Source organism: Strigops habroptila, chromosome W (genome assembly GCF_004027225.2).
Source record: "Strigops habroptila isolate Jane chromosome W, bStrHab1.2.pri, whole genome shotgun sequence".
NCBI classification, from domain to species: domain Eukaryota; kingdom Metazoa; phylum Chordata; class Aves; order Psittaciformes; family Psittacidae; genus Strigops; species Strigops habroptila.
Window position 1 is genome coordinate 35,887,894 of NC_044301.2, and position 72,089 is coordinate 35,959,982.

The window sequence follows — 72,089 nt, forward strand, 5'->3', positions numbered from 1 at the left end:
GATCACTGCTCGGGTCGGGCTGGGTATCGGTCGGCGGGTGGTGAGCAATTGTATCCTCTCCCCTTGTTATTTCACTAATCGTTATTATCATTGGTGGTAGCAGTAGTGGTTTTGTGTTATACCTTAGTTGCGGGACTGCTCTTATCTCAACCCGTGGGAGTTGCATTCTTCCCATTCTCCTCCCCATCCCTCCGGGAGCGGGGGGAGGAAGAAGGGGGGGGGGGGGGAGTGAGCGAGCGGCTGTGTGGTTCTGAGTTACCGGCTGGGCTCAAACCACGACAAGTGGCTATCAATCAACAGGTCGTCCACATATTGGAGCAAAACTCCTTCCCCAGTGGGTGCTGTCCAGTCCTTAAGGTCTTTTGCCAGTTGGTTTCCAAATAATGTTGGGCTATTTTTGAAGCCTTGGGGTTACACGGTCCAGGTGAGTTGGGATTTCCAACCTGACTCCGGATTTTCCCATTCAAAAGCAAACAATTTCTGGCTCTCTGGCTCCAAGGGCAGGCAGAAGAAGGCATCTTTTAAGTCTAAAACAGTAAACCAAACAAGATTCTCTCTTAGTTTTGTTAACAAAGTATAAGGGTTGGCCACTACAGGATAAAGGTCTTCTATTATTTTATTGATAGATCTTAGGTCTTGTACTAATCGATAGCTTTTCCCATCCAGTTTCTGGATTGGCAAAATGGGGGTTTTGTTAGATTCAGATTCGCATTCTACTAAAAGGCCAGATTTGAGAAAGGAATCTATTACAGGTTTAATTCCTTTCCTGTCTTCTAGTTTGAGGGGGTATTGTTTGATTCTTACTGGTTGTGCCCCGGGCTTCAGTCTTACTTGGATTGGTTCAGCATGCTTTGCCTTACCCGGTATTCTGTCAGTCCACACTCCTGGATAGACTTGATCCAAGATGTCCAAGGGGACCTGCTTTGTTACCCGTGGCTGGATTAGAGCTAAACTTAATATTTCGATTAATTGGTCATCTCTAACTTTAATTTGTATTTCATAATTTTTAAACTTGATCTCTGCTTCCAATTTTTCTAATAGATGACTTCCTAATAATGATTTTGGGGCATTTGGCATATATAAAAATTTATGTATTCCTATCATTTTACCCATTTTATATTGGAGAGGTTGCATGTATGGTACCTTCTGTCGCTGGCCTGTCACCCCAATCATATTTAAAGATTCATTATTGATCAAAGCTAATTGTTGATTTAACACAGAAAACATAGCTCTGGTGTCTACTAGAAATTCTACATTTGTGTCTTCTTTCCCCAGCTTCATTATAACCAGGGGATCGGCCAGGGTTCAACCCTCTGGTCCCCCCTATTCTATTTCTAATTCAGCAAGGCATGGAAGGTGTCCCTCCTCCCTTCTCAGTTTGGGACACTGCCTTTTCCAGTGCCCTTCCTGTTTACAAAAAGCACACTGATTAGCCCCTACTCTATTATTAGGGGCCCTCATCTTATGACCCCGAAAGCAATCTTTCCATATACCTCGAGTTTTTCCATTTCTCTGATAGTTTCCTTTCCCTAAGGCTGCAATGGTCGCATGAGTAATTGTTCGACCTAACCAACTTTTTCCTTTCATTACTGTCTCGGTTGCGGTACACCCTCCATGCTTCCTCAATAAGCTTTTCGATATCTCTCTGGTCCTCTGCTCTAAGTTTTTGTAGTTTCTTTCTAATATCATCTGAGGATTGTCCTAGAAAGAGGGATATCAGCTGCTGCCTTCCCTGGTCTCCAGAGGGGTCCATGGTAGTATATTTTTGCATTGCGCCTCCTGCAATCTATCAAAAAATTCTGTAGGGGTTTCACCTGTGTTTTTTTTGACAGCATATAAAACTCCCCAATTCATGGACTTAGGAATTGTGTGCTCCAATCCAAATGCAATCCATGTTTGATATCTTTTGAGAAGTTGATAATGGTTGGGGTTATTATAATCCCATCGTGGTTTAGCTGTAGGGACATAACCATCTGCATTTCCCTGCAATATTTGTGCAGCAATTAATGCCTGAACAGGGGTTCTGGCAGCTTTAAGAACTAGTTTCTTTTCAGTTTCTGTGAGTGCATCTAACGTTAAATCAATATTGTCCCAATCCGGGTCTAGGGCTTTAGTGAAGGTTTTGAATTTTTTTGCTACGCCTGCAGGATCATCTCTATAGGTCCTTGCTATTGCTTTCCAACTTTCTAAGTAAGTCTCCCCTAGAGAAATTAACCTTTAGTCTCATGGGTCCCTCAGGTCCCGCAGCTTCCCTAAGGGGGGTGTGTTAGATGGGTCTAACACTGTGGAATTGGTCCGTGGTGGACCACCCCGATCATCTAGAATGAGTGTGTATGGCAAAGGGCTGGCAAGGCCACTCCTCCTGGTGCAGACTGGCCCCCTGCGTTAGAACGAGTGTGCGCGGGAAAAAGAGCCAGCAAGGCCACTCCTCCTGACACAGGCTGGCCCCTGTGTCAGGATGAGTCTGCACTTTTGACATATAAAAAGCCCGGGGTTCGAGAGAGATCGAGAAGGAGGTGGATCCAACTACCTTTTATGGTCGACTTTACCTCCGCGGGGATGCCCGCTAAAGTAGTGCCTGCCACCCCATCTCTTCACAATGCACCCCGGAGCTGGCCTCTTGGTCATTGGACAACTGTGTGGGTCGGTAAGAATCTGTGCTTGACCTAGTTTTTGGTAGCCTTTAGTTATCTCTCTTTCTAGCTGGTTATATCTCTGGATTTTATATCTATTCTGGATCTTGTAATAAACTTTCTAGCAGTTTGGTGTGTGTGTGTGCGTGGCTTATGTCTTTCTCCACCCAGAATCCTTCGATTCCTGGAACATAAATTGGTGACGAGGATGGGATTCCGGTGTTGAGAAGGCAGCCACGCCCGGGTTTGGTGAATAGTGGGGCCGAGTAGTGGAGTGCACAGCTACCGGATTGCGCCACTGTAGTCCGTGTGTTTGTGGGGCTGAGTAGCGGGGCGCGCAGCTACCGGATCGCACCGCTGTAGTTAATGGGGCCGAGTAGTGAAGTGCGCAGCTACCGGATCGCGCCACTGTCGTACGTGTGTTTGTCTGTTGGAGGTTGCATAATCATCAATCATGTTTAAGAAAAAGAGTCCGGCAGCAATCCCTGCCGCTCCACCAGTGGAGCGACGGGGGTGGGAACCGGAACCCCGAAGTACTTTGTGGCATAGGTGGGAAACCTGTACCCAAGTAGGTCTAGAACCCTGGAATGAACAGAGCCCCATGGACTTATTAAAATATTGGGGACAATTCGTAGTGCTGCCCCAGACAAAAACAAAGGAGAGGTTACAGCATGCTGGACGCATAGGGGGCAGCCTCCTCAGTGCCTTTAAGATCATTTGGGGACATAATCAAGCGTTAGAAGAAAAGATAGGACAATTAGAAAGAGAATTGCAGGTGGAAAGGGCCAAAGGCATTATGCAGCAACAAGCTTTAGTAGCTGCCACCTAGGCGGGGGCAGGGTGGCAGGAAAAATTGGAAAAATTAGCTGCCTCCTATGCGGTGCGGGCGTCCCAAAAAAACCGATGACCCCGGACCTCGAGTACGCACAGTCATCACCCAGACAGACTGGGATCCAGAAACGTGGGATGGGAATAGCTGGAGCTCCTTGGAGAATGAGGAGGAGGAGAAGGACCCAGAGCAGGGCATTGAACCGGTTCGGGCCGCTCCGGTGGTTAAGAGAAGGGGGGCGCTGGGCCCCCTCTTGGGGTGGTGGGGAAGGGCAGATATTATGGAGGATTTTTCACCAGAAGATGTTAAAAACCTACTGGCCTAGTCAGCGGCCGGGTGAACGGCCGCAACAGTGGCTAGTACGCCTGATGGAGGAGGGTGCGGACAGTGTCTTGCTGGACAGTGTAGACACCACCCGTTTTAATGGATTGTCCAATGATCCCTATGTGCAGCAGGCACTATGAGCATTACCAGTGGGGGCGAATGTCCTCCTCAGTACTGTGATAGCCTAAAACAAGCCAAAGTGTTCCAAACACCATTAGGGAAAGTGAAAAGGGAATTGAGAGGGGGAGAGGTCTGGCAAATTGACTTTATAGGGCCGCTACCAGAACATAAGCATCAACGTTATGCCTGTGTAGCAGTAGATACCTATTCTAGTGTTGTGGTTGTGATTCCCACTCAGTATGCTAATAGTTATGCAACCATAAGATGTTTAGAAACCATTGAACTATTCTATGGAACCCCAGTAGAAATACAATTGGACAATGGCACTCACTTTAAAAATGTTAAGGTAGCCCAATGGGCAAATGAACGAAACATCTCATGGACATGGCATTTGCCACACCATCCACAGGGAGCCGGGCTGGTAGAGTGCATGAATGGACTCTTAAAAACACAACTAAAACGTTTGGGTGGGGGAACCTATGTGAAATGGGCAGACCATTTGAGCAAGGCACAACGGGTATTAAATAATCGAATGATATCCCCCACCTTAACGGCCCTAATGTTAATGAAGGGCGAGACCTGCGCAGTGGCACGGGTTGCCCTTGGTTCTGTCATGATTGTAGGAGGAAAAGATTATTCAGTATATCCCGACAAAGGTAGTATTGTATTGGCACAAAAGCAGCCCCTAACGCTTGATCCACAGCAGGAGCAATGGCTCCGAACTGACGTACAGGTCCATGTAAAACCCAGTTCAGAGATACTAATGGGAGTCATTGTTTTACGCCCAGATTTGAAAAGGCTAAATATACAGCTCTTGAATCCCGTACAAACAGATCTTGAAAAACCCATCTTACTGGGCCTAAAAAACAAGTCCACCAAGCAACAGGTCCTTCCCCCTGGGATGTGGTGTAACATTTATTATGTCACTGGTTTAGTAGAATTACGATCTCCTATCAGAACCTTTCCTGGCAGTCGGGTATGGTATCAGAAACCTGGAACCTCCACTCTGGTGGCTGCAGAAGTTATAGCAGCAGATGATTCACATGCGGTCACCATTGTATGTCCAAATTCCACTCAATGGCTTCGAGTCCTGGCTGAGCATTTACGGAGAAGAGAATGGGGGGGGGGGGGGAGCATAACAATTTTTTGTGTTTTATTCCCTGCAGACTTTTAGCCTGGCCTGTGATACAGCCTCGAACCAATGTATGGATCACCCTCACCAATCTCACTCACCATGACACTCTCTGTTTAAGTACTGCGACACCGTTGGATCTGTTTTTGATATGTCTAGTGGGTGTTCCCTTGTCGATATAGAACTCCGTAATGTTGTTAATGCTTCCCTCTAGGGAGCATGCTCCCCACTCACCCACGCTCCCCCCCCACCCCCCTATCCCCATCCTCGCCCCCCCCACCCCCCCACGTGGTGCTGCAGAACCCGGAACCCCTGGCGGCACAGCACAGTGATTTGTCAGGCCGGGCTGGTGCTGCCTGCATATGCTGAAGTTGGCAACTGGGTAAAAAAAAAAAAAAAACAAATAAAAAAAATTGGAAACTGAATACTCTCAAGAAAGTATAACTGACTTGATGCAAATTGATGGCACCATCATGATTGTCACTGCCCTTGATGGCTGCAAGTGGGTCATGCCAGTAAAATGCCTCCGTGAGAGCAAAACGCTTAATAGATCTGAATTAGGTGCAGAAGCTTCCTGGCATAATCAGGATTATGGAGTCAGTGCACACTTGGTCATAAATCTCCAGATGTGGTATCGAGGAAGCTTAACCATAGACATGTCCCCTGAGCTTGGAGGGAAGTGGTGGATAGGAGGTCCTGATGGATTTAAGGAGTTTACCATCATTACTGTCTTATGCTCCTTCCTCTCCAAAAATAGGCCCTTATGTAGTCAAGCAGAATCACATCCAAGAGCTGTTGGCAGGGCCTGTCCACTCACTGAAGAAGGTGGTGTTGTCTCTATTCACCATCAACATGTCATCCATCAGACCTCACTGCGCCCCCCCTTCCTCTCCATGCTCCACATGGCCTGGCTGGCATGGCTCCACGACCACTCCATCCAGGGCACCTGGGCCAGGAGAGACCTGCTGGCCATGGCGCTAGAAGGAAGAGGTGCTGGGCTGGGAGTTTTCAACACTACGAACATTGAGGCTTTAGCCAACAAATTAGAAGCTATGGGGAACTGGCTTGTGTTAGAGGTGTTGCCTACCAGGGAATTAATAAATGAGAAAGACCACTAGATGCGGCTGTGAGTGTTGGGCATTGAAAAAATAACATCTCTCTTGCTCTTCACTGCATCCAGGCCCAGATATAGGTGCAGACTGTCGTTGCAGGTGTCCTGAGAGAGGGGGATAACAGTATCCTCCCCACCGAGATCCGAAAGATCATGTGAGATGCAGCCACAGAGAAGGCACGGAAGCTCCAAGCCTGCTGTCAGCTTGTCAACTTCACCCACAACCAAGTCCTCAACACAGTCATCACCTACGTTCTGATTGTTACAGGGGCACGTATCGAAAAGATCTACCCCGTTGGGGCCCTGGGGATTAACATAAATGGGTCTGCGGTCTGCCCCCTGGACCACCACCTGTGGGCAAGGGCGGGAAATGGCGGTCGGTAGATGGGGAAGCCTGCATTTTGGAAAAGGGGCTGGGATTCATATGTAAAATGATGCCCTTAAGGCAAGCGCCAACCCTTATTGGTATGGATTTGTCACTTGTAAAAGAGATGTTAGAGCATGTAAATTTACCGCAGCTGTTAAACTGTACATCATGATGGTAGTGTTATAAAGCAGATAATGGAACAAATTAAGAAGGTGGGAGTATACCACTGGTGGAAAAATTTTTCTTTGGCTGGTCCCCCATGGCCACCAGCGTCCTCAACGCATTGTTGCACCCTATAGCGGTTATTTTGCTAATGCAAATTTGTGTGTGCATTGCCATGGTAGTGACTTGTTATTGGATGAGGCAGATGAAACTCTGCATTGACAAAGAGGTGCAAGGACTGAGCCTGGTCAAACGCCTCCTACCATAGTCAAGGGCAAGACTGGGTTGGCCTCTGTGTTTGCCACCAAGAAGAACCTTTAGCTCTGCTGCTGGCTGCAACCCAGTAGGCGTTGAGCAGTGGGGACATATGTCATGCCAGACCTTGATGTGAGGGATGGCCTCCTCTGTTATAAGAGGGCCATCCAGGAGGGAAGGGTAGGCCAGGCTGCCTGCGGTTGGCACGAATCACAGAACGCTGAAGGTTGGAAGGGACCTCTTGAGAGGAATTGGTCCATGGTGGCCCCCTGCCCAAACAGGGTCACCTAAAGCAGACTGCCCAGGACTGTATCCAGCTGGGTTTTGACTTTCTCCACAGATGGAGACAATTGGTTTGACTTGGAGATGGACCACACATGGACCACGCGGTGGTATGTGTTAGACGGGTCTAACACTGTGGAATTGGTCCGTGGTGGCCCACTCCCAACACTCTGCTAACTTCCTCTATTTGCTGGAGTGGTTACTGAGGTGATGATGAAGAAGGAAGGGGAGGAGGAAAATCTCCACAGATGGAGACGATTAGTTTGACTCGGAGATGGTCCACACACGGACTACGTGGTGGTGTGTGTTAGATGGGTCTAACACTGTGGAATTGGTCCGTGGTGGACCACCCCGATCATCTAGAATGAGTGTGTATGGCAAAGGGCTGGCAAGACCACTCCTCCTGGTGCAGACTGGCCCCCTGCGTTAGAACGAGTGTGCGCGGGAAAAAGAGCCAGCAAGGCCACTCCTCCTGACACAGGCTGGCCCCCTGTGTCAGGATGAGTCTGCACTTTTGACATATAAAAAGCCCGGGGTTCGAGAGAGATCGAGAAGGAAGTGGATCCAACTACCTTTTATGGTCGACTTTACCTCCGCGGGGATGCCCGCTAAAGTAGTGCCTGCCACCCCATCTCTTCACAATGCACCCCAGAGCTGGCCTCTTGGTCATTGTATAAGCGTGTGGGTCGGTAAGAATCTGTGCTTAACCTAGTTTTTGGTAGCCTTTAGTTATCTCTCTTTCTAGCTGGTTATATCTCTGGATTTTATATCTATTCTGGATCTTGTAATAAACTTTCTAGCAGTTTGGTGTGTGTGTGTGCGTGGCTTATGTCTTTCTCCACCTGGAATCCTTCGATCCCTGGAACAGGGGGCTTGTATCATGCCCTTATCCTTTACTCTGGGTGAGGCCGATCAAGCTCACAGCTTGGCCCATGTCCTCCCGCTTAGCAGCGAGTTTTGTTGCCTTCCTGTCTCCTTTCGCTGCTCACGCTCCAGAGAAGGGGGAGGAGTTGATGCTTTTTCTGCACTTTCCCTGGGGCTAACAAAATCTTCTAGCATTTCCTCAGCCCCCCCCCCCCCCCCTTGTATTTCAAGCATCTCTGGCCTATAGAGCGTAATGAGCAACACTGCTTCAATTTCCCTACTCCTTCCTTTTTATTCTCTCTTTCTAGAGTTAATACAAATGGATCCTTGGGTGCTATGTTTATCCCACATGCTTTCTGCCACTCTGGATGTTCTCAGAGTGTGAAAAACATATCTGCGTAAACGACTTCATCCCACTTCCCTTCGTAAGAAAAGCATTAACTCTAACATCGTATCATAGTTTAAGGATCCATTTTCTGGCCATTTTTCTCCCCCTTCCAATTTATACAATGGCCACCACTGGTTACAATATTTTATCAAGGTCTTTTTGCTTGTGATTCCTCCTGGGGGATCTCCAATTTCCTTCCAGTGTTTTAAGATGCAACCCAGGGGACTTTTAAGCATTAAATTTCGACTTTCCTGGTTTCCCATTTTTACTTGCTTTGCTGACTACCCACCTTACTGATTCTTCACTTCGTTTTCTCAACCGCAATATACCTTAATTACTTCCACAAACCTGTACTTTTCTTCCCATTCAGACCAAATTCTGCACCCTGTGCAATAAAAATACCATTCAAATTTTACCCAAAACTTTTCGTTACACTGGATACTACTTAGAATGAAATCTGTCTTACATTCATTCCCAGGATGAAACAAACAAAGCGCAGTCTCAATGTAATACATATATTTTCCTTTTGCTTCATCCGTCTCCGGATGTTTCCCTCACGGGATAACAGAACCGTGGATCAGAACTCTGCACTCGCTTCGTACTTAATTGTACGTCTCACATATACATTTATTTTTGCTTCGTTCATCTCCGGCTGTTTCCCTCACGGGAGAACAGAACCATGCATCAGAACTCCACACTTGCTTCATACTTAATTGTACATCTCACACATAAGTTCACTCATTCCATATCATGCAGTTGTAGTTCAATTACTATTTCTTGTTCCAGACGTTATTCAACAGATACAGGATACCGAATTCAGAGGCTTAAAACATATCCATATGTAATAAATTAGGAGGCTGATAACAATAGCTAATATTGCACAAATTTCAACCTCTATCCACATACGCACAGGGGGACTTTAACCCACAATCCACACAAACAACAATGGGGACTCTAACCCCAAGCACCCGTATACTGCTAGTAGGTCGGTGCTGCAATACCCAGTGTATGACTTATGGGTAGCCCAAAACCACAAAGTAAGGTAGTGCTTTGAAGCTGCGTACATGTCTCAGGGTCTTGTCTGTTCCTGCGATGATCCAACGGAGACCAGGGAGTCTCTCTGGAGAATTCTCCAGGGGCGCCCTGAGGGTCCCCGGCCCCAGAGGGTCTCACAGCTGAATGGAGAGTCTCCTGCCTGGGTCGCCAACTTGATTCAAAGAAATCACTTCACAGTACGCACTATAAAGTAAAGCACAGACCTTTATTGGCGCCGGGAGCACATGGGGGTTCAAACCTCCATACACGTCTCCAAAGCACAGTAAATTTCAGGGGTTTTTTTATACTTTACATTTCCATCTTGATATAATTTTATCTAAAGCATCCACACATACAATTTGGCAAGTTACATAACTGTAGTTCTCTTATCCTACTGCACACTTGGGTTAGGGCTACAATGACAGTCTATTGGTTAGTATTAATCAGGATTCTTACAGGTGTTTACCTTTTAGCTTTAGTATTATTGATCAACTGCTAATACCTGCGAGCTACGTGCTTAGTTCTTCGTTCAAATTGTTATCATATCTTACCATTAGGGATGTCCCTGCTTAGAAGCAATTTACAGAAGCAGACGCAAGCTGTCTACAGGCCCGAATTGTAACGCATTGCTTATCATGCCTCACCAGAAGGGCAGGTCCCCACCCACAGAGGGCCCCCTGCTAAGCGAGCAGTCATGTTTAAGTGCTGACTCATACTTATGCTAAAAAGTAAAGTTATTTCATTTCAACTAAGGCCTAATGGCTTGGTCTCAACAGAGTGCTGGTCCATCTAGTCTAGGTCATGCTTGCCTAGAAAGGTAGGACCAGATGATCCTTGAGGTCCTTTCCAACCTGGTATTCTATGATAATTCTCTCAATTCTCCTCCTCAGGAAGCTGTAAAGGACAATGAGATTACCCCTCAGCCTCCTTTTCTCCAAACTAGACAAACCCAGAGTTCTTAGCTACTCCTCATAGGACATGCCTACTGATATTGAGCCTACTGTCAAACAGCACCCCCAGATCCCTTTCTGCAGGGCTGCTTTCCAGCTGCTCCACTTCCAATTTTTACTTGTGCCCAGAATTACTCTGTAATTACTTCTGCACTCTAGGTGCATAATCTGGCATTTGTGTTAAATTACATCCCATTGATGATTGCCCAATGCTCCAATCTATCTAGATCCCTCTGCAAGGCCTCTTGTCCCTCAAGAGGGTCAACAGCACCTCCCAGTTTGGGATCATCAGAAAACTCGCTAATGGTGCATTCAACTCCTGCATCCTGATCACTGATTTTATTGAACAGAATTAGCCTTAGGATTGAACCCTAAGGAACACCACTGGTGACCGGGTGCTAGCCAGATGTAGCCCCTTTGAGCCCTGATATTCAGCTAATTCTTCACCCAGCACAGCATGTACCTGACAATCTCACAGTTGGACAACTTGTCCAGAAGGATACTGTGAGGGACAGTATCAAAAGCCTTACTAAAATCCAGAAAAACTCCATCCACCACCTTCCCTCCATCCACTAGGCAGTTGACCTTACTGTAGAAGATCAAATTACTCAGACAAGACATTCCCATTGTGAATCCATGTTGACTGTGCCTGATGGTTGCATTGTATATTCAGCGTAGTCTAATAAATGATTTAATTTAGATGGAGCCAGACACCATTCTCTTTTAGTGAATTAGTTCCTGGATTAAAAAATCTCTTGTAGTGTGATTATTTGTGTTCAACACACCTCTGTCAATTTACATCAGCAGAGAATGTTGGCCTATTTTTTTGGAACTGGGATTGTCTGTTTATATTTTACTTTATTCTGCATTAAAGTACCCTTACAATTCTCAATGGAAACTCATTAAAGAATAAATTATGACTGAGACACTAATTAGCCTACTAAAAGATGTGGCCCAGTAAAATGAGAATTATATAGTTGTATGAAAACAAGAAATGTGTTTCTACCCTATGGAAAGCTACTATATGAATTAATGGAGATGAGAACAATATAAAGATGATAGACAAGGTATCACAGAAATTACTCTATAAGAAATACAGTTTAGCAAGTGGCAGCTATCAACCCAGAAAAATATCTATCAATACAGAGTGATATCTTGTCAGGGAAATCTGCGAGCTGGTTAATTCTTCACAAATATTGCCATTTTCTACTACAAGTTATAGGACTTTTCTAGAAGTGCATAACTCTAACTTTTTTGTTTCATAGGCCAAGATGATTTTTTAAAAATCAGTATATAAAGCATTTGCACAAGAGAGAATCAGCCCTCCATACAGCCACATAAATACAATGAAAACTGAAAGCAGTGGTAAAATCCTGCTGTGAAGAAAGTTACACTAAAATTGAAACAGGATTGTACTTAGTACAAATCTATCTTGGAATTCTATGAGACCAGCACCAAGACTAGCAAGATCCAAGATGATATAGGTCAGATAAACGCACGTGCAAACACTGCTTGGGAGCTTGGAAAGAAATGTGATCTTACTTAAGGGGAAAAAATTGAAAGCTTTCTCCTAATGAGAGTTTTTATTAAACTGAGATTAATTCTATTGCAAGTTCTACAAGGTTGTATGATGCATACTTTGCATGAGCAACAAGTTGGGATTAGACACTGGCAAAACTAATGCCACTCTCAAATATTTTGTGCAGAAATGGCCGGGGTTGCTGTGGTAGATTGACCCACTCACCAATGACTGTCACAGACAAAACAGACTAATTTATTACCAATCAAATCAGAGTAGGATAATGAGAAATAAAACCAAATCTTAAACACCTCCTCCCCACCCCTCCCTTCACTCCCAATTTTCCCTACCTCCTCCCCTCCAAGCAGCACACAGGATGGAGAATGGGGGTTCCAGTCAGTTCATCACATGTTTTTCTCTGCTGGTCCTTCCTTCTCACACTCCTCCCCTGCTCCACGGGAGACAGTTCTTCATGAACTTCTCCAACATGACTCCTTCCCACGGGCTGCAGTTCTTCACAAACTACTCCAGTGTGGGTCCCTTCCATGGGGTTGTAGTCTTTCAGGAATGGACCATTCCAGTGTGGGTCCCCTGCAGGGTCACAAGTCCTGCCAGCAAACCTGCTCCCACGTGGGCCCCTTTCTTTTCACAGGTCCACAGGTTCTGCCAGGATCCTGCTCCAGTGTGTGGTCCTCCATGGGCTGCAGGCGGATGGATATCTGCTCCACCATGGACCTCCATGGGTTGCAGGGGGATAGCCTGCTTCACCATGGGCTGAAGGGGAATCTGTGCTCTGGTGCCTGGAGCATCTCCTCTCCCTCCTTCTTCTCTGATCTGTGTGTCTGCAGAGTTGTTCTCACATATTCTCACTCCTCTCTCTCTCCTGCTATTGTTCCGCCTAGGGTTTTTTCCCCCTTCTTAAATATGCTATCTCAGAGGCACTACCACTGTAGCTGATGGGCTCAGCCTTGGCCAGCAGTGGGTTCATCTTGGAGCCAGCTGGCATTGACTTTATTGGACATAGGGGAAGTTTCTAGCAGGTTCTCACAGAAGCCACCCCTGTACCCCCCCCAAGAAAAAACCCTTTCCATGCAAAAACAGTACAATTTCTTATGATAACAGTAGTTCACACATGCTTGTTACCATCACTCTGTAGGAGGCAGCCACCCAACAGCCAACCAGCAGAATGGATCATGACAATGCATCATTCAAGTGTAACCCAGTCCAGTGAAGTTAGTCCATTTTAATTATATCATCCTCAGGTTAAGCAAACCTGCCTAATTTCACTCTGAAGGGGATGAGTCATGCTCATGTATCCCGTTCCACCCACTCTTCTTTAACAATCAGCTCTGGAACAAATACATTTTAAATGGTTGCACTCATTTTACTAATAAACACCTGATGAAGACATCTACTCAGGTGCCTGATTTCAGCAGTGAGGTCAGTAGTCCTGCTATCTGAATTGTATTAGCATATTCAATTCCTGTGCAGCATGAACCCACCCAACTACTCATACTCTGTTGGATAACATAGGACTTTTTAATTTCCATTGCCTCTTCTTTATAAAAGACATGAAGATGAGGCCTAGTTGCCCACCAAGTAGAAAGCTATCCTACACTGTTCAAACCTGCAAACTCTCCAAGAACATTTCATTAAATAGGTAGTTTTTCAAGCCTTACTCTGTAGTTTGTTTTTTTTTTGTTGTATTGTACATTCATATTACTGACCCTCCTGCAGCTTTCTGAAGCAGTTATGCAGGAGTATGCCTGGAGGCAAAGCCAGCAGTGCAACCACACCTCCCTCTCCCTGAAGTCCTGTCCTCTCCACCCAAGGTGTCTCCTCAGCCAATACCTCCTGACTAGTGCATTTTGCAAAGCAGTTACTGAGCAAAAGCTTTCCGGCTTGATCTTGGGGTGCAAGTCTCTGCAGGCAGTTTTGCAGAAGAGATGTGAGGATTTTCCTTGCTGTGTTACAGGGTGATGAGTTTTGAACGGACCCAGGGCTGAAGGAGCTGCAGTGCAGCTGCCAGGGTGGCCCGTGGCAGGGCTGGGGCACTGGGGTCAGACTCACACTGGTGGGAGAAAGGGATGCAAAAGATGTATAAAAAAGGACTACACTATGTCTGTGTGTCACCGTTACCATAATCAATTGTTCTTTCTCCCATAAAGCTCAGTCTGGGTGGATGCAAGAGAGAGGGTCTCATTTCAATCTCCTCTGTGCATTGGCAGGAACTATTTTAAGAAAAACACCTTTCAGTAGAGCACAAGTACTCTCAGGATGTCATGGTTTAACCCAGCCAGCAACTAAGCAACACACAGCTGCTCACTCACTCCCCTCACAGTAGGATGGGGGAGAGAATCTGAAGACTAAAAGTGAGAAAACTCATGAGTTGAGATAAAGACAGTTTCATAGGGAAAGCAAAAGCTGCACACACAAGCAAAGCAAAACAAGGAATTCATTCACCACTTCCCATCATCAGGCAAGTGTTCAGCTATCTCCAGAAAAGCAGGGCTACATCATGCATAATGGTGACTTGGAAAGACACATGCCACAAGTCTGAACATCCCCCCTTCCTTCTTCTTCACCCAATTTTATATGCTGAGCATGACAACATATAGTCTGGAATATCCCTTGGGTCAGTTGGGGTCAGCTGTCCCAGCTGTGTCCTCTCCCAACTTCTTGTGTACCCCAAGCCTACTCACCAGTGGGGTGGGGTGAGGAGCAGAAAAGACCTTGACTCTGTGTAAGCACTGCTCAGCAGTAACTAAAACATCCTTGTGTTATCATCACTGTTTTCAGCACAAATCCTAAACATAGCCCCATACTAGCTGCTATGAAGAAAATTAACTCTACCCCAGAGAAAACCAGCAGACAGGACCAGCCAGCACTGTTGAATACCAGCTTCAGAGCTGATCGGGGAGACAAATGCAGTCATAAACTGAGACACAGTTTGTGTCTTTCACTTCTTCTAGCTTAACCCTGCACTTAGCCCTACCTCCATTTTCCAAGGTCCTTCATCACTGCAGGGTACAAGCCCTTCTCATAGCACCTTTACAAACCATTCTGACAAGTATAGGCAGTCCTTACCTCCTCTTCTAATTTTTCATTACAGGTTTCCAACACCTTTAAAGCAAAGTTACAGATCAAACCCTCAGGTTTTCCTCCAAGCACTGGAGAAACAGTATTTCTTCCCTGCAGATCACCTGACTGCCTCGCTCCACCTCACTGCTCCTGCTGATGGATCTCACTGGGTGGCTGATTTCATGGGGGTGTTTGGTTTTCATGCTAGTAGAGGTGCTTGAATCCATTCCTCACCTGGTCAGAACCCACCTCACCACACCATTTTTTACTTTTTTTTCTGCTAACCTTTGGGTGTTTGACTTTGCAACCTGAATAATGTCCTGTTAGGGTATACATTTTCATATTATGGAGCTCCCCTTTGTGAGAGGAGGAATAGCATCACTTGCCTCAAAAGTGTCATTATATTGTGCTTTATGCCTTTTCCGGCAGTCTTTTTTCTTTCTGCCCTTTCTTCCCTCTAGACAGATGCAACTGCAACATCCTCTCTTCAGGCAGGAAGCAGTAGATAGTTATATGTGCAGTTCTGGTGTCCTCAACATAAGAAGGACATGGAGCTGTTGGAGCAAGTCCAGAGGAGGGCCACGAGGATGATATGGGGGCTGGAGCACCTCCCATATGAAGACAAGCTGAGAAAATTGGGGCTGTTCAGCCTGGAGAAGAGAAGGCTGCGTGGTGACCTCATAGCAGCCTTCCAATATCTGAAGGGGGCCTACGAAGATACCGGAGAGGGACTCTTCATCAGGGACTGTAGTGATAGGGCAAAGGGTAATGGGTTCAAACTTAAACAGGGGAAGTCCAGGTTAGATATAAGGAAGAAATTCTTTACTGTGAGGGTGGTGAGGCACTGGAACAGGTTGCCCGAAGAAGTGGTAAATGCTCCATCCCTGGCAGTGTTCAAGGCCAGGTTGGACAGTCTTGGGCAACATGGTGAGGTGTCCCTGCCCATGGCAGAGGGGTTGGAACTAGATGATCTTAAGGTTCTTTCCAACCCTAACCATTCTATGATTCTATGAGTTAGATAAAGAAAAATTTGACCCTGTAAAGATATGGGTCTTGAGCCAAGGCTGTATTTCAGCTTCTATTGTGCTATCCCGCAGCAAAAACCACAGTTACCCATGGCAAATCCTGGAAAGACAGAAAGCAGTCCTTGCAAAATTTCTATTACAGCTCCTGTAGCAGCACTTACCCCATATTCAGATGCAAATGTGTGATCTGGAAATCATTGGTAAATAAAAGGGGCCACTGGAGGTGGCAATCCAAACCAAAATTCAAGATGCCACTGCAGAGTTTGATTACATTCATCTTGCTGTCAAGAATGCTAACCTAGTAGAAAGTGTGGACAAGCCGGTAACGGAGGTGAGCAGAGGCCACAGATCAATGGGCAGAACTATTGCTTGAAGCAGAGCTTAGGCCTTTTGGCAACTATAGGGTTATTTAGCAAGAGCAGCTAAAGCTATGCATAAGGAAGTGCGAGCAGAAGCCACAGAGACTTAGCAAGAGCAGCTAAAGCTATGTATAAGGAACTAACACTATGTATAAGGAAGTAAAACTATGTATAAGGAAGTAACTCTGTTATGTTGGGACTTTCCACTGAGAGGAAAAATGGAATGTGGAACCACAAAAGCAGAAGGTCTTAAAGGTCGTGACAGAAATGCAATATTTGGCAAGTAAACCGCAACATTTAGCAAGTAAGCCTGTTGGACTTTTAGGGAGGACCAATGAAATCATTGTATCTGGGTGTATGACGCACAGCTAACAGAGCAATGTAACTATATAATCAGATGTATCAGCAATAAACTTTGGCAATGGCTTGATCACGTTGGTCGTCTCAGCGTTGTCCGTGACTCCCGCGTCCACAAGTGGCGCCCGAACAGGGACCCTCAGATCGGCGATTCGTACAGACGAGTCTGACAAGCCGGTGGAAAAGAGGGGGCGGAGAGCTGGTTGAAATCAGCACTGCCCCGGTGCTGGAGGACAGTCAGGTACCTGCAAAACTGGAAATCTCACCCTGATCAGGTGAGCAGCCGGGGAGGAGATGGGGCACTCGCTATCCAAAGAGGAACAGGCAGTGATGAAGCTCCTCCAACATATTCTCTCTAAGAGAGGGCTGCAATATGACAGTGCCGCCTTACAGAGGCTGTTAAAATGGTGCCGTGATCGTGGCTTTATCCCCACGGTGCAAGCAGCATTTGCAATTTCTGAATGGGAGCATATAGGACAAGCGCTATGGGAGGAGATCAGCAAAGGGACAAAAGATGCGCAGAAACACTCCACTTTGTGGCGGTTGATGTTAGAGACCTTGAAAGAGATGAAATCAGAGCGAACGGCCGTGGCTTCTGTACTTATGGCCACTGCACCCTCTTCGGAACAGTCAGGCTCAGGAGCAGACGCCACAGCTATGGTGTTTGCTCCTCCTGTTGTGCCTGGGACGATTCCGAAACAGTCAACACAAACAGCAGGCAAGGGAAAACTCCGTCGCCATCTGCAGAATGCATCGCAGACGACAGAAGTGGCTGTTCCTGCCCCAGACCCAGAGGAAGGGGACCCGGAGTCCGAACTGGATCCGGGTCAGAACTCTCCGGAGGCAGAGCCGGACTTGTATCCTCCACTCCCTGATTCTGACTCTGAATCTGATCAATCGGTTTGCTTGGCTCACCAACAGCTGGTCGCAGGCTCGGGGGACAAACATCAATCCATCCTACAAAGGCTGGCAGCCTTGGAAGCCGGCGGCAAAGCAGCAGGGACATCGGCTCCACCCTCTTCTAAATCCTTTTTGAAAGGGGGGCTTGGTGGGGATGGGTCCGTGGGATCCGCCGGGAGTAATAATCCGGCACATCGTTGGCGCGGGTTCATTCGGGATGCAATAATTGATGGGGAATTTACTGATATGGGGCCCTCCGCTTATCCTGTGTTTACTATGGCGCAGGGGGCAAAAGAATGGGAGACACTAGACTTAAAAATAGTTAAGGAGGCCCGACATGCTATGAGCACCTATGGCCTGAAGTCATCTTATACTCAGGCCATAATTGCTCACATATTTTCAGCTTATATCTTAATGCCGTATGATATTCGGTTCCTTGCCCAGTTGCTGCTTGTTCCGCATTTGCAGCTGTGGTTTTTTAATAAGTGGGATCTAGCCTGCCAAAGGGTTGCTAGTCAGCCTCGCCAGCCGGGAGATCTGTTGCTTGGAATAACAGCCGATGCTTTGTAAGGAAAAGCTCAATATGATGATCCGCAGAAGCAAACTAATTTGCCAACGGCGGTTTTAGCCTTGTCCCAGGAGCAAGTGTTGAAAGCTTGGTATGCCCTGCCTGATGATAAAACTGCTCCAGGTTTCTTGTCTGTTAAGCAGGGTCCAACAGAATCTTACCAACAATTTATTGATAGACTGTTTGACGCATTAAGAAAACATCCCGATTTGAGTAATGAAATGAAGGGAAAATTATTAGTTATTGTGGCTTTTGATGGGGCCAATGATCAGACGAAACAAATTCTGAATACATTGCCAAGGGGAACGTCTACTGCTCAGCTGCTTGAGGCAGTGAAGCGTATGGGGCTAACAAGCAGGTGTGGTGTGGAGGCTGTGTCAAAGGTAATATCGCCAACCGGACACAAGCCTGGATGTCTGTGTTATTAATTCAGCACTTGAATAAAACGTTACCATGGGATCCACAGGAATTACAGCTAGCAGGATCCATAAATGGAACTAAAGATGGCTTGTGCTTTGGCTTTAGCGCTAATATAATTGATACCCCGGTTAGAATGAGGTGTATAAGCTCTGAGAGCGGTGTGCAATGCCAGGCACTTGAGGTATGGACCGATGTATCTGGGTCGGGTATATATGGGATAGGAGACGCCTCCAAGACCCGAGCATGGTGTGGGGGAGCTATGGGACTCGAAGAGTCTGGTCGACATGAACTATTCACAAACATGTCGTTAGCTTTGCCTAAGGGAGTCTTTTTGATTTGTGGTGATTGTGCCTGGCAGGGCATCCCAAAATCTCTGCTTGGGGGACCGTGTTATTTAGGAAGACTTAGTCTACTAGCACCCTCTGTAGAACTTTTCAAAAAACAAAATAGAACTCGAACTAAACGAGAATTACACACCTTCTCATCAACATGTGATGATTCAGTATCTCTTATAGGGAAGGCTGAAAATCTGTTGGCCAGCATATTTTGTCCTGGCTGTGCATCTACAATTGCTAATGCAAATCTGCAGAAATTGGCATGTTGGGCTGCAAAACAAGCTAACCTCACCTCAGAAATCTTAACCGACCTAATGAAAGATGTTGATAGTAATCGTAAAGCTATTTTACAAAATCGCGTGGCTATAGATTTTCTTTTGTTAGCAAATGGACATGGTTGTGATGATTTTGATGGAATGTGTTGTTTTAATTTATCTGATCATTCGAAATCGATACATGCAAAGATCCGAGAGCTATGAGAGAATGTTGGCAAAATTCGGATTGAGACCGGACTGGATGATTGGCTGAAGAACTTGGGAATTAGTGGGTGGTTAAAACCGCTGATATATAGCTTATTGCAACTGTTATTAACCCTTGTAGTTCTTTTGTGCATTATTTGTGGAATCTTTGCTTGTGGGAAGGCGTTGATGAAAAAGGCAATGTCCAAAATCTGGTTAGTACAACAGTCACCTACATCGAATGACATCATCAATGCATTCATGATGGAAAATGGACATGTATATGAGGACGGGGCGTAAGTGCCTCTGCTCAAAAAACAAAAAGGGGGATTTGTGGATAAGCTGGTAACGGAGGTGAGCAGAGGCCACAGATCAATGGGCAGAACTATTGCTTGAAGCAGAGCTTAGGCCTTTTGGCAACTATAGGGTTATTTAGCAAGAGCAGCTAAGGCTATGCATAAGGAAGTGCGAGCAGAAGCCACAGAGACTTAGCAAGAGCAGCTAAAGCTATGTATAAGGAACTAACACTATGTATAAAGAAGTAAAACTATGTATAAGGAAGTAACTCTGTTATGTTGGGACTTTCCACTGAGAGGAAAAATAGGATGTGGAACCACAAAAGCAGAAGGTCTTAAGGGTGGTGACAGAAATGCAATATTTAGCAAGTAAACCGCAACATTTAGCAAGTAAGCATGTTGGACTTTTAGGGAGGACCAATGAAATCATTGTATCTGGGTGTATGACACACAGCTAACAGAGCAATGTAACTATATAATCAGATGTATCAGCAATAAACTTTGGCAATCGCTTGATCACATTGGTTGTCTCAGCGTTGTCCGTGACTCCCGCGTCTACAAGAAAGGGCTTCATTATCCGAGGGTTAAACTGGTTATGTGAGATCACTTTCTTCCTCTCCCTTTCTGTCCTCATGGAAAGCCTTCATCCTATATAAAAAAAGGCTACACCAGCCTGCAATGGGTTTCATTAGTCTGATCACTTGAGCTGATGCACAATATTCTTCCTGGAGGACAGTAAGTTAGAACAATTATCTGTCCCATCTAAAAACACCAAGGCACTGATACAAGACACATGTTTTTATAAGGCTGTCCTTACCTCATTATCTGAAGGGGAAGGAGAGGTTTGGAGTAGCAGGAGGAAAGAAATGGGAAACCTATATTTTAGTTTTCTAACTGAAACAAGGATATTCTGTGACCCCTCATACCCTCACACTCTCATAATTTTTACTCATTCTCACTCTTTGTTACACCACTGTATCATGAGTGTAGCTGTGGGACTGGTTTACATTCCAACCCTGAAAGCAAGGTGGCAGGCATTGGAGATCTACCATATTGTTCAGTTCAGTAGCTGGATACCAAAGTCAGTGATAAGACCTAGTAGAAGTGCTTAGGGAAATTAAAAGCATTGGAATTTCATTGCTACCCAATCGTAGGCTCCATGGTGTACAGAATATTTTTCTAAGCCAGAAAGATAAGAAATCTACAGCAGGAATAATGCGAAAGTATCATGCTTCAGACAGAATAACTTCCTCTCCAAGCTGCTTTGTCATCGTGACTGTGGTGGTTTTAAATCAGGTCCCCATGAGCATCTTTCACCTCTTGCTGATCATTTCTACTAGTTTCTCAGAAGACTGAGAGGTGAGCTCAGGCAAGGTACAGTCACACAAAGCTGCTGTGTCACAGAGGAGTATGTTGGTTCACACTGGCTGAAAACAGCCTAGGTCACAGAGGCCAGCACCTGGGGAGCTTCCCCCAGGAATGAGGACCTTGTATTAAACACATCTTTCTAGAGAGGTGTTCCATGTCTCCAGGGAACGGTACAGGGAGAGAAAGATATGGTGACTTGTTCTGCTATTTACATCAACGCAGAGTATGTAAGAAGAATTAAAAAAAAAGTAGCATTTACATTCTTGAATTGACCATTTTTTCTGCCAAAGATCGATACTTATATCTGTGCAAAAGCAGCTGAGGAGTAGAGTTAATGAAGGCAGCAGATTTTAGAAAAACGGTAGCTATGAACTGAATATCAAGTACACTGGGCATATAATTCTGTGTTGACCCAAGACTCTTGATGTAATAAAAGTTACATCTGGAGAGTTTGAGATTCTGGGGTGTGTTGTTCTCTATTTACAAAGAATGTACACAGAATTCTGTCTCCTTGAATACAGTAGAGACAAACAACAGGATGCAGTTTCTTTGTTCAGAAAATTGAATCCATTTTAAGCCAGCATTCTGTTCAAAATTAGAACTTTCTCTCCATCTTTGGATTTTTTTCCAGGGCCATGCTGCTGGTACTTCTTTTGCTGGCCCTGGCTTTTTTTGACTGCATTTTTTTAGGTTAACTTCTCACTCACATATACGCACCTTTACGATCTAGTCTGAACCCATTGTCTGCATTTGCAAAATGTCACAGAGAAAGCTTTTTGACTGGTACGGTCCAGGCTTTCCTTAGGACCTTGCTGGTCTGTGAATTGGGTAGCAGTTTTTACTGTTTCATTTGTTGCTAGACAAAAGCATATTCAATTATTTTCTCAGTGGGGTTATATGAAAGTCTACTAGCTATACTGAAGTTTGAGATCACCAATATATCAAAGTTATGAACCCTGGCAGCTACTAGCATCCTCCAGCCCAGAAGTGTTGTATTTATTATAAGAAAACAAGTTAGGATACACAGGAATTCAACTGGCAGGTTGACAACATGATGAGAATTGAGAAGATGAATCTGATTTATATAAAGGTGTGCATTTAAAGTGAAGCATTCTTACAGGTTTAGATTGTTAGGTACTAAAGGTAGCCTGAAATTGATTTGATTAAATTCCCTTTGAATTTGAATTAATCTAAATAAAATTTAATTCTGAAAAAAAGTATACAAAAAGGAATTAAATGCAGTTTACCTAATCTACTTTAAAATTAATTTGATTTCACATCCTTGAGGGTCACCTTCTATGTATAAATTATAAATATTACCTTCCTGACTCCTTTCATGACATACATGAAAATGAAATATGTCTGGTCAGTGTAAAATTAATATATACCGACATGCTTGAAGCAGCATGTAATAGGCATTCAGCACTGTTCTGAAAAATAACTCCAGCTGATGATATACAAAACAGAATGGTATAACAATGTGATCTGTGTGCCAAATTTGCTCTTAGCAGCAGTGGTTGATAGATGTGACTCATGAACACTGTGATTTAGTAAATGCTTTGCTGCTTGGAAGGAATAATATAATAGCTTGGGTTGGAAGGGACCTTTAAAGGTCATCTAGTCCATTCCCTCCTGCAATGGGAATCAAATAGGAGAGTTCACATAATTCATCAATGGGAAAGCAGCATGGGAAAGCGGCATGAGCAAGCTGCTTGGTTGGCCCTAAAGCTGACTGAAGCTTAGAAATCTAGTTTAATGGGAATGGCAGTTTGATGTTTGTTTTATTATTAATTTGAAGTTAAATGAATATTTGAAGAAATAGAAACCCTAGGTCCTGAAAAAAACATTTCCAAGTTTTTCAGTTTCTGAATTTTCTGAAATGATTTCACAATTACAAGATCTTTTTACATGTTTACCTTCACGGATTGTTCCATTGTCATATTTTCACATTATTTTATAATGCAATAGTTTAAATATTCTATATTCATTCTAAAAATCAGTGGGGTCTGCTCAGTGCTGATATGAAACACTTTCTCTTTATTCAGGGTAACAAGTTGTTGTGGTTTAAGCCCAGCTGGTAACTCAGAACCACACAGCCACTCGCTCATTCCCCCCTTCTTCCTCCCCCCGTTCCCAGAGGGGTGGGGAGGAGAATCAAAAGAATGTAACTCCCACGGGTTGAGATAAGAGCAGTCCAGTAACTAAGGTATAATACAAAATCACTACTGCTACCACCAATAATAGTAATGATAAGGGAAATAACAAGGGGAGAGGATACAATTCCTCACCACCCGCCGACCGATACCGAGCCCAACCTGAGCAGCGATCTGGGCCTTCTGGGTAACTCCCCCCAGTTTATATACTGGGCATGACATGCTGTGGTATGGAATACCCCTTTGGCTAGTTTGGGTCAGGTGTCCTGTCTCTGCTTCCTCCCGGCTTCCCCTCCTCCCTGGCAGAGCATGAGACTAAGAAAGTCCTTGATCGAGGTAAGCATTACAGAGCAACAACTAAAAACATCAGTGTGTTATCAGCACTGTTCCCAGACTAAAGTCGAAAACACAGCACTGCACCAGCTACTAAGAAGGAGAAAAATGACTGCTACTGCTGAACCCAGGACACAAGTCCTGTTTGTGTCACTGAAAAGTAATTATTTGACACATTGTCTCATAAAAACACTTTCTGAGCTCAGGCTTTTGTAGGATCCAATTTTAGCAAATGGATGGCAGTAATTGTCTCAGCCTTCAAATCTACTCTTCCTGTTCTTGTGAATTCCCATCTATTAACATTGCAGAAAACAAATACACTTACATCTCTTTGCTGGCTATGCAAGGAGACCGGCTTCCTGATGAGCAGCCAACTTACCTGGATAAAGCTAAGTATCATAAATACCAACTACTTTTCTCCAAAATCATAGAACCATAGAATAGTTAGGGTTGGAAAGGACCTTAAGATCATCTAGTTCCAACCCCCCTGCCATGGGCAGGGACACCTCACACTAGACCATGTTGCTCAAGACTCTGTCCAACCTGGCCTTGAACACTGCCAGGGATGGAGTATTTACCTGTTCTAGGGATGGAGGCAACCTGTTCCAGTGCCTCACCACCCTCACAGTAAAGAACTTCTTCCTTATATCTAACCTAAACTTCCCCTGTTTAAGTTTGAACCCATTACCTCTTGTCCTATCACTACAATCCCTGATGAAGAGTCCCTCTCCAGCATCCTTGTTGGCCCCCTTCAGATATCGGAAGGCTGCTATGAGGTCACCACGCAGCCTTCTCTTCTCCAGGCTGAACAGCCCCAATTTTCTCAGCCTGTCTTCATATGGGAGGTGCTCCAATGTTTCAATATAAACCAAATCTAAGTCATGTGTTACACTAGACAAATGAAGAGCTAGAGACGGCAAGAAACACAAGATAGCAGGTGCCTAGAAACATTTACAAGCACAATTTGTTACTTACATAATGTCATCTAATAATATCAAGTAATCTTTTTTTTTCAGAATAGATTCCAAAATTAAATCTGAATCTTTTCTGAATTAAAACCCTTTCTGACTGTAGAAAATTTCATTGAAATCAATACAGCTTTGCAGGAAAGAGGTTGATATGAAACAACTTTTTCTGACAGAAGTTATTCAGAAAGTGTTTCTCAGCTGTAGGCACTCCTGACCTTATAAAAACTTTAACTATTCTCTAAAACTTGAAAGCTGTGATGGTTATATATGCAGTACTCTGTTCCTTTGACTTTTCCCCTTCCTTTAAAATGTAAACCCATGACAGATATATCTTTCACAGTACACTTTGCAAAGGCACCGTTCAGAAAAAAAGTCTTTAATTACAGCTGAAATATATTAAACTTCAACCACAAAGAAAACCTTTACTGATTTTGAGTAATTCCATGATTTGGGAAAAAAAAAAAAAAAGGTTTGTTCCTCTTCATGGAAAACAGAAAATCTTTGTGGAAAAAAAATAATAAAAAAATTCAGTTTTTTGCTGAAAAGTAGTTTAGCTAGAAAATATTTCCAATTTTTTCCAGTCTGTCAGCTAAGGCTTGGTCTAGCAAGTCAATGGAACCTAGCTGACAATGAAGTCCTGTCATTTAAATGTAAAGATAGAACCAGTGACACTTATGTACAGTTTGTATAATAATAAAATGCCTGCTTGCAAGCCTCTATTGAAATATTTCTTGAAATTATTTGAATGAACATTTCCAATATGTTTGAAAACCCAAACTGTGCACACACCACCAACAACCTTTGTAACATAATTTATTATTCATACAAAACAAATAGGATAGTTCAGATAGTTCTTTTCCTTACAACATTCCTATAATGAAGGAAAGCCACACAGATTTACAAATGTTAACATTAGTCATGTGATGTTATGGGGATCAAGTAAAATAATTGCCCAATATCTCTGATTCATCAGATCTCAGAATTGTTTGCCCTGTCCCCAACATCCATGTGACCTCATCAATACCTGACATGCTCTATCAAATCTCCATTACATTCTTTCTCAGGATATTGTAGCTACTTCCTTATACCTTGCAGTAAAAGTCTTAGAATAGTAGCTCATGTATCATTATCCTTGCATGACATCAGTTCTTGCAAATATCTTCTCAGCATTTCTCTTAGTGGTTTCCATTTCTATTTGTGTAAACATTTTGTGCTATTAAACAGGAAGTCACTTAATTTTTCACCTGTCCCTTCCTCAGTTTAAATAATACACATATATGTCTCCTTCCTGCTGTTGTTCTCCCATACAGGAAAAATAAGGAGGTTCAGGACACACATTAATAATAAATGACTATATATAGACTATAGAAAAAAACCCAACCATCAATATTAAAGGCTTTTTTCCATAAATTGAAGGTATCCTTTTTTGCATGTACTCGACATCCAGTTTCTATTTAACCCAATGGGAATGGAGTTAATTCGTTTTCTTTCCCCAGCACTAACAAAACCTGTGAAAAGCAAGAGGGTAAATCATTTATACAATCTGTTAATTCAGTGTCCTCATATATGACATTAACTATGTGGGATTATATACCACATGGATGGGAGGAGATCCAAATCAATAGTGATGGAGCTGTGAGGGCTTCAAAGGAGGAGATCTCAAGACACAAAGAAACACTTTGAGCAACATAATTGAAATGTGGCACTAACCAAGGTTAAGTGCCTAACACAATGAATTGCAGAATCTCAGTGCAGAGAGATCTTGATAAATGTAAGGATTGGGCCAACAGGTAGCTCATGAGTTTCAATAAAGTGGAAGAAGCCCATGCATTGGTACAGCTCAGAATGGACTGGCAACAAGAGCACTCTTGTTGGACATAAGGCAAACCTGGCTGATGTGCTGAGCTACATTAGGAGGGTATAGCTGGCAGATTGAGGAAATGTATTATCGCACACCATTCTGTGCTGGTGAGGCTGGCTCTGGAATATTGCCTTAAGTTTTCATAGAATCATTGAATAATAGAATACCAGGTTGGAAGGAACCTCAAGGATCATATGGTCCAACCTTTCTAGGCAAAGCATGACCTAGACTAGATGGCCCAACACTCTGTCCAGCTGAATCTTGAGTGTCCAACATTGGGGAGTCCATCACTTCCCTGGGGAGATTATAACAATGGCAAATTGTTCTCATTGTGAAAAATTTTTCTCTTGTGTCCAGCAGGAATCTCCCCAGGAGTAACTTGTGCCCATTACCTCTCATCTTTTCCATATGACTCCTTGTAAAAAGGGAGTCTCCATCTTCTCTGGAGCCACCCTTTAAATTCTGGAACATGATGATAAGGTCTCCCCTAAGCCTTCTTTTCTCTAGGCTGAACAAACTCAGCCTTTCCTCATGACAGGTTTCCCAGTCCTTTACTCATCTTTGTGGCCCTTCTCTGGACCTGTCCACATCTTTTTTGTAGAGCAGGAACCAAAACTGAACGCAGTATTCCAGGTGTGGCCTGATGTGGTTTAAACCCAGCTGGCAACTAAGTACCACACAGCCCCACTCACCCCCGCCCTTCCCCCCCTTCCCATGTGGGATGGGGAGGCGAATTGAAAGAATGTAAAACCCGTGTGTTGAGATAAGAACAGGTTAATAATTAAAATAAAGTAAAATATACTACTAATAATAACAAGGGAAGTTATAAGGAAAGAGATAAAAAACTAAAAGGGAAACCCCCCCAATGAACAAGTGATGCACAATACAATTGCTGTGTTATCAGCATTATTCTCAGACTAAAGCCAAAACAGTACTGCACCAGGTGCTAGGAAGAAAATTAACTCTATCCCAGCTGAAACCAGGACACCTGACAAGCACTGAGTAGAGTAATGACTTCTTTATCTCTGTTGGTGATCTCCTTGTTTATGTAACCCAGCATCCTGTTAGCTTTCTTTGCCACAGTTGCACTCTGGTCACTCATATTGAACTTGCTGTGCACCAGGACCCCCAGGTACCTTTCCACAAAGCTGCTCCCCAGCCAAGTAAATCCCAGCTTGTGCTGCAATTCTGGATTGTGTTTACCCAGGTGGAATACCTTACACTTGTCATTGTTGAACTTCATAAGGTTCTTGTTAGCCCACTCTTCCAGCCTATCCAGGTGGCTCTCCCTTCCAAAGTGTCCACTTCCCCACTCAAGTTGGTGTCATCGGCAAACTTCAGCAGGGTACATTTGATCCCACCATCCAGATCACTTATGAAGACCTTGAACAGCGTTGGACCCAATATTGATCCCTGGGGGGCTCCACTGGTGACAGGTTGCCAGCTGGAAAAGGAGCTATTTACCACCACCCTCTGGGTGTGGCAGGTCAGCCAGTTCCCCACCCACCACACAGACCACTTGTCAAGACTGTGAAGTGTCAGCTTCTCTAGGAGGGGGCTGTGGGAAACTGTATTGAAAGTCTTGGAGAAATCCAGGTAGACTATGTCCACTGCTTGCCCCACATCAACTGAGTAGGTTATTTTGTTGTAAGAAGGTGATCAGGTTTGCCAAGCATGATTTGCCCCGGTGAATCTGTGCTGGTTTTCCTCAGTCACGTGCTTCATTTGACTTGTGATAGACCCCAGGAGGCTTTGCTCCATAATCTTCCTAGGGACTGAGGTAAAACTGATGGTCCTATAATTTCCTAGATTCTCATTTGAGCCCTTCTTGTAGATGGGGGTGACATTAGTCTTCTTCCAGTCTTCTGGGACATCCCCTGATCTTCACAACTTCTCAAAGATTATGGAGAGCATCCTCACAATGATGTCAGCGAGCTCTCTTAACACCCTCAGGTGGATATTGTCAGGGCCCATTGATCTTTAGAGGCTAATCTCCTGTAATAGTTCACATATCAACTCTTCCTTCATTAATGGTGGATCTGTGTCTGCACCAACCTGGATTTTGTATCCCAAGACCTGGGGCCCAACAGTGCCGATAAAGACAGAGATGAAGAAAGAGTTGAGAACCTCTGCCTTTTCAGCATTGTTAGTAACTAATTCCCCTCTCTTGCCTAGCAGTGGGTCAATATTTTCCTTCTGTTTCTGCTTGTTGCTTACGTACCTGAAGAACCCTTTTTTGTAGTTCTTGACATCTCTGGCCAGTTTCAGTTCAAGCTAGGCTTTTGCTTTTCTAACAGTGTCTCTGCACACCCTGGCAATGCCCTTGTAGTTCTCAACAGTTATTTGTCTGCTTTTCCATCTCTGGTATGCTTCTCTTTTGGTTTTGAACAGGCTCAGAAGCTTGCAGCTAAGCCAAGGGGGTCTCTTGCCCCACCTACTTCCCTTACCTTTAAAGGGGATGAACTGCTTTTGTGCTTCCAGGAGAGCATTCTTGAAAATGTCCCAGCACTTGCTAGCTCCTTTATCCTCCATGGAAGCTTCCCACAGAATCCCTCCCAGCTGAGCTTTGAGTGAGCTGAAGTTTGCTCTTCTGAAATCTAAAACCTTTGTCTTAGTACTAACCTTCAGCACTCTCAGCTGGATCCCAAACTCCACAATATTATGATTACTGCAGCCAAGACTATCACTAACCAAGATATTACAAAGCAGGTTTTCTTGGTTTGTGAGTAGCAAGTCTAGCATTGCCTGTTTCCTGGTTGGCACATCTAACATTTGTATGAGGAAGCAGTCCTCCACGCACTGCAGGAACTTGGTGGATGACATGTGGGCTGCTGTGTTGTTTTTCCAACAAATGTCTGGGTAGTTGAAGTCACTCATAAGAACCAGGTTCTGTTGAGCTGAGGCTTGCTTGAGTGACCTAAATATTGCTTCATTGGCCTTCTCATCTTGGTTTGAAGGTCAGTAGCAGATGCCTACTGTAAGATCCCCCTTGGAGATGGACCCCTCTGATCTTAACCCAGAGGCATTCAATAGGGCTTCTACAATCGCCGTAGTTGACTTCTGTATATTCAAGGTTCTCCTTAACATAGAACATGACTCCGACTCCTCCTTTTCTTCCCTGCTTGTCTTTACAAAACAGCTTATAGCCATCCATTGTGATACTCCAGTCATGTGAATTATGCCACCATATTTCAGCTATTCCTATGGTATCATAGCTTTCTGACTGGGCACAGAGCTCCACTTCCTCCTGTTTGCTCCTCAGGCTGCATGCATTGGTATACACACAAAGGTGGTTGGCCTTCTGCTAACTTGGGAGGCAGTTAAGGAGCATTTGTCACTGCTCTGGTTGACCTGGCTTGTTCCCCAGTTAGTTGCAACGGTGTGAATGATGCCACTTTGGACCCTGCCCCCCAAGTCCTTCAGTTTAAAGCCCATCTCATCAACTTAGCCAGCCTGCTGCCAAAGATTCCCTTGCCCCTTCTAGACAGGTGGATCTCATCCCTCCACTTGAGTGGACAAACTGGAACGGGTCTACTGAAGGGCTATCAGTGGGGCCAGGGGCCTACATATATGCTGTGACAAAAGGCTGAAGGATTTACTTAAACTACTTAAGAGGAGACTACGGGGTGATCTAATAGCTACCTATCACTATTTGAGGGGCAATTACAGCCAATTTCTTGGTAGTGCTAGATGATATAACAGAGGCAGTGTCCAGAAATTGTGGCTTGGAAGGCTCAGGTTGGACATTAGGGGCATTAGAAAGGATGTTTTTGCTAGCAAAAACTAGTGCAGCACTGGAACAGGCTGCCCAGAGTTGCATTCAGTCCATGGAGGTTTTTCAAGACTTGGCTAAAAAAGCCATGGCTAATATTTTTTTAGTCTGATAAATAGTTTCACTTCAAGTAGAAGATTGGACTACATGACCACCAGTGTCCCTTCCAGCCCACATTTCTAAACTCCTGTGAAGTAAATTGATCTGAAATTTGTCCACTTTAATGCCACCCACCAATAGATCCAGACCTGGAGGATATGTAACAGAATGTGTTATTCATGGAATCATAGAATAGTTTGGGTAGAATCATAGAATCATTTAGGTTGGAAAAGACCTTTAAGATCCATCAAGTCCAACCATAAATGTAACACTGGGAAGTCCACTGCTAAACCATGTCCCTAAGTGACACATCCACATGTCTTTTAAATGCCTCCAGGGATGGTGACTCAACCACTGCCTTTGGTAGCCTGTTCCAATGCTTGACAACCCTTTTGGTGAAGAAATTTTTCCTAATGTCCAATATAAACCTCCCCATGTGAAACTTGAAGCCGTTTCCTCTTGTCCCATCACTTGTCAATTGGGAAAAGAGACCAAGCCCCACCTAGCTACAACCTCCTTTCAGGTAGTTGTAGGGAACAATAAGGTCTCCTCTGAGCCTCCTTTTCTCCAGGCTAAACAACCCCATCAGTCGCTCCTCATAGGACTTGTGCTCTAGACCCTTCACCAGCTTTGTTGCTCTTTGTTGGACATGCTTCAGCACCTCAATTTCTTTCTTGGAGTGAGGGGCCTAAAATTGGACACAGGATTCAAGGTGGGGCCACATCAGTGGGGATGATCATTGCTCTAGTCCTGCTGGCCACACTATTTCTGAAACTAGCCAGGATGCTATTGCCCTTCTTGCCCACCTGAGCACACTGCCAGGTCATGTTCAGCTGACTGTCGACCAACACACCCAGGTCTTTTTCTGCCAAGCAGCTTTCCAGCCACTCTTCCCCAAGTGTGTAGCATTGCATGGGGGTGTCGTGACCCAAGTGCAGGAGCTAGCACTTTGCCTTGTTGAACCTCACACAACTGGCCTCACCTCATCGATCAAGCCTGTCCAGAACCCTCTGTAGATCCTACCTTCCGGTAGATCAACACTCCTATCCAATTTGGTGTTGTCTGCAAATTTACTAAGTCTATGCACTTGATCGCCTTGTCCAGATCATTGATAAAGACATTTGTACTGGTTTCAGTTGGGATAGTTATTTTTTTTCCTAGTGGCTGGTACAGTGCTGTGTTTTGGCTTTAGTCTGAGAATAATGTTGATAACACACCAATGTTTTAGTTGTTACTAAGTTGTGGGGGGAATGAGCAAGCGGCTCTGTGGTACTTAGTTGCCAGCTGGGTTTAAACCATGACAGTCCTTTTTGGTGCCCAATGTGGGGCACAAAGGGTTGAGATAATGATGGATATGACCAGACCATGTTAAAACAAATTCGTTGTAAGCATTCATTGTATTGTAATAGTCACTGGTCACAATGTTGCTTCATCATTCTCAAAGCTCATGTGTGTGCGCTCACTGGTACGCTATGTAATACTGTTCTTGTCATATGTGCTCCCTATGGTGATGCTTATTCGTGGGGCTTGGGCTAAGGTTATAATTTTGTTGTACTTTGTAGTGCTAGGTTATGATATGATAGAATTGCTGGTCATGAGACTAATCTGGTATGTGCACTCAGTAATGTCGTCACCTTTGTCCCTCGGGAGCCATCTGTTGGGAACTATTAACAATTACACCTTTGGCCTTTTCTCCTCAGAGAGCCAACCGGTAATAGAAACATTTTCCTACAGCCCCTCTCCCTCTCCCCCTCCCCGATAATTACAGTAATACATGAGAATTTTAAAGTTTGTTAATATCCTTTGGATACCCTTGAAACCAGCTAAGAACCAGCATGTTGTTGAATATGTTTCAGATCCTGCTTAGGGTTAAACAGTTACCTGTGGCCACTCAGACGCCCGTGAGAAGCACTGTGGCTCAAAGGAAGAGAGGGACTTAGACTCCAGTGACAGGCACTGTGGCTACTCAACTCTGGTGACAAGAATTGTGGCTACCTCAACACCTGCAACATGCACTATAGCTACTCAAATCCCAGTGGCAAGTACTATGGCTACTCAAACCCTGGCAACAAGCATTGCAGCCACTTCAATCTCCCCAACAAGCACTGTAACTACTCAAACTCTGATGACCAGTACCATGGCTACTCAAACTCTGGCAACAGGCACTGCAGTTATTTTTATCCCCATAAAAAGCACTGCAACCACTCAAACTCCAGTGACAAGTATGGTGGCTATACAAAGGAATGTACCCTCAGCAAGTCTGCAGATGATACAAAGCTGGGCGGGAGTGGCTAATACACCTGAAGGCTGTGCTGCCATTCAGCAGGACCTTGATAGGCTGGAGACTTAGGCAGAGAGAAACCTAATGAGGTTCAACAAGGGCAAGTGTAGGGTACTGCACTTGGGGAGGAATAACCCAAGTTTTACCTGTAGGATCATGGAGAAGACATGAAGAAGTGGGATGGAAAACCTACATTAATTCTAGAGGAACGGGTATGTGAATTGCAAGGAAAAACAACTGTGAATGGAGAACCTCCCAGGAAAGTTGCTGCTCCAATCTCTGTTGGGCAGTTTCCCAGATGGAGCGAAAGAGCTGATTTTACTCCGACTCCTACGAGAAGGAATTCTAATCCCTTTGTACAAGAAGTAAGTGAAGAATCTTATGATCACTATTAGAGGGGCCCTGCCTCCAGCCAGGTGGAGGAGAGGAACAATTGGGTGTACTGGACTGTGTGGATTAGATGGCCTGGCACATCAGACCCACAGTAGTATAAGGCCTGAGTAGACACTGGTGCACAGTGTACCTTGATGTCATCAAGCTATCAAGGGGTAGAAACCATTTGTATTTCTAGAGTGACAGGGGGATGCCAAGAGCTGACTGTATTGGAGGCTGAAATCAGCCTGACTGGGAAGGAGTGGCAAAAGCACCCCATTGTGACTGGTCCAGAAGCTCCGTGCATCTTTGGCATAGACTATATCAGGAGAGGGTAATTCAAGGACTCAAAGGGTGGAGACTAACAGTAGACTATTGTGGCCTGAATGAAGTCACACCGCCACTGAGTGCTCCTGTACCAGACGTGCTAGAATTCAATATGAACTGGAGTCAAAGGCAGCCAAGTGTGATGCCAGAATTGATATTGCCAGCGCATTTTTCTCAATTCCTTTGTCAGCAGAGTGCAGGCCACAGTTCGCTTTTACTTGGAGGGGTGTCCAATACACTTGGAATCAATTGCACCAGAGGTGGAAAGACAGCCCTACCATCTGCCATGGAGTGATCCAGACTGCACTGGAACAGGGGGAAGCTCCAAACACCTGCAACGCATTGATGATATCATCGTGTGGGGCAATATAGCAGAAGAGGTTTTTGAGAAAGGGAGGAAAATATTCCAAATCCTTCTGAAGCACATCTCTTGGCACCCCAGTGTCCCATGCTGGGCTGGATGTTCAAAGGGAGGGTCTCCACTACATGTCATGCAACTGATTCTATGTGGAGTGTGTGGAGTCCCCTATGACAAGTTGCAGAAAATGCTGAAGGAGAGGGTGAATCGAGTCTGTTTGCAGAGGTGAAAGCCATCCAGCTGGCCTTAGACATTGCTGGATGAGAAAAATGACCAGTACTTTATCTTTATACTGACTCATGGATGGTGGCAAATGCCCTGTGGGGGTGGCTACAGCAATGGAAACAGAGTAACTGGCAACGCAGAGGTAAACCCATCTGGGCTGCTGCATTGTGGCAAGATATCACTGCCCGGGTGCAGAACCTGGTGGTGAAGGTATGCCACGTAGATGCTCATGTACCCAAGAGTTGGGCCACTGAGGAACGTCAGAACAACCAACAGGCGGATCAAGCTGCTAAGATTGACGTGGCTCAGATGGATTTAGATTGGCAGCACAACGGTGAATTATTTTTAGCCCGGTGGGCCCATGACACCTCAGGCCATCTAGGCAGAGATGCAACATATAGACGGGCTCGTGATGGAGGGGTGGACTTAACAATGGACACTATCGCCCAGGTTATTCATGAATGTCAAACGTGCTGCTGTCCTATTTGCCCTAAACTGGTTGAGTACACACAGAGCACACACCCAGTTTAGAGTGATATTCAGAAACACAGCTTGCACTCTGCCTGTTTTATGTCTTTGGGATTTCTGTCTTATCTCATAATGCCTAACAAAGTTTTCTGTAATAATGTATTTTGTCTGTGATTTTTGGTGTGTAGTTGCACTTATAGCTTGTTTTTTATGCCTCATAGTCATGTTTGTATACTGACTACAGAAGTTAATTTCTTCTGAACTTGGCTTGAGTCGGACCTTGATCAGCACTATGTTTAGGGGGCACATGTTGCTCAGATTAGCCCTTGGCTGTTGTTATCTGTCTCCCCTGAATCCACTGTTAGTCAGCTGCAGTCATCATGACAAGATGCATCCTTTTCAATCGCCTTTGGTGTTTATCACTTGAACAGAGTTATGGGAAATAAAGGTCAGGTTGGTCACACTCACCACCCACTGGCTGATGCAATTAACGCAGCCCCTAAAATGTCATGGACTGTTGCTTTTCCTTTCCCCACTCTCAGTTTTCATTCCTTTGCCAAAAGAGTGATCCTATCTGCCACTGCCTGAGACACATGCCAGTTCTTTTGGGCCCAAGCCATGCCAGGAGGATAGGATTGGGCTTTATAGTCCTTCAATTTTTCAAGGATGGGATTAGCCAACATCTGTCACACAGTGCAAAAGGAATACTGCAACGTATTCAGCCTACTGTGGATTTATGTACCCAGTGTGGATCTTTACAAGATACTCTGCCTCCACTCCTGTCAGGCACTTCCCAAGGAAGGGGCAATGCTAAGGGCTTTGGTCCCTTCTGGTTGGTTCAGTATTGTAAGGGTATCCTGTCTGTGATGCCAATTTTTAATGTCGCAATCTGAAAGGAGTCATTTAAGATGACCTCCCTCCCCTTAGGACCAACAACCAAGTTTGTGATACCCTTGTACTGAATTAAGGTGAAACAACACTAACCAACCAGTTTTATGATTTATTAATGAAAAATACAAGGCATGTGGTTAGATATAATAACTCAACGATGATTACTTTAACTGGATAAGCAAGTCCCGTGCCACATGTTTTTACTTGGAGCTAGTCAATATTCAATAAAAAGGAGAGGAGGAGAGGAGAGAGGGAGAGAAAGAGAGTATCACCACCTGTGGATCCAGTGACATCTCATTGGTCCTCTTCACCTAGGGTATTGTCGGTGGTGGAAGCTCACCCTCTGACCTGAGCCTTGCCCTTTTATGTTCATGTTATCCATAATTTGCATACAAAGCGTAGATAATGATGGGCGTAGTTTAGTGAACACATGCACAGTTCCAAAGTTGGGGTTCCACGAGGGTCTTCCAGGTGGTCATTGTCCCTCATATCATGGTGTCCCCTATTTGACTCCATCCTTTGAGTCAGCTCAAGTTAAGCATTCAGCTTTGAGCAAATGGGTCAGAACAATCCTATCTACGCCTTATCGAGAGCTAACATCCTTCTTGTTTGCTTCATTTATGCTCAAGGCCTCCCATGGTCAAATGCAAATGGTGCCTGAGGCAAGCTCAGTTTCCTGTCTCTCACATTATGCAATGTAAGCGGTGTTTGAGACAAACTCAATATCTAGACTCTCACAGGGGTGTATCCTGTAGGTCTGTGTGAGAGATTGAACTGAAATCATACTCCACTATCCATTGTCTCAAAGACTGGTGTGAGCAGCTGAGGTCCACTGTCTCGAAGATGGGTGTGAGGAGCTGACATGGGACTCCACTGTCCATTGTCTGAGAGATGGGTGGGAGGAGCTAAGACTCCACTGTCCATTATCTCAAGGATTGGTGTGAGGAATTGCTGTCCATTATCTCAAGGACTGATGACAGACGTGCAGTTGAAGAGCTGTCTGCAAGACCAGCAAAACTAGATGCACTTGATCCACCAGGAATGTGCAGTACGTGACACTAAGAACAGAGGTACTTCCCCCTAATGTCTTATAAAAGGGGAAAAAGGTAATCGCCGCTGGGGACACCCACCACTGAAGACAATGATTATGGACCCTTGGGAGGCTGCTGGATCCACGGTGGTGACTATCTCTCTCTGCACTCTGAATTCTTGTTTAATTTCTATCTTCTCTTTTTTTTCCAAAACTGTCCTATCTCTATCTTTTTTATAATAATTATCTTTCTTTAATAATTATCTTTCTATAATAAACAAACTGATCAATTACGGTACTTGACCTTGCTTGCATCTTAATTTCACTCTGGGGATCACGAACGAAATATATCCGACACTGGGTTTTATCTAGTCAGACCTTGACAGTCTGTATGACTGGAATACACCTGGTCAGTAGTCTGTAAACAGCTGTGAGTCAGCTCTCCTGCTTCTGGATGGGTTGTCAAAACCAATGCTGGGTTCAAAAGGTTAGTTACTTTCAGTTCTATGTCCTCTTGTTCTAAAAGCACAGCCTGATATTTTAACAGCCTGCTTGGGGAAAGCCAATGACTGTTTTTCTGTTCCAGAATGGTTGTTACCATGTGAAGTACAAATACAGTCCATTTTTGTCCCAAAGTATTTGACAAAATTTTCTATTAGAGGCTCTAGTCCTTTTCTTGCTTCCAGTTTTATAGGATACTGTTTCTGTCTTACTGGTCTGACATTTGGTTTCAGATGAATAATTACTGCTTCTGCATTTCATGATCATCCCAGTGCTCCAGCAGCCCATACTAGTGGGGTGACTGCATTCTCCACTTCCTCTGGTATATCCGTCTCGGTGGCTGGTTTCTGTAACATAAAAACTTGGGCCTCCACAGCCTTTTCATCAGGAATATGTATCTGAATTTTTCCTTCTTTAAATGTAATTTGTGCATGTAATTTACTCAGTATATCCCTATCTAATAACAGCATGGGGCACTCAGGCATGTAAAGAAATTGATGGGTCAGCATCCGTTTGCCAATTTTAAAATTTAAAGGTTGAAAGAAAGGCCGGTTTTCTTTCCACCCTGTGGCGCCAATGACTGAAGCTGTTTGTGTGCTTAATTGCCCTTTACAAGTATTTATAACAGAATAAGTAGCTTCTGTTTCTACAAAAAAATTTATCTTATCATTCCCCAACCTAACCATAACCAGGGGTTCTTTTGGGGAGGGTTTCAAATCTTCCCCTGGTCCTCTTCAATCTTCATCTAAAGTTTTCTCTGCCTGTCCTGACATTCCACTCAATCTCCGGTGTTTATTTTGATTCTGAGGGCATTCTCTCTTCCAGTGCAACCTGTGGAGTCTTTTCACAAACCTTTCCATGTAATCTTTCTTTCTTCTCCTCCCTGGACGCTTCCTCCTTCCCTGCTTTCCCAGGTGATAGCTACAGGCAATGATTTTTTTCCCCTAAACATTCCAATTTTACTCTGGAGCTTATCTTAATGCCCCCACATATGCAATAACAGGTTCCTAGATGAAACCTGACACACTAAAACCCACAATACACAATATTGTATTATATTAATAATCATATTAATAATTATATTAATAATAAATATATTAATAATTGGGGACTCAAACCCCTTTCCACCACCATTTGAACCATTTCAGGGAACTTGCACCAGAACAATGGTGGTCCGATTGCAATAGGTCTCCCAGGCCACATTATTTATTTTTCCAAATCATATTGGTCCTCCCCCTTAAGTTTTTGTACCTTTTTCCTTATGTCTTCCATGGATTGACTTTTTACTAAAAGGCTTAATTCTCTCCTTCCTTCCTCTGATTCAGGATCAATAGCATATTTATGCATCATCTCTTTTAATCTTTCCACGAATCCAGAAGGCAATTCATTTGTATCTTGCTTTATTTCATATAGCTTAGACCAGTTCACTGCTTTGGGGACTGCATTCTTAATACAGAATAAAATCCACCTCTGATATTGTTTCAAAGCCTGCCTGTCCTGGTCCCAATTAGGGTCCCAGTTAGGATCGGCGGTAAGTATGTGAAGATTCACTGTACCTGCCAATGTGCCTGCCGTTATTTGTTGCTCTACAGTGGTCTGAGCCATACGAATAATCGTATCTCTGTCAGCACTCTCAAAAACATGGTGCATAATTACCAGCCACTTGTTTCCAAATATTCTAATCTATAATGGTAAAGGCAATCTTTATCATGACCGGACCATTATTGCCCACAACTTTCCTGTATGAAGACAGGCTGAGAGAGTTGGGGCTGTTCAGCCTGGAGAAGAGAAGGCTGCGTGGAGACCTCATAGTAGCCTTCCAGTATCTGAAGGGGGTCTATAAGGATGCTGGGGAGGGACTCTTCCTTAGGGACTGTAGTGGTAGGACAAGGGGTAATGGGTTCAAACTTAAACAGGGGAAGTTTAGATTAGGTATAAGGAAGAAGTTCTTTACAGTGAGGGTGGTGAAGCACTGGAATGGGTTGCCCAGGGAGGTTGTGGATGCTCCATCCCTGGCGGTGTTCAAGGCCAGGTTGGACAGAGCCTTGGACCACATGGTTTAGGGCAAGGTGTCCCTGCCCATGGCAGGGGGGTTGGAACTAGATGATCTTAAGGTCCTTTCGAACCCTTACTATTCTATGATTCTATGATTCTATGATTCTAACTTGTCTTAAAGGTGCAATCACAGTTTCCCCTCATTTTCCCCTAGTTTGCCCTGCTGTAGGGCAAAATCCCTCAGTCCTCCTCTAACATCTTCCCTTTCTGGTGCTTGTGCCTGTGCTTGTGCTTGATTCTCATTGTCAGCACCTTCGGCCCTGTTATTCACAGTACCCCTTCTCCGGGGGGCTACCATTAAATCCAAATCCTTCTCTGCATTCCTCAAATGTTTAGTGCATAACTGTCCTATGCTGCACAAAGAGCAACAGCGTTTAAGCGAATTTTACTATCTATCTTTCTCTAAGGACAATACTAACAGGTCCTGGGGTGCAAGATTAAAACTACAATCCTTTTGCCATTCTGGATGATTTCTCAAAGTGAAAAACATTTCTATATAAACTACTTCAACCCACTTTCCTTCTCGTCTCAAAAATAACATCAATTGTAACAAAGTATTATAATTAATTGTGCTGTTCACAGGCCACTTTTCCCCAAAATCCAGTTTGTACAATGGCCACCACTGATTACAGTATTTTACCAAAGTCTCCTGAGTAACCGAACCACCCAGAGGTCCACCGATTTGTTTCCAATGTTGCAAAATGCAACCCAGTGGAGACCTTTTCAGGATTCCCCCTTTGGAGTCAGTGGTATCCATGATCCTGACCTCCACCCAGATACCAGAGTCCAGACAACCAGAACCAGACTACCTTTACCCACTGCGCAGGGCATCCCCTGCGACTAATGTGGTAAGGGACCAGAAAGAATGCCTTTTTAAAGAAATAAAATCAGGGGTCTTACTGAGGTCCCAAGTCGGTCTGGGGATCTGTGGTTCCTTTCAGGAGAATTCCCCGACGCCGGCGTGAAGGTCCCAGAGACTCCCCAGATCCGCGGGAAACATGGCAGAGTGTCCCTGTTCGGGTGCCAAATTGTTACCGTGAAGTTGGTTGGAGAAACTCTCTAAGAGTCAATTTGGAGTTTTAGAAAGCAGGCATTCTTTATTGCAGCACTAGGCGCACATGCCAATAGCTTTGCAAAGGTGAGTGCACCCATTATTTGCCAACAGTGGCTATATATTTAGCATACTCATGCATATGCATAGCTTTTCCATGAACTAATTATAATATTTGCATTCTAATTACACATGCACTTTCTTGCTGAGTGGGGTCTTTGGTGGTCATCGATAGTCTTCCTCACTGTGTTTACTGAATGACCTCAGTGCCTGTGCATGCTTGCAAGGTCCTAGTGCTGAGTTAACAGTTGGTATTTCCTTGCTTCTGTTCTGTTCCAGTCTCACTCCATGTTGGGCACCGCTCTGCTATCTTGAAGGCTGTCGTTCTTTGTCTTATTTACTGCCTCCTTAGTTGTTATCAGTCCTGTGATGTTCCTTCCCCCCCCATCAGCCAAACATTCCTTTCTCTCTACGTGTTAGTGAGTTAGAACAGTTTGGTCTATTCTACTATGTTAAAGGCACACACACTATTGTTTGTTAGTTTAAAATTTAAGCCTACAGACCAATATAATTGATTTGCCAGGAGTGCCACAATGTTTTCTGTCCCGAACATGCAAAGGAGGTGCTTTACTCGGATGGTCCCTGTCAAGTCACAACTGACATTGTGAACAGGCAGTCACTACTTGCTCACATAGTTTAAGTGATATAGGCCATCCTCAGGCAATACCTTCCCGATTTAAGTTGGGCACCCCACGTGGCCTTGCTTAATATGTAACCATTCGAGCAGGTGCTCCCATTCTTGGTCATCATTTATAATATCAATCTTGCGCAGGCATGTAAGGCTGTCTACCCGTTGGTTACATTGGGCAGTGATTGACCCTGACTGATCATGCCCTTTAACCCAGCCAATGTGCAACACTGGACACACTGGACCACTCAGTGGATAAAGAATCGGCTGGATGGCCGCATGTTGTGGTCAACGGCTCAATGTCCAGTTGGAGACCAGTAACGAGTGGTGTCCCTCAGGGGTCGATGTTGGGACCGATCTTTTTAAACATCTTTGTTGGCGACATGGAAAGTGGGATTGAGTGCTCCCTCAGCAAGTTTGATGATGACACTAAATTATGTGGTTCAGTTGATATGCTGGAGGGAAGGGATGCCATCAAGAGGGACCTTGACACACTTGAGAGGTGGGCCAGTGTCAACCTCATAAAATTCAACACAATAAAGTGCAATATGCCCTAAACCTAGGTCAGGGCAATCCCAGGCACAGCTACAGGCTGGGCAGAGAAGAGATTCAGAGCAGCTCTGCAGAAAAGGACTTGGGGTGTTGGTTGATGAGAAGCTGAACATGAGCCGGCAGTGTGTGCTCGCAGCCCAGAAAGCCAACCGTATCCTGGGCTGCATCAAAAGAAGCATGACCAGCAGGTCGAAGGAGGTGATCCTGCCCCTCTACTCTGCTCTCGTGAGACCTCACTTGGAGTACTGCGTACAGTTCTGGTGTCCTCAACATAAAAAGGACATGGAGCTGTTGGAGCAAGTCCAGAGGAGGGCCACGAGGATGATCAGGGGGCTGGAGCACCTCCCGTATGAAGACAGGCTGAGAAAGTTGGGGCTGTTCAGCCTGGAGAAGAGAAGGCTGCATGGAGACCTCATAGAAGCCTTCCAGTATCTGAAAGGAGGCCTACAGGCATGCTGGGGAGGGACTCTTCATTAGGGACTGTAGAGATAGGACAAGGGGTAATGGGTTCAAGCTTAAAGAGGGGAAATTCAGGTTAGATATAAGGAAGAAGTTTTTTACTGTGAGGGTGGTGAGGGACTGGAACAGGTTGCCCAAGGAAGTTGCGAATGCTCCATCCCTGGCAGTGTTCAAGGCCAGGTTGGACAGAGCCTTGGGCGACATGGTCTAGTGTGAGGTGTCCCTGCCCATGGCAGGGGGTTAGAACTAGATGATCTTAAGGTCCTTTCCAACCCTTACTATTCTATGATTCTATGATTCTAACACCCTCTGTTCTCCTATTTCAAACAAATGCTTCCAGATGTTAGTTTGCCAGACTAGGACTCTGTTCACCTGCCAGTTGTTGGCTGCCCAGTGGCCAATCCATTTGGTGGCTCCTTTGAAAATGGTATATGAGTCCATGTAAATATTGAATCATAGAATCATAGAATCAACTAAGTTGGAAAAAGACCTTTAAGATCATCAAGTCCAACCATTATCCTGTTACCGACACCACGAAACCATGTCACTAAGCGCCTCATCTACACTTTTTTTGTACACTTCCAGGCACGATGATTCCACAACTTCCCTGGAAAGCCTGTTCCAATATGTGATCACCCTCTCAGTGAAGAAATTTTTCCTAATATCCAATGTAAACCTCCCCTGGCACAGCTTGAGGACATTTCCTCTTGTCCTATCACTTGTTCCTTGGGAGAAGAGACCAGCTACCTCCTCTCTCCATCCTCCTTTCAAGGAAGTTGGAGAGATTGATAAGGTCCCCCCTGAGCCTTTTCTTCTCCAGACTAAACAACCCCAGTTCCTTCAGTCATTCCTCGTAAGAATTGTTCTCCAGACCCTTCACCAGCAGGAAAAAAGAGTAGGGAAAGAAAATTATTTATTTGCTGTAGCTCTTGCATAGAAAACCAGGAAATGAGGGAATGCCCTGTGATGGAAGGATCGGAGGGGGGATTGCATGGAAATATTCGTGAACAGACTCCATGGGTTCACTTAGAGAAGGATCAGTGTGCAGTTTGTAAACAGAGGGGGCACTGGAAGAAAGAATGCCCTCAGAGTAAAAATAAATGCCAGAGATTTAGTGGAATATCCAGACAGGTGGCAAAAATGATGACTTTAGATGAAGACTGAGGAGGACTGGGGCAAGATTCGAAACCCTCCCCAAAACCCTGGTTACAGTCAGCTTGGGGAATGATAACATAAAATTTCTTGTAGATACAGAAGCTACCTATTCTGTTATAAATACTTGCAAAGGGCAATTAAGCACACATTTATTGAATCAAATAATACCCCGATTTGGTGTACCAGCAGGCTTGTCCTTGGATAGAGGTCTGCACTTTGTTGCAGAAGTAGTTAGGAAGGTGGGAGTGTTTGGGAATCAAGTGGGATCTGAATACCCTATATAGACCTCAGGCTAGTGGGAAAGTGAAATGTATGAATGAGACACTCAAGTTACAATTAAGTAAAATATGTCAAGAAACTTCTTTAACTTGGTTACAAGCCCTACCAATTGCTTTGTTAAGGATACGAATACAGCCAGGAAGGAATCGTGTGAGTCCATATGAACTGATGCATGGGCGGCCTTACCAACTGCCTTTCGTTCCTGGTGATATGTCTTTGCAGGGAAAACAGAATCTCAGGCAATACCTGCTGGCACGGGGTAAAACTCTTCGCTCTGGTAATATCATGGTAGGACATTACCCAAACTGTAGCTGGACAATGCAACTCCAGATTAAGGGACCCCAAACTGGCTATTGGAATGCTCCAGAAGGGAAAGGGTGGTATTGGTTGTGTAATAATACTGCTAGAAAACCCTTTCCCCAGGATGGACTGGAACATGTACGTTGGGTATTGTACTCCTGGATGCTATACAAGCATTACAAATTGAGGTATCCAGCCTATCCCAGGTAACATTGCAGAACCGTATGGCTCTTGGCACATACATAGACCAGAGTGGCAGAATATCCACAGATCTAGCAGAAATCTGGAAGCAGACAAAGATCTTACATCAGGCCGTTAGAGATGATACTGGGGATTTGAAGAATTATGGCATGGACTTACTTATTGGCTACCAAACTGGAAATGGTTGAAAAACTTGTTTGTGATCATTATAGTAATAATTTGTGTCTGTATCCTAGCATGTATCATGATTCAATTTTGCAGTTGCTGGTCACGATGGTGTATTAGAATCAAATATGGGTAAAAGGTATAGCAATTGTGTATAGTGTGTGTGCCTTTAACATAATAGAATAGACCAAACTGTTCTTACTAACACTTAGAGAGAAAGGAATGTTCGGCTGACGGGGAAAGAACATCATGGGACTGATAACAACTAAGGAGACAGTAAATAAGACCAAGGATGCCAGCCTTCAGATTGCAGAGTGGTGCCCAATGTGGAGCTTCCTCCTGACTTCCTGTGCCCCTCGTCACTGGCAGAGCATGAGACTGGAAAGTCCTTGATCAGAGTAAGCATTACTTAGCAACAACTAAAAACATCGTTGTGTTATCAACATTGTTCTCAGAGTAAAGTCGAAAACACAGCACTGCACCAGCTACTAAGGAGAAAAATGACTGCTACAGCTGAGTTCTTATCTCAACCCGCTGGATTTACATTCTTTCGATTCTCCTCCCCATCCCTCCGGGAGTGGGGGGCAAGAAGGTGGGGAGTGTAAGAGGCTGTGTCGGGGAAAACAGCAGGATGTCTGGCTCAACATAGCTATGGCAGGAAGACCAACATTGCCAATACCACCGCCACAGCAGGATGTCTGTCTCCACATCAGTATGGCAGGAAAACCGACACTACCCCCACAGCAGATGTTTGTGAAGGCTATCTGTCTCCACATCACTCACCAATTGACACCTTGGTGCAGGATGTTTGCCTTATAGAACCATGGGGTGGGGGGGGGAAACCCCCTAGTGACAGTATTGGACATGTGCACCACCACCGGGTGGAGGATGTGGTTGCAACTATAAAAGAGAACTGCACCAACCAGCATAGAGAAGAACATCTCCCCCACCGGACTTGCAACTAATCGGACTGTTGGGACACCACAGCTCCAGGGTGGTAGCTATCGCTATGAACTCTTTTATTTTTTCTCTTGCTTTCCTTTTTTTCTCTCTCTCTCTCTCTGGAATTTGTTGGTGGGCATTTGTTGGTGGGCAAATAAAGTTCCTTGGTGCTTGACTCCGTTTTGAGTCTTAATTCTGTTCCCAAGAATATGAGTAAAACCACGCTCCGGCCTTTGACCAGCGTGTGACAGGGGGGGAGTGAGCAAGTGGCTGCATGGTTCTGAGTAACCGGCTGGGCTTAAACCACAACACATACCAACTGCTAACTCAGCACTAGGACCTTGCAAGCATGCACAGGCACTGAGGTCATTCAGTAAACACAGTGAGGAAGACTATCGATGACCACCAAAGACCCCACTCAGCAAGAAAGTGCATGCGTAATTAGAATGCAAATATTATAATTAGTTCATGGAAAAGCTATGCATATGCATGAGTATGCTAAATATATAGCCGCTGTTGGCAAATAATGGGTGCGCTCACCTTTGCAAAGCTATTCGCATGTGCACCCAGTGCTGCAATAAAGAATGCCTGCTTTCTAAAACTCCAAATTGAGTCTTAGAGTTTCTCCAACTGACTTTACAGTAACAGGTCCATTACTATCATCAGGTGGGAAAAAATATGTCCTGGTGGGAGTAGAAATCATCTCTGGTCTCACTATGGCAACTACATTTGAATCAGCAACCAGAGAAAACACAATGAAAGGCCCTTCCAGAAGAAATTCAAAGTGACAATAGGACACACTTTACAGCTACCATAGTACAAGAATGGGCCAGAGAGGAACGGATCCAGTGGGTATTCCACACCGCATACTATCCTCAGGCTAATGGCATCATTGAACAAACTAATGGTTTGGTAAAAAGAATTGCTAAAACCCATGAACCTGGGTGGCACCTGCAACTGTCTAGTGCCATCTACCAGCTGAACAACAGAAAGAGTGGAGATGGTAGCCCAAAAATGAAAGCCTTTTGCCCACCTACTAACACAGTTGCTTCAAAGGTCCACACTAAACCCTACTGGGTTTTATGCCGGACAACCTGTATCACTGAAAATGCTTCAACCTGGGACAGTATCAGTGGTACTAGTCACCCCTAAAAGTCTCTACACTCGGGAAGCTAGAGATGGCTATGGAAAAACACATCAAATCAGTATTCGATGGATTTTACCCTTGTTTTAATTAATTCTGCCGTTTGCATTGTCAACCAAGCATATCCTATCTTTGTGCCTTACAAGAAGCCCGAATGAACTGCACATGGATGGAAGGATTAGCCTATGCCAACCTTAAATGCATACAAAGAATACAGTCTTTAATTTTAGATGTAATATTGTTTTTCCTGTGTATGATTGTATGGAATGCTAAATTTTTAAGAATGACATACTGATTTGTGTTACTATCTCTTGACTTGACAACACAATTCCTTTTGACTTGTAGTGAAGACACAGAATGGCCATGGTCCCAAGCTTATGTTAAATATACCAGAAGTGTTGGGATTCCATCCAAAAGTAAGGCCAACCTGAACCTTGCTGTTGTGGTTATACATTGTCCTGGGTTCAGCTGTAGCATTTATTTCTCTCCTTAGCAGCTGGTGCAGTGCTGTTTTTGACTTTAGTTTGAGAACAACAGTGACAACACACCAGTGTTATATTTCAGGAGTGACAGGAGGATCCCAAGAGTTCACTGTACTGGAGGCTGAAATCAGCCTGACTGGGAAGGAGTGGCAAAAGCACCCCATTGTGACTGGTCCAGAGGCTCCATGCATCCTTGGCATAGACTATCTCAGGAGAGGGTACTTCAAAGACCCAAAGGGATTCCGATGAGCTTTTGGCATAGCTGCCTTGGAGATGGAGGAAATTAAGCAGCTGTCCACCTTGCCCAGTCTCTCAGAGGATCCTTCTGTTGTGGGGTTGCTGAAGGTCGAAGAACAACGAGTGCCAATTGCGACCACAACAGTGCACCGGCGGCAATATCGCACCAACCGAGACTCCCGGATTCCCATCCATAAGCTGATACATCGACTGGAAAGCCAAGGAGTGATCAGCAGGACCCACTCACCCTTTAACAGCCCAATATGGCCAGTGCAAAATTCTAATGGAGAGTTAGACTATCATGGCCTGAATGAAGTCACACCACCATTGAGTGCTGCTGTACCAGACATGCTAGAACTTCAGTATGAACTGGAGTCAAAGGCAGCCAAGTGGGATGCCACAATTGATATTGACTATGTATTTTTCTCAATCCTTTTGGTAGCAGAGTGCAGGCCATGGTTCACTTTTGCTTCCAGTATACTTGGAATAGACTGTCCCAGGGGTGGAAACACAGCCCTACCATCTGCCATGGACTGATCCAGACTGCACTGGAACAGGGGCAGAGATACTTTTCGGGAAAGGGAAGAAAATAATCCAAATCCTTTTGAAGGCCGGTTTTGCTGTAAAACAGAGTAAGGTCAAGGGACCTGCACAGGAGATCCAGTTTTTGGGAATCAAACAGCAAGATGGATGTCCCCAGATCCCCACAGATGTGATCAACAAGATAACAGCAATGTCTCCACCAACTAACAAGGAAGAAACACAAGCTTTCTTAGGTGTTGTGGGGTTCTGGAGAATGCACATCCCAAATTACAGTCGGATTGTAAGCCCTCTCTATCACGTGACCCAGAAGAAGAATGATTTCAAATGGGGCCCTGAGCAACAACAAGCCTTTGAACACCTTAAATGAGAAATAGTTCATGCAGTAGCCCTTGGACCAGTCCGGACCGGGCCAGATGTGAAGAATGTGCTCTACACTGCAGCCAGGGAGAATGGTCCTACCTGGAGCCTCTGGCAGAAAGCTCCAGGGGAGACTCGAGGTCGACCCTTCAACTTTTGGAGTCAGGGATACAGAGGATCTGAGGCCGGCTATACTCCCACTGAAAAAGAGATATTGGCAGCCTGTGAAGGGCTTCGAGCTGCTTCAGAAGAAGAACCCGGTGGGCTCATGACACTTCAGGCCACCAAGGGAGATATGCAACATATAGATGGGTTCGTGATCGAGGGGTGGACTTAACAATGGACACTATAGCCCAGGTTATTCATGAATGTCAAATGTGCTGCAATTAAGCAAGCCAAATGATTAAAGCCTCTCTGGTATGGAGGATGATGGCTGAAGTACAAATATGGGGAGGCCTGGCAGATTGACTATATCACACTCCCACCGACCTGCCAAGGCAAGCCCTATGTGCTTATCATGGTGGAAGCAACCACCAGATGGCTGGAAACATATGCTGTGTCCCACACCACTGCCCGGAACACTATCCTGGGCCTTGAGAAACAAGCCTTGTGGTGACACGGCACCCCAGAGACAATTGAGTCAGACAATGGGACTCATTTCTGGAACAAGCTTATGGACACTTGGGCCAAAGAGCATGGCATTGAGTGGGTATATCACATCCCCTACCATGCACCAGCCTCTGGGAAAATCCAATGGTACAATGGGCTGTTAAAAACTACACTGAGAGCAATGGGTGGTGGGACTTTCAAACACGGGATACACATTTACCAAAAGCCACCTGGTTGGTCAACACTAGGGGATCTGCCAACAGGGCTGGCCCAGCCCAATCAGAACTTTTACATACTGTAGAGGGGGATAAAGTTCCTGTGGTGCACATAAAGAATTTGCTGGGAAAGACAGTCTGGGTTATTCCTGCCTGAGGTAAAGGCAAACCCACTCGTGTGATTGCTTTCGCTGAGAGACCTGGATATACTTGGTGGGTAATGTGGGAAGATGGGGAAGTCCGATGTGTACCTCAAGGGGATTTGATTTTGGGGGAAAACAGCCAATGAACTCAATTATGTGCTGTTGCCTGCTATATGACACTTTTATAGCCCATCAGGTAAATGCCCTTCTTCTCCACTCTGGACTTTGAAAAGAAGATATGTGCTGTCTTGATCATCGGCAGAGAATAAAGTAATGGGAAAATCCGGCAGCAGCAGCGGGAGTCTCCCAATACTGTCCTCAAGTCACCATCAACTGAACCTGACTTCCCTCGAGTCATCACCCCAACAAAGAATGGACTTTGACGAGACCAGATGAGTTCAGCGGTTTTGTCAGCAGGCAACAATCCAGCACTATACACTGTCTCTCCTGCCCTGAAACACTTTTATGACAGATGAAGCCCAACTTCATGGACTGAATGAACTCTGTGAACTTTATAGGGATGGTCCATGGACTAAGGAATGATATTTGTCTCTTTGTGTGTGTGTATATATGTGTGTATATATACATATAAATATCAAGAGACAGAAAGTGATGGTATATTGAAAAAAATGCGGGACCTGAGCATAATGTAAATGGTATGGAATAAGGGGTGGATACTGTCCTGGGTTCAGCTGTAACAGTTATTTTTCTCCTTCTTAGTAGCTCGTGCAGTGCTGTGTTTCGGTTTTATTCCAAGAACAATGCTGATAACACACTGATGTTTTTAGTTGTTGCTCTGTAATGCTTGCCCGATCAAGGACTTTTAGTCTCATGCTATGCCAGTGAGGAGGGGCATGGGAAGCCGGGAGGAAGCAGAGACAGGACACCTGACCCAAACTAGCCAAAGAGATATTCCATACCACAGCACGTCATGCCCAGTATATAACCTGGAGGGAGTTACCCAGAAGGCCAGATGGCTGCTTGGGTTGGGCAGGGTATTGGTCAGCAGGTGCTGAGCAATTTTATTGTGCTTATTGTTGGTTTTTTCCTTTCTCCTTTTAGTTTTATATTCTCTCCCCTTGTTATTTCCCTTATTATTATTATTAGTGGTAATAGTAGTAGTTTTGTATTATACTTCAGTTATTGGACTGTTCTTATCTCAACCCATGGGATTTACATTCTTTCCATTCTCCTCCCCATCCTGCCAGGAGTGTGGGGGGGAAGAAGTGGGGGGAGTGAGAGAGTGTCTGCGTGGTTCTGAGTTACCAGCTGGGCTTAAACCATGACATACATGAAGGTGAATTATATCTCATGAGTACATGGGAATGGAAAAAAAATTGATGGAACGTGAATTAAGATCACTCATGACAACCATGACATTTCTGAAATATTGGCACTCTGAACAATGCATGGAGAAAAAATAAAAATAGGGTGCCTATCAATCAGTGGGTCTACTCACAGAAAACCCAGTGACATTAAAATATATTATATTGACTTTACTAATACAAGTAACAATGAGAAATCCTGACAGCAGGTATTCAAATTAGATTGTTGGTACAGTTTCACTTTTACACTACCCACACTTGTATTTTGCTCATGGGAAAACAGGGTGTAGAACTATCATTTGATTTCCTAATTGTAGAAGGCAAATTGTGGAATTTGTTTATGATGGGGTGACCATGGATAGAAGAATATGTACTTCTAAATGTACCTATGCCTGGCTTAAATTTGTCTGCAGTAGTACTGCACAACAACATCACCTTTTATAGGCAAGAATGGACCATCACAAATGATACTAAGATTCAACACATTCCATCTCTAAAGGGAACTAAAGGAGACATCATTTTGATAGGATGCCAAATTCAAAACAATACTGAATGCATGACAACAGTCTTACACATTCTAGCAAGCTATGTTGAGGGAGAAGGTGTTGTAAACTATGCTGAAGGGAAAAACAACGTACGTACCTTTTAAACGTGAGTGCTGGCATAACTTTAAAATATCTCATCCAATGCTTATAATGTGCCTTTGGACAGATCCCGGCTCTCGGTTGAGCTTGGGCCTTCAGTTCCAAATTGTTGTTGAAGAACCATATCCAACAACTCAGCCTCCTGTTGCACTGCCTCCTCACATGTATAACATTGGCCCCTACTTAATAAAAAATTACAGGTCAATGGCAAATGATATTTAATCCATCATGGTCCCTCAAATGAGTTGACTTGTCAATATAAATTAACATTTCTGCAATCCAAAGAGCTCATTCACCATTTTTGAGAACTTCTTATGTAAGATGGACAACATGGTAGCTTAAAAGAACCCTCTTTTCTCAAAAAGTGAGCAAAAAGAGATGTGACTGGTATTTTGGAAAAGGATTGGGAGTTCTAAAAAGTAGACTCTGAGGCATTAATGAACAAACTAACCACCATAACCAGCGATTTGAACAAATTGAAAAATCCTCTACGATCTTCCCTTTTGGCTCTGAGAACTAACCAATGGCTTCTGTCAAATATATTACCTCAGTGGAAAAAAGTTAACAAGAAAGACCATCAGTTGATCATAGACACATGTCCTGGGTTCAGCTGTAACAGTTATTTTTCTCCTTCTTAGTAGCTAGTGCAGTGCTGTGTTTTCGACTTTAGCCTGAGAACAATGCTGATAACACACTGATGCTTTTAGTTGTTGCTATCTAATGCTTACCTTGATCAAGGACTTTTAGTCTCATGCTCTGCCAGTGAGGAGGGGCATGGGAAGCCGGGAGAAAGCAGAGACAGGACACCTGACCCAAACTAGCCAAAGGGATATTCCATACCACAGCACATGATGCCCAGTATATAACCTGGAGGGAGTTACCTGGAAGGCCAGATCACTGCTTGGGTCGGGCTGAGTATTGGTTGGTGGGTGGTGAGCAATTGTACTGTGCATCACTTGTGTTTATTGTTTTCTTTTCCTTTTCCCCTTTTAGTTTTACATTCTCTCCCCTTGTTATTTCCCTTATTATTATTATTATTATTGGTGGTGGTAGTAGTAGTTTTGTATTATACCTTAGTTACTGGACTGTTCTTATCTCAACCCGTGGGATTTACATTCTTTCAATTCTCGTCCCCATCCCTCTGGGAGCGGGACGGGGGGGGGAAGAAGGGGGGGAGTGAGCGAGCAGCTGCATGGTTCTGAGTTACTGGTTGGGCTTAAACCACAACAGGTCTGACCAGAGTGTGCCTAATCGTATTTATGATAAGCATTCATTGTTTTGGATTAATAGTCACTCGTCACAACATTGATTCATTTGCTCTCAGAGTTGTTGTGCTTGGTTTCAGAGTTTCAGTATGTCACACCTTACTTGCAGCCAGTATTTCTGTTTCAGCATTTATCGGCTTTGGGGCCTTGGCTAAGGTTCTTGTTTCTCTGTACTTCATGGTAATGACTTGTAATACAATAGAATCATTGATCATGAAACTGGGCTGACATGTGTTCTCAGAGTGGTCATCACCTCTATACTTTGGGAGGCATATAATGAAATTTTTTAGCAATTGCACATCTTTTTTTCCCTCCTTGGGGGGTCAACCTATGGAGAAGATATTCCCTCACACCCCCTGCTCCCCCACCAGGCTATTTACAGCAGCATTTGAGAATTCTAATGGTTTTGGATGGCCTTTGAATACCCTTGAAACCTGCCTGCTGCTTGTGCTGAGGATTGGCATGTTGCTACACATACAGAGTGTGTTTTACCCACAGCCATCCCACCCTGAGAATGCCCTATTTCGTCTGATCTCGAAAGTTAAGCAGTATCGGGTTCAAATCTGGTCTAGGGTTAGACGACGATATAGGAGGACCACCAAGAGATTTTCCCCAAGGCTGGGACAGTCATGAGTGACAGGGAGTGTGGGATCGTATGGGCAAGCACCTGGGCCAGTGGGCTCCCCCAGTGCTTTGGAACTTCACCCCTGAACAAGTGCAAAATCCAAAAAATTATCAGAACACTTAAACTAGGTGTGCTGTTGTTCTGGCAATACCAAAGAGGGACAACTTGCTGCAACGTGCTGGGGCTTGGCCTATGCCTACAGAGCGTATCTGAAAAAAGATGTCCCTGGATCTGATGGCAAAGCAACAGACAATGCAGCTACTCAACCCCCTAGCACAGCAGCTACACCAACCCCAAAAAAAGACACTGCAGCCACTCCAACCCCAGTGACAGACACTGCGGCCACTCCAACCCCAGTGACAGACACTGCAGCCACTCCAACTACAGTGATAGATACTGCAGCTAAACCAAAGGACCAATCCGTGCCAATATCAGTTGCCCCTGTAAGCAAGGGGAAAAGCAAATGAGAGGCACAAAGAGCAGCCTGTACAGTGAAGAAAGATGAAGACCCAATGCGCACACTAGAGGGCATGCCATCTGAATGAGAGTTATTACTACAGGAATCAGAGGAAGAGGAAGAGGTAACTTCTCGATCCCGGACCTCGACCAAGCTGGAATATGCAAAAAGATTTCAGCCGTCTTCCAGGGGAGCACATCGTCACCTGGTTGCTCCGATGCTGGGCCAATGGGGCCGATGGTCACGAACTAAAAGGTAGGAAAGCCACGCAGCTGGGATCACTTGCTAGGGAAGGGGGAATTGACAAAGCAATTGTGAAAGAGAAATGAGCATTCAGCCTTTGGAGGCTGCTCTTGGCAGCTGTGAAGAAAAGGTATCCCTACAAGGATGATGTTATGTGTTGCTCAGCCAAGCGGACAATGATAGAGGCGTTCAGTCCTTGAGGGAATTGGCCATTCTAGAGATTATCTATCATATGCCAGATGCCGGGAATGCACCTGTAGATCCAGATGAAGTTGAATGTACACGACCCATGTGGCGGAAACTTACACGAAGTGCGCCATCATCATATGCCCACTCATTGGCATCAATGATCTGGAGTGAGGCAGCACCACCAACAGTGGATGAACTGACTCGTCAACTCTGAGAGTTCGAGGACAATCTCACCCCTTCCATCATTGGCATGGATGCACAATACAATTGCTCACCACCCGCCAAACGATACCCAGCCTGACCCGAGCAGTGATCTGGGCCTTCCGGGTAACTCCCCCCAGTTTATATACTGGGCATTACATGCTGTGGTATGGAATACCCCTTTGGCTAGTTTGGGTCAGGTGTCCTGTCTTTGCTTCCTCCCAACTTCCTGTGCCCCTCCTCCCTAGCAGAATATGAGACTGAAAAAGTCCTTGATCAGAGCAAGCATTACTTAGCAACAACTACAACATTGGTCTGTTATCAGCATTGTTCTCAGGCTAAAATCGAAAACACAGTACTGCACCAGTTACTAAGAAGGAGAAAAATGACTGCTACAGCTGAACCCAGGACAGTCCTCCCATAGGTGAGGCTTCTGTCATGACCACAAGAGGGTCCCGCTTTTATACCCTTAGAAAAACAACCAGCTTTATGCCAGATCTCTAATTGTTTACTTGTGGGTCTGTACAGTTTCTCATGATCTTAATGTTGTCCATGCTTAGTGTGTTGGCCAGGCTCCCCAGTGCAGCCAATTATGAAGGTCATAGAACAGCTGCACAGCTATGTTTTCTTGTCTCTTTCTGACAAACAGTCACGATGAACATAAACATATATACTCTACTGAATACGCTGTGACAAAAACATACTTACCAGCCGGTAACTCAGAACCACGCAGCTGCTCGCTCACTTCCCCACTTCTGCCCCCCCCTCCCGCTCCCAGAGGGATGGGGAGGAGAATCAAAAGAATGTAAATCCCACGGGTTAAGAACATTCCAATAAATAAGGTATTGGTAAATGTGTATCCCAGTGTTTGAAAGTCCCACCACCCATTGCTCTCAGTGTAGTTTTTAACAGCCCATTGTACCGTTCGATTTTCCCAGAGGCTGGTGCATGGTAGGGGATGTGATATACCCACTCAATGCCATGCTCTTTGGCCCAAGTGTCTATGAGGTTGTTCCGGAAATGAGTCCCATTGTCTGAGTCAATTCTCACTGGGGTGCCATGTCACCACAAGACTTGTTTCTCAAGGCCCAGGATAGTGTTCCGGGCAGTGGTGTGGGACACAGCGTATGTTTCCAGCCATCCGGTGGTTGCTTCCACCACGGTAAGCACATAGCGCTTGCCTTGGCAGGTCGGTGGGAGTGTGATATAGTCAATCTGCCAGGCCTCCCCATACTTGTACTTCAGCCATCGTCCTCCATACCAGAGAGGCTTTAACCACTTGGCTTGCTTAATTGCAGCACATGTTTCACATTTGTGAATAACCTGGGCAATAGTGTCCATCGTTAAGTCCACCCCTCGATCACGAGCCCATCTATATGTTGCATCTCTGCCTTGATGGCCTGAGGTGTCATGGGCCCACCAGGCTGAAAATAATTCACCCTTATGTTGCCAATCCAAGTCCATCTGAGCCACTTCAATCTTAGCAGCTTTATCCACTTGCTGGTTATTCTGGTGTTCCTCAGTGGCCTGACTCTTGGGTACATGAGCATCTACGTGGCGTACCTTCACCACCAGGTTCTGCACCCGAGCAGCGATATCTTGCCACAATGCAGCAGCCCAGGTGGGTTTACTTCTGCGTTGCCAGTTGCTCTGCTTCCATTGCTGCAACCACCCCCACAGGGCATTTGCCACCATCCATGAGTCAGTATAGAGATGAAGTACTGGCCATTTTTCTCGTTCAGCAAAGTCCAAGGCCAGCTGGATGGCTTTCACCTCTGCAAACTGACTCAATCCACCCTCTCCTTCAGCAATTTCTGCAACTTGTCACAGGGGACTCCACACAGCTGCCTTCCATCTCCGATGCTTTCCCACAATACAGCAGGACCCATCAGTAAACAAGGCATATTGCTTTTCACTCTCTGACAGTTCATTATATGGTGGGGCCTCTTCAGCACGCGTCACCTCCTCTTCTGGTGACATCCCAAAATCTTTGCCCTCTGGCCAGTCCATGATGACTTCTAGAATTCCTGGACGACTGGGATTTCCTATTCGAGCTCGTTGTGTAATTAGTGCAGCCCACTTACTCCATGTAGCATCGGTTGCATGATGTGTAGAGGAGACCCTGCCTTTGAACATCCAGCCCAGCACAGGCAACTGGGGTGCCAGGAGGAGCTGCGCTTCAGTTCCAATCACTTCTGAGGCAGCTCGAACCCCTTCATAGGCTGCCAGTATCTCTTTTTCAGTGGGAGTATAGCTGGCCTCAGATCCTTTATATCCCCAACTCCAAAAGCCAAGGGGTCGACCTCGAGTCTCCCCTGGAGCTTTCTGCCAGAGGCTCCAGGTAGGACCATTCTCCCCGGCTGCGGTATAGAGCACATTTTTCACATCTGGCCCGGCCCGGACTGGTCCAAGGGCTACTGCATGAACTATTTCTCGTTTAATTTGTTCAAAGGCTTGTTGTTGCTCAGGGCCCCATTTGAAATCATTCTTCTTCCGGGTCACGTGGTAGAGAGGTCATACAATCAGACTGTAATTTGGGATGTGCATTCTCCAGAACCCCACAACAGGAGGTTTTTTTGCACTTTCCTGAGGGCATGAAAGGAGCAGTCAGTGAGTGAGAGCATTCACAAAAGAGAATCAGCTCAGCCTGCTTTTGGAGAGGAGGCTTGACAGTGAAGAGCAGTCTACAGAAATTTCTGCTCCTGAAATGGAAACAACTGTTCTCTTCACACTGGGCTGATTATTGTAAACCTCAGGCCAGGCCAGCACTGAGCCAAAGAGGGTCTGATTTGTTTGAACTGCCTGTTGAAAACTGCCTCCAGTAAACTACTCTTTGTCTTTATTGTACCCAGTCCTAAGAGCCGTTGCCAGCTTTGCGCAAGCCAGGCAGGTGGAGCAGTTCTGGCCAAGGAGACCTGAAAACTGCTGGTTGTATCCACTAATGTTGTTTATGCTTTCAGGAGAGCTAATGTAGTGTTGTGGTTTAAATCCAGACAGCAACTAAGTACCATGCAGCCCCTTGCTTACTCCCCCCCTTCCTCCCCCCAGGCAGGATGAGGAAGAGAATCGGAAGAATGCAAACCTCATGGGTTGAGATAAGAACAGTTTAATAACTAAAATAAAATATACTGATAATAGAAATAATACCAACAGTAACAATACTGATAATAATAATGGGAACAACAAAAAAAGATAAATGAAAATTCAGAAAACACAAGTGATGCACAATACAATTGCTCACCACCCGCTGACCAATACCCAGCCCAACCCAAGCAGCAATCGATCCCTTCCAGGTAACTTCCCCAGTTTATATACTGGGCATGATATGCTCTGGTATGGAATACCCCTTTGGCTAGTTTGGGTCAGGTGTCCTTGTAACCCTTTAGATGAATACCATTGACCAAGTCTGAGACTAAGACTAGATCCAGCCACACCTAGACTCCTTTGGGAGTTTAGAAAGCTAGGGGGTCTATTCTGAACCTTGTGATTCAATGGGAGGGTCTCCCTTACCCTTTGTGATTTTCCTTTGTATGCTTCATCCATGCAATAAGTAATAGAGTGAACCTTGCCATTGAATTCTGTTAAGTCGTGCCTTTATAAACCATATTAAAACTGATCTTGCTAATACCTTTGATGGTCATTCTTTGAGTGATGCTAAACCACTCATTTTGTGACAAATTGGCGTAGTTGGCAGGATGGCAAGTGATATCACTGATTGCTTAGAAAAACGTGGAATCAGTCCAAGTCCCAAATTCTTGGAAGAATGCGCTGGTGATAATTGGCATGATCAGAAAGTTGTGGAAGAACAACTAAAGTTGGCCAGAGGTCATTTAATGGATGGTAAAGGGAAAGGAATTATTTGCAAAATGTTAGGCACCTACCTAGAAGCCTCCTGTCAGGATAGGAAAAATTATAATAGAGAGAAACAAGATCTGAGAGATGAAATAGAAGGCAGGAGAAAGGCAGCCAAATGAAAATTGAACAGCTACAGAAAGAAAAGGAGAAAAAACCAAAAGTTGGAAGAAAAGGTTGAAATGATGCTTATGTGGGCTCCCAATCCACCTGACATTGTTCAGATTAGGAAACTAATTGTATCCCCTGAAGAATGGGATGGGAACATATTGAGTGATTCCAATGAGAGTGACCTGGGGGAAGAGGATTTTTTGTTTCCCTCAGATTCTTCTGAATATGAGGCTAGACCCATCAATAAAGTGGAATACATTCTGATTCCAGCTGGTCCTCAATGACAACTGGTAAAATTTCTGATAGATGTGGGAGCACAAATTTCAATATTAACACAACAGGATGCTGAGAAGCTGGGTGTATGACCTGATGGAAAAGAGTTAAAATCACTGGAGTAAACAGAACAAGTGATGCCTGCCAAACTTCAGAAGTTAATTTATGGCTCCTGGTGAGAAGGAATGTTGTCCACTCATTTTGCATTCAAAGATCACAATGAAAATATTTTGTGTTTCAATGTTTTGAACCACGGAACCTGGCTCCTGCCTGATGGCAGCTGTGATGGTCAAGAGACCCTTTTTGTGTTTGTCTTAAAACAACTCAAAAGATGGAAGGAACTGACAACTTGTTATCATTTGGGCAAACGACAGGGGGGCAGAGCAGGGGATCCTGCTCCACGAAGGTGGGGGATGCTTTCCTGTGTTGTCGGCCCCGAGACCACAAAGATCAACTGCCCAGACAACAAACTGCCTAGAGAGCGCTACAGACACTGCGGCACCTGTCAGGACACAAAGTTAACTGGGTTTGGGGGCTCACCAGATACCCCTGAAAATGAGTCTCCACCAGGAGAGACTGACCCTATAAAAAGGCAGTTGTCCTTCAGCTGTGTGGTACACACCTCTCCACCCTGGACCCCAGCAGACTCACTGACTAAAAGGACTACAACTAAAACAACTCGCTGACTGAGAAGACGTCGCTAGATCCATGGGGTGGTGATCCTATTTCTCTGTTTCCTCTCCTTCTTTCTTTTCTTTCTCCTTTTCTTCCTCTACTTCAGATCTTTTATAAGAACTTGACAAGACTTTTGTTTCTCCTGACACAGTTTTAGGGAAGTTTACAATAAAATTAACTGTTGTTTCATTTTTCAACCTCTGGAGAGCCTGTGGTTTCTCCCATGAACTGTGCAGAGTATGATAAAAGATCACCTCCCCCCACACCTGCAGAGCAGGACCAGATAGCAGCATGTAGCCCTTTGGTTCAAATGTCAAACTTAACCCTGACAAAAATTGTGAGGCTACAGTATGTTTAGTCCACGCAGAACCTGCACTCCCTGAATCAAAGATTACTAATTTACTACAATACCCAATTTCTGCTGCGGCATGAAAGGGAACTTATGAAGTCATAGCTGTTTTGGAGAAACAATGAATTATCTCCAGAACTGGTTTGGCCAGTCAGAAAACTGGATGGGAGATGGTGACTAACAGTTGATTACTGGTGCTTAAATGCCAACACAGCCCCCTTAACAGCTGTAGTATCTAACATCGCAACCCTAACAGCCACACTACAAGCAGCTGTGCACCCATGGATGAAAGCACTAGATGTAAAAGACATGATCTTTATGGTCCTCTTACAAGATGAGGGTATAAAGAAATTTGCTTTTACTTGGGACAGTATACCATATACTTTTAACGGACTCCCACAGGGGTATAAAAAATCACCCACAATTGCTCATGCTGTGCTGGCTGAACTTTTACAGTCTCAGTTCCTTAGAATGTGAGACTGTACTAATATATAGATGATATTCTGATTGGAGGAGATTCCCCTGAAAAGGTATGGGAAGTGGCAACAAAAGTGTGGGAAGCACTCCATGACACAGAAGTTGAGATCCCACCTGAAAAAATGTCAAGGACCAAATAGAGAAGTAAAATTTTTAGATACTTGGTGGATTGCAGGTAGTGCAGCAATTCCATCAGACACCCTAAGTAAAATAGAATAGAAAGAATCAAAACAGTTAATAGGAACTTTAGGATACTGGAGGAAATGTACCTGGCTTTTCTATCATTGTACTCACTTTTACAAAAGGGAAAACTGTGGAAATGAAACCCAGAACATGAAGAGGCAGTCAAAACCCTAATAGAGGTATTAAAACTATATTAGTCATTGGGAGCAGTACAACCCCAAGCCCCTATTATAGCCAAATGGGGTTTTTCCTGAACATGGTACTTACTGTAACCTGTTTCAAACTGGCCCTGACAGACCAGAGAGATCTTTATTATTCAGCTCGACTGCGTTTAGAAAGACAGAACAGAGATGTTCCAAGTGGGAAAAGGGACTTTTGTCTTTAGTCCAAACAGTTAAACAAGTTGAGCCACTAAGGGGTAACCTGTCTGGAAAAAACCCACCGAGACTTGTATTATTTTCCCTTTCTAGGAATGATACTGGAATGATACTGACACACCTCCACTGGAGATTGGGTTACCCATCGAAGGATTGCTTATCCTTCTTGCAGGAGTAATCATTGCCAGCACGAACCAAATTCAGTTCAAACACCAAGCTTGACCCACAGGGTGGAGACACTCACTTCTTTTGTTTATGCTAATCAATACGATAATTATAGTACATTCTGCACCATACATGTTCCTCAGTCGTGAGTGCAATCTACTATAACCTTTGTTGGTCATTCTGTGAGTGACCCTAAACCATTCATTTCATGACAATGTCTATCTATATGCCAGCAGACGTGGACTCTAATGAATGTGCTACACTGCCCAGCTTTAAAGTCTCGTATTTTTAGTACAAAATTGCTATAACTGTAAATCGCACAAGTCAGAAGCTGAATTTAAGGGAGGTCTCTGAAAAAGAAACAACCAAGGAGAATATTTTTACATCCAAAACAGCAGCTGAATATAGACCTGTCGTGGTTTAAGCCCAGCTGGAAAATCAGAACCATGCAGCTGCTCAACCACTCCCCCCCTTCTTCCCCCCCACTCCTGGCAGGATGGGGAGGAGAATCAAAAGAATGTAAATCCCACTGGTTGAGATAAGAACAGTCCAATAACTAAAGTATAATACAAAACTACTACTGCTACCACTAACAATAATAATGATAAGGAAAATAACAAGGGGAGAGAATATAAAACTAAAAGGGGAAAAGGAAAAAACAATAAACATATGTGATGCACAATACAATTGCTTACCACCCACTGACTGATACATAGCCCAACCTGAGCAGTGATCTGGGCTTTCTAGGTGACTCCCCTCAGTTTATATACTGGGCATGATGTGCTGTGGTATGGAATACCCCTTTGGCTACTCTGGGTCAGGTGTCCTGCCTCTGCTTCCTCCCGGCTTCTTGTGCCCCTCTTCACTGGAAGAGCATGAGGGACTGAAAATTCCTTGATTGGGGTAAGCATTACTTAGCAACAACTAAAACATTGGTGTGTTATCAGCGTTGTTCTCAGACTAAAGTTGAAAACACAGCACTGCACCATCTACTAAGAAGGAGAAAAATAACTGTTACAGCTGAACAAGGACAAGACCATGGTCAGTTGTATTTATTTTATCATTTGTTTGCCAGGGAAGTCAAAGAATCACATTCAAATAGCTGCTTCACATTGCTGTATCTGGATTTACTCTAGTGTCTTGCAGCTGCATAATTAAAAGGGTTAACATTAGTTTAAACTTCAGTGTCCCTCAGTTTTAATCCTTGGTGAGGCTGCTTTACAGTTCACTGAAGTTCAAAGAATCATAGAACGGTGTGGGTTGGAAGGGACCTTCAAAGGTCATCTAGTCCAACCCCCCTGCAATGAGCAGGGACATAACTTACAGCAGATTTTTCTAAAATTCCTCCTATTTCTGGGCAATAAGTGCTTATACCCACCATGCCTATTTCATTTACCTACAATTGAATTTTCTCTTTTCAGAAATATGCTAAAGCACATGAATCTCCTTACAAAACATGTCTGGCCCCCCAACTGCATGTGTAAAGGGTCTGGCCCCCTTAGAGTAACTAACTGTTTAGTGATGAGTTGAAATAGCAGGAAAGTAACTTTGATGTTGGGAACCCTACAAGGAGAAAAAAAAGTGGAAAGTTTGGCCCACTTAACACCTATGAGAAGTTTTTGGTCAACTGCAGAGTGTGTCACCATTTCCCAGGAGGTGTTTATCAAACCTTTTGCCTCACCAACAGGTTGTGCCCTGGTCCCTTGTAATGACGTAGCAGCACTGCAATGAACTGACAAAAGCACAGACCAAACAGCTTCACCTGTACCACAACACTAAGCAGGTCATAAGCACAGGTAAAATCAGGGCCACATTATTAAGCTGTTGTGCAGTCCTGGCACAATTTTGTCCCACCTAGTTGGGTATGCTGCTCCACAGAGACAGTTTGGGCTCTGCTTTGGTGTGGGAAGACAGCCTGGCTGTCCAAAATAAGCTATGATATTGAATCATAAAATGGTTAGCATTGGAAAGGACCTTAAAGATCATCTAGTTCCAACCCCCTTGCCACAGGCAGCAGCACCTTCCACTAGACCAGGTTGCTCAAAGCCCCAATTCCAGCTTGGCCTTGAACACTTCCAGGGATTGGGCAGCCACAACTTCTCTGGGCAACCCGTTCCAGTGCCTCACCACCCTCATAGTAAAGAATTTCTTCCTAATATCTAATCTAAATTCTACCCTGTTCTAGTTTAAAGCCATTCCCCCTTGTCCAATTACTACAGGCCCTTATAAAAAGTCCCTCACTATATGCCATATGGTGCAGGACTAAAGGACATTGCCTGATCCATTTTACTTGCTAGTATGGATGTAACCAGTACACCCAGAATACATGACAGGGATGAGTAGAATTCTCTTTGCTTCACCAACAACCCTGACACGAGGGCTGGATACTTTATAACTCTGTTTTAACCCCAAAATAAACAAAAGAAAATAGCAAGTGAGCAGTGGTGAAAAAGCCTCTTGTATGTAATAGCCTGGAAAGTTTGAGCACTCTGGAATTCCTGTATAATAAGCTTATTTGGCACACATTTTGACCCACAATGGCCAAAGTAAAAATCAAAACCACTGTAAGAGCATGTAGATTGTAAGGGATTATTTGCATGTCTGGTTAACAGGTTTTGGTTGGTTTTTTTTTTCCCTGAGAAGAGCAGATTTTTCAAAATATGTAGAAAAATTGAGAGAGAAGTCCTGACTGTTGCCTGGGAGTGCCAAGGACTAATATGAGTTCCAAGACAATGCTCCTGCCAACTTGTTCTACCAACACTGGTTATCCAGTCAGCTGGCAGTTGAAACATTACATGGCTACATAGGTTACATGGTGGCTTACAAAATGCTCCAGAGGCCACCCTAGAAATTGGCTGACACCAAGTCTGGGAGAAAATGAGTAGAAAGGGTATTCAAAGGGAAAAAACATGCACTGTAGGAGAAGAGGCATGAGCCCGAAGATAAGGGGAGAGACCCTGACTGCACTTGCAGAGTGGTCTCAGCAGATAACAGCCTGGAAGATATTGTTTACAAAGCTCTGAGATGAGCAATGTCTCTTTGAGATATAAGAAAATCTGCACCTGGATGCTCTAAAATCTAGCTGAAGTATTCATCTAGGCTTGGTATCTATAGAGGGGAGAAACTTAGCAAATCTTTTAGACCCTATACAATCAAATGATATAAAAATACATTCATTATGAACTGTAAAATATTTAATTCCTAATAAGAAAACAAGACTACATAAAACTAGGTCACTACATGGACAGAAGGTATGACAAGACGTGGCAATATGCAAGCCCAATTGGATCAGTCATCACAGCCTTTCCCTGTAGCACATGCTGAATCTAAAGGCAGTAGCTATCTGGGCTAAAGAAGCCTAGACCTGCAAAGCCACTTCACCCTGAACCTCAAAACCTTTTGTAATGCAGACACTGTAAGAATGTGCTGTTTGGGTGAGTCCAGCTGCTGCTCTGCTGTTTTTAAAGTGATGCTTGAGGTCACAATTAAGTTCTTCTCACTTATTTTGAACTTGAAGCCCAAAGAGGTTGTACACAATCATACACACAAGGAACAGTTTTCAGTATAGTTTCAACCTTGTATACAAAGGAAAGGGGGAAGGGGAAGAAGAGCTGCATCCCTATGTTGGCAGGAATGGCCTACATGATAAATAGAATCATAGAATCATAAAATCATAGAATCATAGAATAGTTAGGGTTGGAAAGGACCTTAAGATCATTTAGTTCCAACCCCCCTGCCGTGGGCAGGGACACCTCGCACTAACCATGTCACTCAAGACTCCATACAACCTGGCCTTGAACACTGCCAGGGATGGAGCATTCACAACTTCCTTGGGCAACCTGTTCCAGTGCCTCACTACCCTCACAGTAAAGAACTTCTTCCTCATATCTAACCTGAACTTCCCCTATTTAAGTTTGAAGCCATTACCCCTTGTCCTATCACTACAAGTCCCTAATGAAGAGTCCCTCTCCAGCATCCTTGTAGGCCCCCTTCAGATAGTGGAAGGCTGCTATGAGGTCTCCATGCAGCCTTCTCTTCTCCAGGCTGAACAGCCCCAATTTTCTCAGCTTGTCTTCGTATGGGAGGTGCTCCAGCCCCTGTATCATCCTCGTGGCCCTCCTCTGGACTTGCTCCAATAGCTCGTCCTTCTTATGTTGAGGACACCAGAACTGCACACAATACTCCAAGTGAGGTCTCACGAGAGCAGAGTAGAGGAGCAGGATCACCTCCTTTGACCTGCTGGTCACGCTTCTCTTGATGCAGCCCAGGACACAGTTGGCTTTCAGGGCTGTGAGCGCACACTGCTGGCTCATGTTAAGTTTCTCATCAACCAACACCCCAAGTCCTTCTCCTCAGGGCTGCTCTGAAACTCTTCCCTGCCCAAACTGTAGCTGTGCCTGGGATTGCCCCAACCTAGGTGTAGGACCTTTGTTCTGCCGACAGACAGGGTACTCCACAAAGTAACTACACACTAGCTATATAATATGCACAGTTTATTAAACAAGCACACTAAAGACAAGAAGCACACTAAAGCAAGCAAACTAATGTGAATTAGGTAAATATCTATATATATAGTGAATAAGTACAATAAAGCAAATCAGAGATGTAGGTATATAAGTAAAGTACTGAAGAAAGTTAGCAATGTATTAAATCATTACTGTATAGAGACAACAGAGATTAAGAAGAAATACATCACTAATTACCACTGAATCATAATCCAAGCCCACACTTCCAGCTGGGAAGCCCTCTTGCAGCCGATGCCAGGAGTCTCAGGTATTTAGGAAAATTCCTACGCGGTTCATCCACCCATAGGTGAGGCTTCTACCATGGCCACAAGATGGTCCCGCTTTCATACTCTTATCAAAACAACTGGCTTTATGCCAGATCTCTAATTGTTTACTTGTGGGACTGTGCAGTTTCTCATGATCTCACCGTTGTCCACTCTGAGAGTGCTGGCCAGGCGCCCCAGTGTGGCCAAGTATGAAGGTCATAGAACAGCTGCACACCTATGTTTTCCTGTCTCTTTCTGACAAATAGTCACAATGAACGTAAGCATATATACTCTACCCAATACACTGTGGCAAACAACATCCTTTGTTATGTCTCTCAGTCATGAGAGGGAATCAACTCCCAGCTAGGTTCCCATCCATTACAACCTTGCACTTGGCTTGGTTGAACTTCATGATGTTGGCATTGGCCCACCTCACAAGCATGTCAAGGTCCCTCTGGATGGCATCCCTTCCCTCCAGTGTATCAACCGAACCACACAGCTTGGTGTCGTTGGCAAATTTGCTGAGGGTGCACTCAATCCCACTGTCTATGTCACCGACACAGATGTTGAACAAGATCGGTCCCAACACCGACCCCTGAGGGACACCACTCGTTACTGGTCTCCAAGTGGACATTGAGCCATTGACCACAACTCTTTGCGTGTGGCCATCCAGCCAATTCTTTATCCACTGAGTGGTCCATCCATCAAATTGATCTCTATAGAGACAAGGATGTCATGCAGGACAGTGTCAAATGCTTTGCACAAGTCCAGGTAGATGACGTCAACTGCTCTGCCCCTATCCATCAGTCCTGTAGCCCCATCATAGAAGGCCACCAAATTGGTCAGGCATGATTTGCTTTTAGTGAAGCCATGTTGGCTGTCACCAACCACCTCGTTGGTTTTCATGTGCCTTAGCATGCTTTCCAGAAGAATCTGCTCCAAGATTTTGCCAGGCACAGAGGTGAGACTGACTGGTCTGTAGTTCCCTGGGTCTTCCATTTTCCCCTTCTTGAAAATGGGATTATATTATGTTGACGCGGGAGTCACGGACAACGCTGAGACGACCAATGTGATCAAGCGATTGCCAAAATTTATTGCCGATATATCTGACTATATAGTTACATTGTTCTGTTAGCTAAGCGTCATACACCCGGATACAATGATTTCATTGGTCCTCCCAAAAAGTAACATGCTTACTTTGCTAAATATCGCGGTTTACTTGCTAAATATTGCATATCTGTCGCCATCCTTAAAACCTTCTGCTTTTTGTAATTTCACATCCTGTTCTTTCTTTCAGTGGAAAGTTTCAACACAACCGTTACTTCTTTACACATAGTTTTAGTTCCTTATACATAGCATTAGTTCCTTATACATAGCTCTAGCTGCTCTTGCTAAGTCTTTGCGGTTTCTGCTCACACTTCCTTATGCATAGCCTTAGCTGCTCTTGCTAAGTAACCCTATAGTTGCCAAAAGGCCTAAGCTCTGCTTCAGGCAATAGTTCTGCCCATTGATCTGTGGCCTTTGCTCACCTCCATTACCGGCCTATCCACAAATCCCCCTTTTTGTTTTTGAGCAGAGGCACTTATGCCTCGTCCTCATATACATGTCCATTTTCCATCATGAATGTATTGATGATGCCATCCGATGTAGGTGACTGTTGTACTAACCAGATTTTGGATATTGTTTTTGCCATCAACTTCTTCCCACAAGCAAAGATTCCACAAATAATACAAAAAAGAACTACAAGGGTTAATAATAGTTGCAGTAAGCTATATATCAGTGGTTTTAACCACCCACTAATTCCTAAGTTCTTCAGCCAATCGTCCAGTCCGGTCTTAATCCGAATCTTGTCAACATTCTCTCGTAGCTCTTGGATTTTTGCATGTATCGATTTCGAATGATCAGATAAATTAAAACAACACATTCCATCAAAATCATTACAACCATGTCCATTTGCTAACAAAAGAAAATCTATAGCCGCGCGATTTTGTAAAATAGCTTTACGATTACTATCAACATCTTTCATTAGGTCGGTTAAGATTTCTGAGGTGAGGTTAGCTTGTTTCACAGCCCAACATGTCAATTTTTGCAGATTTGCGTTAGCAATTACAGATGCACAGCCAGGACAAAATATGCTGGCCAACAGATTTTCAGCCTTTCCTATAAGAGATACTGAATCATCACATGTTGATGAGAAGGTGTGTAATTCTCGTTTAGTTCGAGTTCTATTTTGCTTTTTGAAAAGTTCTACAGAGGGTACTAATAGACTAAGTCTTCCTAAATAGCACGGTCCCCCAAGTGGAGCTTTTGGGATGCCCTGCCAGGCACAATCACCACAAATCAAAAAGACTCCCTTAGGCAAAGCTAATGGCATGTTTGTAAATAGTTCATATCGTCCAGACTCTTCAAGCCCCACAGCTCCCCCACACCATACTCGGGTCTTGGAGGCGTCTCGTATCCCATATATACCCGACCCAGTTACATCGGTCCATGCCTCAAGTGTCTGGCATTGCACCCCGCTTTTAGAGCTTACACACCTCATTTTAACCGGGTTATCAATTATATTAGTGCTAAAGCCAAAGCATAAGCCATCTTTAGTTCCATTTATGGATCCTGCTAGCTGTAATTCCTGTGGATCCCATGGTAACATTTTATTTAAGTGCTGAATTAATAACACAGACATCCAGGCTTGTGTCTGGTTGGCAATATTGCCTTTGACACAGCCTCCACACCACACCTGCTTGTTAGCCTCGGGCTGCTGGCAGGCCGTGTGATTTCCGTGACACCAGTCATCAGAAGTACTAAACTTCTCTCCCTCCTTTTGTAATATGGTTGGATTAGCTAATGAGTTATTGTTTAGATATCCCAAAAATCTTTTCAGCTCTAGAGAAGGGATACCAATCAAGCAGGTACGAAAAGGATCAGTCACGGATGTCATTGACAAACAAAAGGCACTGGTATTGGTTCTATTCGCCCATGTTACCCACATATTTTGTTGCTGCTTTGTTGTATCGATGAGTGCTTCATCCATTGTCAGCATGACTGAGATGATCATTAGTGAGATCCCGACGCGGATTGATACGGTTTCACCCAACGGCTCGGAACCCATATTGGTCCAGCGTCTGTAGAAACACAAACATATCCTCTCCCAGTCATTATGACTTCAACTGGTCCCTTCCACAGTCCCGAACTTAGTTCTTTGTACATGACCCGGGCACCTGTCGTCTTAATACAGCCTGACGACAAGGCATTACCATGGATAACAATGGGTGGTTCTGTATGATCCCCTGTAAGCTGCAAAAAATTCATTACATAATTTGCTTTTGCTACACGGTCACCAGGAGGGACAGGGGCTCCCCCTTTTTGTTTTTGCAAGAGTGATTTGAGAACTGCATGAGTGCGTTCAATGATAGCTTGGCCTGTGGGGGAATGAGGGAGCCCTGTAGAGTGGCGGATTCCCCATAAAGCACAAAAATGAGCAAATGTACGGGAAGTATATGCAGGGCCGTTGTCTGTTTTTATGGCTAAAGGCACTCCCGGGGCTGCGAAAGCAACACGTAAATGGCGAATTACATGTCTTGCAGATTTGCCGGTCTGTACAGTTGCCCAGACTGCTAGGGAAAAAGTATCAATAGAAACGTGAACATATTTTAAACGACCAAACTCCGGGACGTGGGTGACATCCATTTGCCACAATTGTAAAGCCAAAAGGCCACGAGGGTTGACTCCCAGTCCCAAACCTAGGCCTGACTTCTAGCAGGCAGGACAGGATTGCACAATACCCTGTGCATCAGATAGAGGTAAGTGAAATTGGCGAGCTAATACTTTGGCAGATTGATGAAAAAAGTCATGGGATTTGCACGCTTGCTCAAACAAATTTGGTGCAGGTCCGGTCCATGCGGGTGCTGCGACTAATTGATCTGCTTGATCATTTCCTCGGGCTAAGCCCTCGGAAAACTGATGGCTTCTGATATGAGTAATAAAGTATGGTACAGTTCGTTGATTGACAGCGTGGAGTAATTGTAATAACATAGATAACAAAAGAGAATTTTTAACTGTACGAATAAGAGATCGCTCTATGCGTTGGACTATTCCCACAACATAGAGGGAATCAGAAACGATATTGATTGGTTGAGTGGACCAGTGTAGAAGGGTCCAAACCACCGCTTTCAATTCTAAAGTTTGCAGTGAATCAGCTGTTTCTCCATTGATTAAATGGCATTGCCATTGACCGTCAACATACCACATAGCAACTGCACGACGAGATTTTCGCCCAGCATCTGTAAAGACAGAAGCACCTTTATGGGTGTTTCAGATCTGACTGGAGATTGTTCAAAAGTTTGGGATGTTAACAAAGGTAACAACCGAGATCGGGGGAAAGAACTGTTGAGGTTTCCTGGATAATCTGCAAGGGCTACCTGCAGAGGTAGTGAATTCCCTAGTAAATAAGCTAAATAGTCCTGGGCTATTGGTATTGTGATAGAGGCTGGCTCCCTACCAGCAATATCAATAACCCGACTTCGACCTTTCATAATCAGTTGAGCAAATAGCTCCGGTAGTGTTAAGATAGTCTTTTTTGGCTGATATGAAAGAAAAATCCATTCTAGAATTCGTAACTGACCTTCTGGTAATTGGCCGATAATCCCAAATGGATGAATATTTTGTGGGCCTGAATTGAGAATAAAAAACAAAATCGGAAGATTGTGGACTCTTCGAGAGGCCACCGCTGAACCGATTTTGTTTACAATTTTCTGTAAGGCTTCTTTTTGAAAGTCGGACAACCGCCGAACAGCGTCGGCATCTGTTGTCTGTCCTAACAGTGGCATTAAGGGTGCCAAGTCATCATTAGTAATTCCACAAATAGGTCGGATCCACTGAATATCCCCCATTAATTTCTGAACATCTGTCAGTGTTTCTACCTTGCTGGTTAGACTGATTTTTTGAGGTCTAATTGAACTGCTGGTTATCTGCCACCCTAGGTAATTCCAGGGGGCTTGTCTCTGAACCTTTTCAGGAGCAATGACTAATCCTCTTTTTTGTAACACCGTGGTGATAGTTGTCAAAATATTATCTGGTAAAGTTTCTGCTGCAAACAAGATGTCATCCATATAATGATAAATCAATAAATCATGGTATTGTCTGTGCAGAGGGGTTAGTGCCCACGCCACATACGTCTGACAAATAGTAGGAGAGTTTTTCATGCCTTGTGGCAAAACTACCCAATGATATCGCTTAGCTGGGGCTTGTTTGTTAACGCAAGGTACCGTAAAGGCAAATTTCTCACAATCCTCTGGATGAAGTTTGATAGTGAAAAAACAATCTTTTAAATCTATGATCAATAGTTCCCAATTCTCTGGGATCATAGTCGGTGCAGGCAAACCTGGCTGCAGAGCACCCATATCTTGCATAACTGCATTGATTGCTCTTAAATCATGTAATAATCTCCATTTTCCTGACTTGGGGATAGTAAACACGGGGGTGTTCCAGGGACTGGTGGACGGAACGATATGTCCTCCTCGCAGTTGTTCGTCCACCAGTTCCTGTACTTTCTGCAGCCGCTCGTCTCTAAGCGGCCACTGATCTATCCAGACTGGCTTTTCTGTCAGCCAGGTCAACTTTAGGATAGGGGGCTGCTCTTCAGTGACCGCATAGTGTAGAGTCAACCAGCCGCACCTGGGTGTCTAGCAACGTAATATCTACTGCGGTTGCCACGTCCACTCCGGCACTGCCGGCTGTGGCTGAGGAAATGCCATCCAAGCACCCTGCATTTTTGTCTGAGCGCGAGGGTAAGCGCTCGATTTCCTGTTTCCCGACCCCTTACAATCTACGGTATTGTGTGTGGGTTTCTTACACCGTTCGCACCATTTTTGCCCATTTTGGTTAACCACCCGATAGTTAGAGGCCGGTTCATTTTGGCCAATCATCCGATAATTAGAGGCCGGTCTTATCCGGCATTGTGCTCGAAGATGACCCGATCTTCCACAATTATAGCATTTCTTATCTCCAGCATTTCCCCCTTTCTTCTGTGTAAAAGGTTTAACAGCAGCAGCGAATGCCTCAGCCATATACGCTGCTTTTTGCTTATGTCCCATACTTTCCACTGCCTCAAGCAGCTGAGTGGTAGTGGTAGCTGTTCCCCTTGGCAGTGTATTTAGAATTTGTTTTGTTTGATCATTGGCCCCATCAAAAGCTACAATATCTAATAACTTCCCCTTCATGTCATCACTCAAATCGGGATGTTTTTTTAATGCGTCAAACAGTCTATCAATAAATTGTTGGTAAGATTCTGTTGGACCCTGCTTAACTGATAAGAAACCTGGAGTCTTTTTATCATCAGGCAGGGCATATCAAGCTTTCAATGCTTGCTCCTGGGACAAGGCTAAAACTGCCGTTGGCAAATTGGCTTGTGCCTGCGGATCATCATATTGAGCTTTTCCTAACAAAGCATCGGCTGTAAATCCAAACAACGGATCTCCTGACTAGCAGCCTTTTGACAGGCTAGATCCTATTTATTAAAAAACCACAGCTGTAAATGCAGAACAAGCAGCGTCTGGGTAAGCGACCGAATATCAAACGGCGTTAAGATATAAGCTGAAAATATGTGAGCAATTATGGCCTGAGTATAAGATGATTTCAGGCCATAGGTGCTTACAGCTTGTCGAGCCTCCTTAACTATTTTTAAGTCTAGTGCCTCCCATTCTTTTGCCCCCTGCGCCGTAGTAAACACTGGATAAGCGGAGGGCCCCATATCAGTAAATTCCCCATCAATTATTGTATCACGAATGAACCCGCACCAACGATGTGCTGGATTATTACTCCCGGCGGATCCCGCGGACCCTTCCCCAGCAAGCCCCCCTTTCAAAAAGGATTTAGAATAGGGTAGAATAGATGTCTCCACTGCTTTGTCGCCGGCTTCCAGGGCTGTCAGCCTTGGTAGGATGGACTGGTGTCTGTCCCCCGAGCCTGCGACCAGCTGTTGGTGAGCCGAGCAAACCGATTGATCAGAGTCAGAGTCAGAGTCAGAATCAGGGAGTGGAGGAAACAAGTCCGGCTCAGCCTCCAGAGAGTCCGGTCCCGGATTCAGCTCGGGCTGCGGGTCCCCTTCCTCTGGGTCCGGGGCAGGAACAGCCACTTCTGCTGTCTGCGATGCATTCTGTATATGGTGACAGAGTCTTCCCTTGCCTGTTGTTTGTGTTGAATGTTTCGGAATTGCCCCAGGCACAATAGGAGGAGCAAACGCCATAGCTGTGGCGTCTGCTCCTAAATCTGATTGTTCCGAAGAGGGCGCAGTGGCCATAAGTACAGAAGCCACGGCCGTTCGCTCTGATTTCATCTCTTTCAAAGTCTCTAACATCATTCGCCACAAAGTGGAGTGTTTCTGCGCATCTTTTGTCCCTTTGCTGATCTCATCCCATAGCGCTTGTCCTATACACTCCCATTCAGAAATTGCAAATGCCGCTTGCACCGTGGGGATAAAGCCACGATCACGGCACCATTTTAACAGCCTCTGTAAGGTGGCACTATCGTATTGCAACCCTCTCTTAGAGAGAATA

At 44.6% G+C, this 72,089-nt stretch overlaps 1 long non-coding RNA gene across 1 annotated transcript; it reads left to right on the forward strand.

Annotated features, from left to right (window-relative positions):
• The first annotated feature begins 9,515 nt into the window (after nt 1–9,515).
• LOC115619188 lies at nt 9,516–32,669 on the forward strand. Its single transcript, XR_003994945.1, has 3 exons — nt 9,516–9,527; nt 18,595–18,600; nt 32,584–32,669. It is a non-coding gene; the product is annotated as an uncharacterized LOC115619188 (long non-coding RNA).
• The last annotated feature ends 39,420 nt before the right edge of the window (nt 32,670–72,089 follow it).